Source organism: Peromyscus leucopus, chromosome 5 (genome assembly GCF_004664715.2).
Source record: "Peromyscus leucopus breed LL Stock chromosome 5, UCI_PerLeu_2.1, whole genome shotgun sequence".
Taxonomy (NCBI): domain Eukaryota; kingdom Metazoa; phylum Chordata; class Mammalia; order Rodentia; family Cricetidae; genus Peromyscus; species Peromyscus leucopus.
In genome coordinates, this window is record NC_051067.1 from 63,699,256 (window position 1) to 63,770,837 (window position 71,582).

General features: G+C 46.0%; 1 protein-coding gene and 1 non-coding gene across 5 annotated transcripts; one reads left to right on the top strand and one right to left on the bottom strand.

The window, feature by feature from the left end:
• Positions 1–1,892: 1,892 nt before the first annotated feature.
• Sephs1 (selenophosphate synthetase 1) lies at positions 1,893–30,884 on the bottom strand. Of its 4 annotated transcripts, XR_003736812.2 has the most exons (10): positions 30,602–30,687; positions 27,752–28,025; positions 22,888–22,991; positions 19,982–20,089; positions 18,674–18,828; positions 15,569–15,659; positions 13,012–13,111; positions 5,512–5,724; positions 3,168–3,790; positions 1,893–2,337 (listed from the first exon to the last, which is right to left on the bottom strand). XR_003736812.2 is itself a non-coding variant. In XM_028891903.2 (9 exons), exons 2-9 carry the CDS (start codon positions 27,942–27,944, stop codon positions 3,576–3,578), a joined length of 1,179 nt encoding a protein of 392 aa, XP_028747736.1. In that variant the 5' UTR covers positions 27,945–28,025; positions 30,602–30,884; the 3' UTR covers positions 1,893–3,575. The 4 variants fall into 4 exon arrangements, 3 of the variants coding, with proteins under 3 accessions (XP_028747736.1, XP_028747742.1, XP_028747755.1); XM_028891903.2 differs by having other exon boundaries at positions 1,893–3,790; positions 30,602–30,884; XM_028891909.2 differs by lacking the exon at positions 30,602–30,687 and adding an exon at positions 29,877–30,024 and having other exon boundaries at positions 1,893–3,790.
• A 3,033-nt stretch (positions 30,885–33,917) lies between these two features.
• LOC114708855 lies at positions 33,918–34,101 on the top strand. The gene has a single exon (XR_003736857.1). It is a non-coding gene; the product is annotated as a small nucleolar RNA SNORA62/SNORA6 family (small nucleolar RNA).
• Positions 34,102–71,582: the final 37,481 nt, after the last annotated feature.

A 71,582-nucleotide genomic window follows, 5' to 3' on the forward strand; every position in this document is an offset into this window, starting at 1 on the left:
CAATGTGGCAAAGAGCAGCTGCAGTGGGGTGTGCATGTTTATCATCAGGTCTCTCAAACACCTATCTAGGGCTGGAGAGATGGCTCAGAGGTTAAGAGCACTGACTGCTCTTCCAGAGGTCCTGAGTTCAATTCCCAGCACCCACATGGTGGCTCACAACCATCTGTAACGAGATCTGGTGCCTTCTTCTGACCTGCAGTCATACATGTTGTCTGTGAGTTCGGGACCAGCCTGGGCTACCAAGTGAGTTTGGTACACAGATAAACCCTGTCTCAGAAAAAAAAAAAAAAAAAAAAAAAAGCCAGGTGGTGGTGGTGCACGCCTTTAATCCCAGCACTGGGAGGCAGAGCCAGGAGGATCTCTGTGAGTTCGAGGCCAGCCTGATCTCCAAAGCGAGTTCCAGGAAAGGCACAAAAGCTACACAAAGAAAGCCTGTCTCAAGCCGGGCGGTGGTGGCCCACGCCTCCCAGCACTCGGGAGGCAGAGCCAGGCAGATCTCTGTGAGTTCAAGGCCAGCCTGGGCTACCAAGTGAGCTCAGGAAAGGCGCAAAGCTATGCAGAAAAACCCTGTATTGAAAAACAAAAAACAAAAAACAAAAGCCTGTCTCGAAAAACAAAAAAACCTATCTAAAAATAAAATATTCCTGTCTCTACAGAGTAAGACAAAGATCTAGAACTCTAACATTTAAAATACTTTAGATTATATTTATTGTTATTGTTAAGTGTGTGAGTACATACCTTGGTGTGCATGTGGAGATGAGCTTTCCCTCCGCATGGGTTCCGGGGATGGAACTCACGTCATCGGGCTTGTGAGGGAAGCACCTTGTACCCACTGAGCCATCTTACCAGCTCAAGACAGGACACTTTTGAAAGCAATGCTGAATTCAGACTGCAAGTGTGTTGCTCATACACGTAATCAGATCAAAACACTTCCACGTAATTCATTATAACTCATACAGAACTTCTAAGATATTTCAAAATACTGAGCCAAAAAGAACAAGTATGTTATTACATTTTTTTCTTAGAAACAATTAGTTTCAACCCAGCCTGTGGAAACGACCAGCTAAACTTTGACATTCCTTTGCAAAAACTCTGGATATATGAGTGGAGTTGACTCTAGTAGGGCCCAGCTTCTCCAGGTATAATCAGTATTCCTATTTAACCTACCCAACTATTAGGGGTGCAACGTTCATCGTAGAACTCACAGATTTCCAAGATGAACAGTGTTTCAGTGTGAAGCTTTAGACTGGTACCAGAAATCAGATAGTAGTGACTGCTGGATGAATTTAAGAGTTCCACATTGACTTCACCAAACTCAAGAACTGAACCCAGTGACAGACACTTGAGTCAAGGAACTTTCTAGTCACACACACACACACACACACACAGACACACAGTGTTGTTGGGTCACAGGTCAGGCACAGGAAATAGAAAGGCTAAGACTACAAAGAGCTCTGAGAGCCCCACTTTCTACACCACCCGTCAGCATTCCGTTTGAGATTAGTGGGTCTCAAGCTTTATCGTACAAAGCCCTAAAGGGTTCACTTTGAAGGCAGATTATCTGGCTCCACAGCCAGAACTACTGATTCTGTGGGCCTGGGGAAAGGGCAGGAATGTCTCTTGACAAATGCCTGGGTGATTCCAACACACAGGTTTCTGAGCACTCTGAAAACACAAGGGTTTTTCTTGGATCATGAATCCATGGACCCCTTAAGTCCCCGGCATTTTCTTTTTCTATGAATCTTCAAAGACAACTCAGGGCATTATCCATCAAACTTCATCTCAACAAGCTTGCCATCAAGAAAAGTACAAGCTCTGGGGACAGACCATACACAGAATTAGCTTCGATTTCACCTATGTGAGGAAACAAAACAGAAGCAAGCCCAACAGTATGTTTTCTGCACTCACAGGATTCCAACACATTTTATTTTGCAGACCACTGGTGTGTACTTTCGAGGACCAACATCATATAGATTCCTATAAAGTGTCCAGTTAGTGTCCTTCTGTGACAGCTTGCACTGCTCAGGGCCACGCTTGGTGGCTTCAGTTCCAGCTCTAGGTGGATACAGGAGGTCCTGTAGCTCCTGAAGGACACAACCACGCTGCGGCCTCTTCCTTTCAGGGAATCCGTTTGCCCAGTGGCAGGTTCCTGGTTTTCTGTGTTGAGTGAGGCTGGGTGAGCTTACAAAGTGCAGCTTTGGGGCCTGTTAGCAGGAAGCATTGTGACCTGGAGAAGTGGTGCTTTTCTCTACTGAAGAAGGTGCTTGAGGACCCAGCGCCCTTGTGCTTACCGATGGGAGTCCCCAGCTGCTTCATAGTTAAAAGATAAGGAAGCCCCTGTTTTTAAGAAACACAGACAACACCTTTGTAGATTGCCTATTTGTTCTAGAACTACAAAATTTAATTCAAGAAAATATAGGTCCCATGAAAGACTTAAAAGTTTTATAAAACTAAAATCTAGTTTTTCCCAATAAATTGTACTTTAGGCAAACCCCTCCCAAATGCTTCTGAAATAATACTAAAAAGGGCATCTGATTATACAAGAGCAATTAAAAAAATTAAATATTTATTTGAATACCAACTTTTAAATTTGAGCTGCAGTGGTGGCAATGCAGATTTTAACACAGATCACAAAATGCGTGCACAGGAAAGTACAGGCGCGGGGACAAAATGATACTAAGAATTAGGCTAAAGAGCTGCTGATTTTAAACAAGAGGCCTGAAATCACTATACAAAATATAAAATGTATTAAACGCTACCATCCACAGAACAGTCTTTATTGTTGATTATATTTAAAAATTATTTCCGAAGTAAATTAGATATTGAATTATAAATGAGTATCATACATGAACCCCCTATCGGAAGGCAATTCCTTGTCACACTATAGAACATCTAATTACATTGCAAAAAGTATCCTTTTTTCTATTGGTAAAGAACCATTAATGGTATTACTGCAAGTATCAGGAAAGCTAACAAAAAAAAGAATTTTTTTTTTATTCTAAGTGCTTTCCATGCAGAGTAAACCTTACTGAACTGAGTCTGTGAGCTACTGCATAATGTCCTGGGTTGAAGAAATGCCCCCGAGTTGTTAAGACTCAGCTTTACAAATCAAAGACTCAAGGGATCATGCAACCCTGTGACTCCTGGGAGACCATCATGTCACTTACCAATTCTGTCTTTCTAGAATGTCAACCGAGACACTGAAACAGAAAAGGAGAAGACAGGGACTGCCCAGTGACACAGCTCTCAGTATGTCTGGGGTGGGAAGCACCTTTAGAAAGCGCCTATGCGGCAAGAGATACGCATCGAAAGATTCAAAATGAATCAACAGTATGGATAACAAGATCATTCTCAACTCAGAAGCTGCCTCGAGGGTGGGTGCATCTTCAGTTAATGTAACAGGAAAAGAAGGCCATGGATTTCATTTTATTAATTGCATCCACTCACAAACCGACCTAGGGTCACCAGATGTGTAGACACAATGAGATTTGTGTTGTTCTTAGTCTTTAATTGAAGTGATGATAAAAGAAATAGATCTATTTAAAAACAAAATCCAGTAGCTAGCTCTGTCTAGATTAGGAGGTGGCACCAGGTGTGGGATTCACGTTTTGCGTGGCTACTTGAGGTGCGACTTCGATAATCCGAGGTTTGTCGATGATTCTGGCTGTGCGGTTGCCCTTCTCTACAATCCCAATAATCCATGCTTGGTGGCCCTCGCCATATTTGGGGGACTTTATCTCTGCACAGAACCGAGCTGCTTGCTCACGTGGTAAACAGATTAGCAGGCCTCCTGGCAAAGAGAGAGAAGAGTTACTATTTGTGTGGTGCTGGGAAAGAAGAAAGTGGCTTTCTGAGCCCCCGCCAAGGCTGACCGACCCCCAGAGGCTGCTCCACTCCAGAGACAGGGTAATTGATCTGTTGGTAAACTCCTACTACAGTAAAACACGAATAAACCCCGCTAACTTCACACTGAAAATGACCTTCCCTCCACACCACTGAAACGCTAGCAGAAGAGAAAGACGTGCAGAGCCAGAATCACATAGGCCAGTGAGTGACCTACTCCACACCAGGAGACACAAGAGAAGGGCTCCTTCCCTGTGCTTCCCTGCAGACGCCTCATCTCACCGAGAATGATGCTGTGACATGTTTTTAACCTAAGACTCATGAGAAGGCCTTTCCTTGAAGATATCTAGGCACTAGTCTTGACTCTTACCTTCTGCAAAACACAAAAATACCAATTTTCCTTCTTGTTTCTAGCAGCCAGGCCAGAAAGGTTGAGTTTCTAAGTGACCGGGAAAAACCTTTCAGAAAACGAAGGAACCAAGCTAAGTGATTGAGGTTGCTAGCTCATGTAATGCTAACTTGGTGCCCACTAGGTGGCAGAAACTGTTCCAGCCAGATAGCAGCCAAGGGGTCTAACCACTTCTAGTAAGAGCAGTGAGCTGAGGATGCCAAGTCCTGGTAGAGGGCTCTGTGGGCTCCAACCCTGGCCTGATACCAGAATCTTTTAGGGACTCAGGCCCATGCCGACCAGTTTCCTAGGAGTTGGGTCTAGCAATGTGCATTAAACAAGTTCTAGAGAAAATGAAACAGAAATGAGGAAAACTGAGGAAGAAAAAAATAGGAGGTAAAGAAAACTTAGAAGGTAAACAGAGGCAGCAAGGTAAAGGGAGAAAGAGAAGCATGGGGCAAAAGGGAAATAACACTCTGAAGTGGTATATACACCCTGAAGCACAGCACACACACCACGCCACTTTTTAAAAGATCATCCTTTTTAATTACGCCTATGCTCATGAGTGAGGGTGTCCATGGAGGCCAGAGACGTTACCTCCCCAAAAGCTGGAATTACGGGCAGTTGTGAGCTGCCAGATGCGAGTGCTGGAAACTCTCTCTGCAAGAGCAATACATGCTCTTAATTTTTGGGCCATCTCTCCAGTTCCGTACTACTGCACTTAAAACAACTTTTTATTTTAAAAACTGGATCACAGTACATAGCCTGGGCTGATCTCAAACTTGAAGCCATCCTCCTGCTTCCGTCCTCTGAGTATGAGGATTACAAGCATGTACAAGACACACCTGGCTCTTTTTTTTTTTTTTTTAAAAAAAAAGATAGACAGGGCTTTGCTATGTTGCAGAGATCAGCCTCAGACTTGTAACCATCCTGACTCTGCTTTCTAAGTAATGGGGAATGCTGTGATGTTCTGCTAAAACACCACGTTTAAAGAAAAATAAAAAACCAGCCTGTTTCATCTTATCTATGGTTGTCAGAGTTCAAGGATTAAGTTTCCAGTCAATGTGATGTGTGATCTTTCCTGAGCGTCCATCTTCCACACCACCGTATAAAAGGAGAACACAGCCACATTCAACTCGAAACAGCATCTCAGTCCCACTGGAGGGCACTGGGAACCCACAGCAGGAGGGGCACGGCTGCCATGCCTGACCTCATACCAAGTGGGGACTCACTGGTGCCCAGGGCTTTCTTAGCTTGACCAGGGAAGAGGATCCTTGTACCTGATGTCTCCGGGCAGGTCCCATGCATAAGGCCGAACATGTTTCCACAGGCTTTGCTCACAGCTGCCATCTTGGCCAGCACAGGAAGGTTGTGAATCACAAACGACACCTCATTCCTCTGTTGCTTGGCCAGGTTCTGCGCATGGCCCAGAATCCCGAAGCCTGTGATGTCAGTGGCTGCATGAGCATTGAACGTGTGCATAAGGCCTGCAGCTGGGAGAGGCAGAGGAGGACTTGAGAACAACTCACCTTTCCCCACCCAAAGCCTCTCTAAGGAGAGACGGCACAAAGCAGCGTTACAAAGTCAACAGAGACCAGGGTTAAACGCTGGAGACTGGGTCCTCAGTGCAGCTGAAACCACTCAGCCACATGGAACCCAGCAGCAGGTCCATCGAGGCCAACTTCCTAGTAAATAAAAAAGCTGTAGAGAGGAAACCCGTCAAAACAAACCCACAGTCTACTAACACATTTAAAGAATGCCTGACTTAAATACTCTTACTAGAGTTTCCCGAGAACGGAATGACTTTTACTTCTTAAAGCTTTGAGATAGGGTCCATATGTGATCCAGGCTGGCCTCAAGCTCCTACTCCTTCCACCTCACCTCCCAAGTGCTGGGATTACAGGCCTGTGCCACACCAGACCTTCAGGTTTTCTTATTTAGAGCAGCATTAGGGAAGAAGAATCAACTGAGCATGTTTAAACAAAAACTGAACAAAATGTCGTCCAGGGTTCCCACATGGCCTACGGGAACACTTTGCATTAGTGCATTTGATGAGTCAAACTTGTATTTTACAGTCAGCTAGGACACATGGTTTATATGAGGACTCACCGTGTGTTCCTAAATGTGTAACAACATGCACATGAGAAGTAGCTCCACTGCTCTGGCCTCACGGGCCTCTTTTCCTAGCTCTTCCTCCCTTCTCCGCCCTGGCAACCACTCATCTCTTTACTGTCTCCATGGTCTGCCTTTTCAGGAAGGTCATGACTGGCTTCTTTCATTTCATTTAGCAATATGCAGGCGGCTTCCCCAGGCTTTCATTGATGGGCAACCCCTCTTGAAGAACTGATAGTAATATTTCACACCTGGATGTGCCGTTTTGTCTGTTCACCCACTGATCTTGGCTGTTTCTAAGCTCGGCAGTTAGGGGCAAAGACACTATAAACAATCCATGCAGATTCCTGTGTGACGATTGCTGGGGTAAACAGTTAGGCACACCCGTTAGATCATATGGTTAGCAATAACACTAGTTCTGTACCAAGAGGCCTAACTGTTGGAAAGTGCACGTGCGTTTTGCAGCACCAGGAATGAACAAGAGTTCCTGTTGCTCCCTGTTCTTGTCAGTGTTTGGTGGTGTCGCGGCCTGCAGTTTGGCATTCTGACACCTGTGAGGAGCACCTCACTGTTTTAATGTGTGATTCTCTCAGGACACAGAACCCCGAGCATCTCTGGGTGTCTTATTGCCAATACACCTTTCCTGATGAGGTGTCAGTTCAGAGCTTTGATTTTGTTTTCTTATTTTTGAGTTTCAAGAATTTGTCATAAATTTTGGCTATCAGACCACTACCAGCAATGTGTTTTGTAGATTTTCTCCCACTCTGCCTTGCCTTTTCTTCTGTGTATACATGTATATGGTGTATGTGTACATGCATGTGGTGTATGTGTACATGTGGAGGCCAGAAGCAACTGCAGGTGTTATTCTTCAGGTACCACCCATCCTAATTTTTGATTTTTAAAAATATTTTATTATTTTATGTGGATGGGCACTTAGGCTGCACTTGTGTGCCTGGTGCCCATGGAGGCCTGAAGAGGGCATGCAATGCTCTGGAACTGGAGTTACAGATGGCTTTGAGTGGCCATGTGGGTGCTGGGACTTGAACCCAGGTCCTCCGTGAGTTTTACCACTGAACCATCTCTCTAGTCCTTCATGTTACGTTGTGGGACACTGAGACCCGAGGCTCACTGGTTATAATAGACTGGCTGGCGGCAAGCCCCAGGGACGCACCTGCCTCTGCCTCCCAGCACTGGGATTTCAAGGGTATATCACCATAGTCAGTTCCTTATGTGGGTTCAGGGACTTGAACCCAAGAACTCATGACTGTGGGTAAGTTCTTTTTCAACTGAGCTATTTCCCAAGTGTCTTTCATGACCTTAGCTGCTGTGTATAGAACAGTTTTATCTTAATTACAGTGAACATCCATCTTCTTCTAACTGTTCCATCTAACTGTTGTATCTTCTGTGCTGTGCTCCTGGAGGCCTACAGCTATTCTGAGTTACTTTCTATGAAAGACAATGGTCTTCCCTTTGGTTCTGCACATGGATGTGCACTTGTTCCAGTACTGTTTGCCAAAAGCCCCTCCCCGCTGCTGGTTTGGCTCTGCTCTCCTGCCAGATCTCAGGGTGACTGCAGCTGCACAGCCCTAGTGACAAGTTTAATTTTCAAATGGATTGTTAAAGGTAGACTCTCTTTCTAGTAGAACATTATTTGGTCATCCAAAATTCTGTGTGCCAGTGTATATGGATAGGTACATGGATAAATAATCAGTAATGCAAAAGGAATAAGAGCAGTCACTAGGTCCATGTGCATTGTAATAACCAATAAGGCAACAACAGTAAGCTGAAGGGAAATATTTAAAAGCCATGGAGGAATACTTAAAAATGCAAACTGAAGCTGTTTTGGGATGGACAACCATTCACAATTTTCTTCTGCACTTTTGTGGTTTTTTTTTGCTGTTGTTTTTAAGGAAGCATAAAATTGACTTAATAATAACCACAAAGTTCTGGTTAATCAGGAATGACATAATTTGCAATAGCTGTTTTTTTTTTTTTCTAAAGAAAAACATGACAAAGACTTAAAAGATATTTTCACAGTTACAGTACTCATTTAGCCTTATTCAGTTTAAACAATTTTTTTAAAAAAGGTATTTTATGCTCTAAACAAATGAAACACATAAGGAAAATATAATAGACACATTCCACAGCAATCTTTACATTTCTATTTCAATACTAATACATTTCAAAGCATTTTGACACATAAGCATGCAATCATGTACAACTATATATGATATATACTAAAATTTAGTTTAATTGGATCTTTCAAGTAACTCACAATTCAAATTCAAGTGCTTTAGTAAGTGCTGTGTAGGGAGACTCAATATCAATCATTTGTAAGAACCGTCAGGATTGTAAGGTTCTCTTTCCCTTTACACGGTAAACTGTTTCCTCCACATGTGAAGAGCTAAATAAAATATTTTGTGTGTAAAAGCATTTCCTAAAACAATCTGCATTAATGAGATAATTATTATAGTAGTACGATAAGTAGAAATCCCCCAAAGCAAAAACACAAAGGTTAAGAAAAAATAGTAAACACGTTCCAAACAAGGATCAGACAGAGACAAGAGACTTTAATATGGGTGCTGGGATTTCTCCACTGATCTGTATTAGTTTTAAAACTTTTCTAGGAAGGGGAAAAGAATATGATCAAAATATATTATGTTGAGCCGGGCATGGTGGTGGTGGTGGTGGTGGTGGTGGTGGTGGTGGTGGTGGTGGTGGTGGTGGTGCACACCTTTAATCCCAACACTTAGGAGGCAGAGGCAGGGGGATCTCTGTGAGTTCAAAGCTAGTCTGGTTTACAGAGTGAGTTCCAGGACAGCAAGGGCTACACGGAGAAACCCTGTCTCAAAAAAACAAAAATAAACACACACACACACACACGTATACATACACTATATATTGTATTGAAAATTCAAACAAACAACAACAAAATCAAAAAACTTCTCTATTGGAAGCATATAATTCCATCCTCTTTTTTTCCCCTTCTGGAATTTTGAGACAGAGCCTTACCACCCTGCCCAGGTTAGCAATAAACTTTTTAACCAGGCAGGCCTTGACCAATGATCCTCTTCCCTCAGCCTCCTGAGTAGTTGGCTTGGGCAAATCTATTTGTGGAAGATTTGGGAATTCTTGTAATAAACAGAGTTATATTTTATGAAAGATAAAGGTCAGTGCCTAGATTGTTTTTGGGTTCCAGCACCATTTGCTGAAGAGCCCGTCTTTCTTGCCTCTGCTGCTTAGCTTTGGTCTACTGCCAAACGCAGCACATTTCTACACAGCAGGTACTGTCGGAAGGCGGCAGTAGCTGGAGGATGGTCCCGTGGGGAAAGCACTTGCCGTGCAAACACAAGGCCCTGAATTCAGGTCCCCAGAACTAACACGGGGCCTACGGAGCATCTGCATTTCTGCACCCTAAGGTGAGAACCGAGGCAGGGATGGGAATTTCTCAGAAGGTCACAGATCTGGCATATGCCACAGCAAACAAGAGACCTGTCTCAACCAAGGTGGAAGGTGAGGACCAAGGAGACTGTCCTCTGACTTTTACCTACGTCCACGGCACCCACAGGTGCACAGTGGTGCTCGTTGGGGTCGGGGGGCAGTGCATAAAAAGCTAAGAACAAGCTTTCTAAGAAACAATGGCTTACCGTTTTTAAAAGATCCATGAGGTGCCTCTGCTTAATTATAAACTATTTAGCTGGTGTGAACACCAGTAAAACAGTGTGAGATGATTAAAGTGGGGGCTGGAGAGACAGCTCAGCACGCCAGAGGGCTTGTGGCTCTTCCAGAGAACCCAAAGTTTGGACCCCAGCACCCACAGCAAGAGCTTCACAACCTGTAACTGCAGCTCCGGGGGATCTGATGCCCTCTTCTGTCCTTCAAGGGCACTGTGCAAATGTGTTCACACATACAGACACATAAAGACATACTTAAGAAAAGATGCTTAAACCATGTCAAGGATTGCCTTGGTACGCTGGCTGGTATTACATCCACTTGGTACAAGCTGGAGGGAACCCCAATAAGAAAATGCCTCCATCAAATCAGGCTGCATAAGACAGGCTTTGATTCCTAGCACTGCACAGAACCCAGCAGGGTGATACACACCTGGTAGTTCAGCACTCAGGAGACAGAGGCAGGAGGATTAAAAGTTCAAGGGTGGTGGAGGCCAGCCCAGGATATATGAGACTGTCTCAAAAAACAGAACAAAAATAAAAGGTCATAGGCAAATGAGTGATTTATCTCACCCTGAAATTTAATTGATTGGAAGTTTAAAAAAAGCCCCTTCCCCCTATATTTTAAGTTAAATCTTCGGAGACACATTGTTAAAAGTCTGAGAAAGGAGGGGCATAGTGGCCCACACCTTTAATCCCAGCACTGAGGAGACAGAGGCAGGAGGAACTCTAGGACTGAGTGGTTAGCCAAGGCTATAGTGATACTTGATACTTTGTCTCAAAAAAAAAAAAAAAAAAACCAAACAAACAAACCCAGACAATTGATAATCCAATGTGTCTTTGGGAGGCTATAGTTTCCCAGTGATGGCTGACCCTTCTTATCACAGAAAAACAGCTAAGCTCTTATGGTTATTCTCACAACTATAATGTAACAAGTGATTTGCTTAGAATCCCAGTTGTAATTTGATCAAAGTGTGTGTGTGTGTGTGGGGGGGTGTCCAACAGTGTACACTGTACACAGGAGATAGAGTGGAGACACTAAATCAGAAGCATGGAAATTTGATCAAGAGATCTGCTGTCAACACGCCATATAAAGCCCTGGCTATCACATACAAACTAAGATCCAGTTTCAAAGGGCTCATGATGAGTAGCGGGGACATCTTTGTGTTACCTGACCAGCAAGTCTAAATGCAAACACTTGGAATGACAAAGTTCTGATGACCAGTTAACCACACAATGACACTCCATGGTACATCTAGACTCAGTTTTCAATGCTTGTCTTTCTTGTAATCAACAGTTAAGTTTTAGAATAGCCTTTCCTTGACATATTTTGAAGCCTGCAGGCAAAATGTACTCAGCCAGGGTAATTTTACTATATCCCTTATTTACGGGTGTTGTCTATGGCCAAAGAAGCTATTTTACTACAATTAAAAAAACAGCTAGGGCCAGGGAGTGAGCTCAGTAAGTAAGGTATGAAATTGGAGCCCCAGAACGCAAGAAAAAAACCTGTCCCTGGCACCACATGCTGGGGAGGTGGAGACAGGTGGACACCTAGGGCTTGCTAGACAGCCAGCCTAGCCTAATGGGTGAGCTCCAGGTCAGTGAGATTCTGCCTCAAAATACAAGGTGAAGGGCACTCAAATTTGACCTCTGGCCTCTATACACACGTATACACACATGCATGTACACTTGTACACATGTATGCACCCACCTTTATTAATACATATGCATATATGAAAGAAAAAGCAGCACTTGACATTTGTACAGCACCTGCTTTGTGATGGTTTATATAACTGAATAAAAATCCTATACAATAAGACTTACATCTCTCCATTCAATCAAACAAGCCACTATATCTTAACTAGTTTAAAGTCATGCACTAAAGCCTGTGTAGTGACTGGATGAGTAATGGCTACCATAGGCTCATATATTCAAATATTTGGTTACCAGTAGGTGGAAATGTTTGGGAAGGATTAGGAGGTGTGGCCTTGTTGGAGGAGAAGTGTCATGGGGTACAGACTTTGAGGTCTCAAAAGCCCATGCCATTCCCAGTTAGCGCTCCCTCACTGCCTCCTGCTTGTGGATAAGGATGTAAGCTCTTAGCTACTGCTATAGCTTCCTGCTCCCTGCCATGACATGAAGGAGACTTACCCTCCGAAACCTCCAATACCCTTTCTTCTGTAAGTTGCCTTGGTCATGGTGTTTGTTTTGCCACAGCAACAGAAAAGTAATTAAGAGTCCATTTCACAATTGAAAGGGCAAACTGTTTTGACTGCAGTTTTTTTTAATTAAAAAATAATTCATTATTTTAAAATTATGTATATGTGAATGTGCACATGACGCCAAGTGCTTTTGGAGGTCAATCACCCAGGATGGGTACTAGGAACTCAACTCTGATCTTCTGCAAGAGCAGTTGGCTCTCTTAACCACTGAGCTGCCTCTCCAGCCCATCTACTGCTTTGTTGGTGGTGGGGTTTTTGTTTGTTTTTTGAGACAGGGTTTCTGTGTGTGGTCCTGGCTGTCCTGGAACTCATTCTGTAGACCAGGCTGGCCTTGAACTCACAGAGATCCATCTGCTTCTGCCTCCCGAGTGCTGGGATTAAAGGTGTGCAGAGCCCTACTGGGATTCTTAAAGTGCCCCCCCCCACCCCCGACAACTGGCTCGAAGGAGGAGGAAGGCCCATGTGGACATTATGATGAGAAATTATCTACTAGAAGTCACATCTAACACTTTTTACTGAGAACAGGTTCTCCTCGACTCAACAGGATTCAAAACCCGATGCTACTTCCACATTCAAGAGTTGAAAAGTATTAGGGAGCTGTAATACTGAAATTATGAATTAAACACCATCTGCCTATATTCCCAGTAGTAATCTATGGACCCAAAGCAGGTACCAAGGGAAGACGCTGGTGTTTGGTCACTGCCAAGTTCTTCCCCATCCCGGGTCTCCTTCCTTTCTCTCTCCACCCCTCACCAGAACGCCCTTTGCCCCATACCTGTCCTGTTGAGCCGCGCCATGTTCATCATCGCTTCCTGGTATGCCAACTCTACATCTTCCTGGGTGACCACTAGCTTGATTTTATTCCACTTTTCAGGCTAGCCATAGGAACATAGGTGAGAGAGAAAAACGAAAATGTGATTCATCTTTATTCCTAAACACTTAGAAAAGGAACACTTTGCTTAGTCATCTCCTGGGACTGGGGTATGTCTGATATGTATACATATTGCTGGTGATCAAACCCAGGGCCTCACACATGGTCAGCATAGCCTGTACCACTAAGCTACACACTAGTCTCTAGGAATTTTATTTATCTAGTGTGAAAAGGCAGAGAAATGTTCTAACTCTGTGCTCCTCTGTGATTAGTATTTTTCATGGAACTACCACCATGCTATTATTGTCTGCTTATCCCACATTTCCATAGTAAGTATCACAGCATGCTGGATATGTAAATCTAACAGGACACAAAGCAGGACCCCACTCTTATTTGGCCAGGTATAAATTCCTTTATTAACATTGTTTTTAAGGACCGAGGATGCAGCTCCAGCAAGCGTTTGACTTGTATTCACAAAACCTTGAAAATTCTGTAACAAGAACAGAATTTTCCCCATGCCTTGGCTCTTTTTCCCATCTCCTCTATTAGGTAAATGGCTTCCATTTTTTATGTTATACTTTTTTTTTTTTTTTTTTTTTTACTTTAACTGACTCCTGCAGTGAAGCTATCTTGATACAAACATGTAGAATTTCTAACTGTCCATGCTGAGGATAGCCTTGGGTAAGCAAATAAGGTATTATCAAAGGGACAAAAAGACCTTTGTCTGATTGTCAAAGAACTTAGCACAATGATGTAAGTAAGGTTCATGGCACAAAGATATCACAGACCACTAATTGCTCTATGATTCACACATTCACTTAACTGTCTTGAACACTATAAACAATACCCAAGGCTCTGGGGTAGAGCCTGCCTAGCATGTGTGAGGCCGAGTCTGGTCCCCAGTATCACAAAATTCAATAACCTCCCCCACACTGCTAGGCGTTAGGACCAACTTCCATCTCTCCCAGAAGAAACATCCACTCTGATATCTGTACCTGTCATTCCCTGCCTGTCAAAAACCAGTATCCTCAGACTACAGGTTCTAAAACTCTTGACAGTTACCTCTATCTTTATAAAAAAACAACAACAAAACCCAAAACATTATATCTGCCTTTTCAAATTCTGAGTAGTCACTAAAAATAAATAAATAATGAAGCAGTGGTGTGGGAAGCGGAAGTGGAGAGAGAGAGAAGGCCCTGGCTCCCCCACCCCCGTAAGACTGTACAGGCTACACAGTCACTGCACAGCACTTCTGTGACCATCTTCACAGCAACTTCCCAGGTGGGTTCACATCCTGAGCAAAGAGGGAAAATAAGTGAAGAATGTCGCCACCTCTGAGATGAAAAAAAAATTTTTTGAGGTTTAATTTTATTTATTTATTATTATTATTATTCTTTTTTCAAGACAGGGTTTCTCTGTGACACCCTGGCTATACTGGAACTCACTCTGTAGACCAGGCTGGCTTCAAACTCACAGAGATCTGCCTGCCTCTGCCTCCCAAGTGCTGGGATAAAGATGTGTGCCACCATTTGGCAAAATTTACTTTTAATATTTTATGTATATGGGCATTTTGCCTACACGTAAGTTTGCATACCACACACATGCAGTGCCACAGAGGCCAGAAGAGGGTACTGGATCAGTCCTTCTGGAACAGCTGTTGGTCACAAGTGAGTGCTGAGAAGAGAAGCCAGGTTCTCTGGAAAGGACTCGATGGCTGAGCTCTGAGATTTCTTAGTGGCTATATCAAGCCAAGATAAATGATGGATAAGTGACATAAGTCTGCATTATTCTTTCCCAACTATTTCTCAAGCCTGGTAGTTTCAGATGGTAGTGTCAGAAATTAAACACACCACTTGTGAGGGCAGAGGGAAATCTTAGTCATTGGAGCTGTCATGGCAAAAAAAAAAAGGATGACAGCTCTGTAGGATAATGCTTAGGAGAAATATCCTTTTATTCATTCTCCACAAGAACATCACACATCTAAATGCTCTTTTTTGTTGTTTTTTTTCTTGAGACAGAGTTTCTCTGTATAGCTTTGTGCCTTTCCTGAATCTCGCTCTGTAGACCAGGCTGGCCTCGAACTCACAGAGATCTGCCTGGCTCTGCCTCCTGAGTGCTGGGATTAAAGGCGTGCACCACCACTGCCCGGCACATCTAAATGTTAAGTTACTAATCAATTTAAAGACAACAGTAGCATATCACAACAACCCCAAAACCCAGGACTAATATGCCAACAACTAACCCTATTTATATTATTTTGAATGTCACTTCCCAGAATTCTTATTCACACTATCTGATGCCTCAAGCTGGGCCTTACCTCCTTCAAACATTAGATGGATTAAATTTTCATTTATAAGAATATGAATAATTCATCTAAGGCCTTTACCGAAACTAAAAAGCAACTCTGAACGCTAACTGCCCCGCTCACCGCCACCTCACTCCTCAACAGCTCCTTACTTACAATATCCAGCCACTGGTGCACAGCGACCGCAACTTGCGTGCCCAGGGGTTTCGTCAAGACCAGCACATCTCCTGGTACTGCATTATCTGGCCTGCAGAAGAGAGAAAGAGCATGTTCTAGTCAAACTAACCAAGGAAACAAACGCATTATTAAAGCAAAGCGGGAACTCTTGCTAAAGAATGTTTTGTACTTTTTTTTGGTGTCTGTGTGTGTGTATGTGTATGAATGCACATGTGTGTGAGTGGGGCAGAAGCCAGAAGTCAATATTGAGTGCTATCGTCACTTTTACCACCTTATTTTTTTGAAATAAGGTCTCTCACCATTTTGGCTAGAATGGCTGGCTAGTGAGCCCCGGGGGCTTGCCTTTTTTGCCTCCCAGTGCTGGGGTTACAGTGAACACTGCCAACACCCAACTTTTTTTCTTGTTTTTTGTTTTTTCCGAGACAGGGTTTCTCGGTGTAGCTTTGGTGCCTTTCCTGGAACTCACTCTGTAGCCCAGGCTGGCCTCGAACTCACAGAGATCCACCTGCTTCTGCCTCTCATGTGCTGGGATTAAAGGTGTGCGCCACCAACGCCCAGCCCCAACACCCAGCTTTTATGTTGCTGCTGGAGACACAACTCAGGTCTTCATGCTTGCCCCACATATGCCGTCTGTTAGAAGGAAACCTCCCAGTAAGACACAGGAAGCTTAATGGGAATGTCTTCAGCTACTGGAGTAAAAAGAGCTTGGGGAAAGTGAATAAGGTGTTCAACCTCACTCTTATGAGTAAGATTCAAACCACCAAGCAGAAGCTGGGCACACTGCTCTCCACTCGTCATCTGAGATACTTGGAAGACAATGGCAGGAAGATCAAACCCTGCTTTACACAACAGCCAAAATAACAATTGAGAGAGAAAGAGAGCACGCCAGAGTGATCGAGGATAGCTCAACAGCAAGAGTAAGTAAGCAAGGATAGCTCAAGAGCAGAACCATTTCCTTCCCTACACAAGGCCTGGGGTTCAAACCCCCAGTACTAGAAAAACAAACTGACAAAAACCACCGAGCAGAACAGCAAAGATTAAACCTGTTAATCCACTGCCAGTCAGGATATGGAGAATCTGGCTGATCTGTTCACTGCTGGGAGCGGCTCCTGGGAGAGCCTTTATGAAGGGCGGGCTCTCAGCATTACTGGTACACCCCTGACCTAGGGATTCCTAGAACCTGTCCTAATGACCTGCTCTAAGATTACTCTTGGAGTGTTAGTTATGGTATCAAAATAACCAAACATAACTAAAATGTCAATAGCAAATACACAAAACTAGTAAGAGGGTGCCTAGGATGGGAAACTTGGGGCCTCAGCACAGATAAGGGCCACTCTACTGTAGATTCTTTTACATCTTTTAAATTCTGACCCAGATTAACATATAGCTACCAATGACTCATCAAAAACTGAAGTAAGGGCCAGTGAGATGGCTCAGTGGATACTTGCTACCAACTCTCAGGGCCTGAGTTCAATTCGTAGGACTCATGTGATAGCAGGGAATCAACTCCTGCAAGTTGTCCCCCGCCCCCCATAGATAAAACACATAGTAAAACAAGTAAGTGGAATTTCTACTAACTTCAAAAAAATAGGACAGGGTGCCTCTTCTTGTATTTTTTGGTTGTGAGCCTAGTCTTTAACAGCTGAGCCACCTCTCCAGCCTGAGGGTCCCTTTTCTTAACATCAAACATGGGAAGTGAAAATCTGTGTTGAGATCCATCTCCAAAGAATGCAGAGAAATGCTCTCCCACCCCAAAGAAAGCTACAAGACAAGATGCCTGACATTATCAGTCATCAAGGAAACACAAATCAAAACCACAGTGGGATATCACCTACACTATGCTGGCCTGGCTATGAGCAGAATGACATCATAGAACAACTTCTAGAAGGAATATGGAGAACTTGTGTCTGTGCATACACAAAGTAACAAAACAAAACTGAACCTGTAGAACATTCATAGTAATAGGAGAAAACAACTCAAAATTCCACCAACCAGTGAGCAGAATTGTGGTACATACAAACAAAAGCTTACTAGGCCATAAAAAGCACTATGGAGTAGAGTGGTGGTAATACACACCTTTAATCCCAGCACTTGGGAGGCAGAGGCAGGCGGATCTCTGTGAGTTCAAGGCCAGCCTGGTCTACAGAGTAAGTTCCAGGCCGGCCAAGGCTACATGGAGAAACCCTGTCTGGAAAAACCAACCAACCACACAACCAACCAAACAAACAAAAAACAGTAAAAATGTCCTACATAGAATGGTTCCATTTATATAAAGTGCTCAGAACAGGCAGATCTTTAAAGACAAAAAGAAGCTTTCTGGTCTCCAGAGCATTCGGAGAGGAGGAAACTGGAAATGTCTGCATGCAGACAGGCTTGCTGCATGGATGCAAACGTTCTGGCTACTGGAGAGGGAGGCTGACGACTGCTCAAGCCTGTACTTACAAAACCAATGAACTGTACACTGGAAATGCTGACATGGAGGGAGAGCTCAGCGGTGGAGCACGTGGTTAACAGACACAAGCAGCTGTATTCAATCCCAAGTACAAGAAAACAAAATCAGAAAAGCTGTCAAGGCCGCGCTTACCTGCAATTCCTGTACTGAGGAGGCTGAGGCAGGAGGATCATGAGTTTGAGGTCAGTAGGAGATACAGAATGACATCTTGTCTCAAAAAGCTAAGGCAAAAAATAGACAGATAAAATGCTGAATAATGTGGCATATATTTTTGTTAAGTGAAATTTACAAGGTCTAAAGTTACTCAGAAATAGGATCAAAGTTCAGATATATGCTACAAAATTTATGAATATAAAAATACTCCACGTTAATATACTAAGTGAGACACCAACCAAGATGTGTCTGAAGGACCAGCAAGTGATAACTGAGTGGGAGCGTTTCTGCTCAGGGTGATGAAAGTGTCGTAAGGGACCCTGGTGATTCTATACCCTGGATAGGCCAAAAACCACTCAACTGCACACCTGAAATGGGTGATTGTACAGCAAGTGAATGGTACCTTAATTAATACACCTTATTTTGAGAGAGAACGAGAGAAAAATAGGTTCCGACACATGAAACAAAAGCCAACTTACATGATAAATTCATTGGGCTGGCAGACAGTTGTGGCGACTCCTCCTAGAACAATCCAGGGGTTTAACACTGTTTGGCCCCCTGTTACGGAGGTTCCCGCTTCTTCTGCCGCATCTTTAAAACCCTGTATAATTAGCGGTATCACTTTATCCCTTTCCTAGAGTTAAAAGGACACAGATGAAAAGTCATGCAATTCTGTTCAAAACCCAGAGAGGATGGTTCTGCATTTGTAGTTATAAAAAGATAAAAAACCTTCAGAGAACCAAAAGCTGACGGACAGGGTAGGTACAATAAAGCAGGGAACGCTTCTAGCTCTAAGCATGTGATCAAATGCTGGAAGGTGTATGGGTTACAAAGTGAACGAAGCCCAGGTAAGAGTAGGGAGTATAATGCCATTTGCCCACAGGCCTGGCCCAGAGGCTGATGACTATTAGAAGTCAGCTCTCTGCTGGTCCTGAAGAACACCAGACAAGCTAACTACATATCCACAGCCCTGCTTTCAAAGAGGCTTATGTTTAACAAGGAATGGGAGGACCTGCTGAGAGCTGTGAAGTAACGTCCTCAGCTAAGTCCTTGCTGAGACCACTAGCTACTACTGGTCAAAGCACACTGCTAGGTTAAAAAAAAGCGAGACCACAGAAAACTGGGTTATCAGTAAATCATGACAAACTGATTTCGGGGGTGGGGTGGGGGGTGGGGGAAGATATGGAAATAAAAACACATCTTGTCAAAAATAACCTAAATAATGGGGCCAGAGAGATGGCTCAATGGTTACGAGCATGGCTTCTCTTGCAGAGACCCGAGTTTGGTTCCTAGCACCCATATGGCAGCTCACAACTATCTAAGTCCAGTTCCAGACACACACATGGTGTACTTACATACACACTGGCAAATACTCATGCACATAAAACAAAAATAAGTAAAGATAACCTAAACAGGAATCCATGCCTGCTTCAAACAACAAGCTACTGGGTGGTAACACAGAAACATGAGCATGTGAAAGCGTGGAGCCATGGCCCGTGCCTGCTGTGGATGTGGTCCCAGTCCTGAGCCAGCGAGGCAAGGCCTGACTCACAGGCCTGTACTAAGGTTCAAGTGGTATAGCCAAGCTTTACCAAGTCTCCCCTCCACAAAAAACGTTCAGCTTTCTGTCAAGAGAGGAAAGGAGGAGGCGATGGGGAAAGAGACTAGGTACGCTAATTTTAATGTACAGATAGATGCCCCTAAGTAGAGGGCTGCGTACTTGAGACCATGTCTGTAAACATAAAATGAAGTCAACCCAGATCCCAGTGAGTGAACGTCTGACTTACCCTGTCAGTCATTTTATTACTGACTCCAAGGAGCATCAGCATATTGTCACACTCCGTGACGCCCATTGCATAGAGGTCACTGAGGACATTAGCACATGCTATCCTGCCCTAGGAAGAGAGCAGAGATGTGAGAAAGCACAGCCAGGGATTTCCCACCTGTACAAACAAAGACGGAGCCGACGAAGCAGTGGCTTCCGAAACCTCGGGACTTCCCAGGAAGGGCGGGCAGCTCCCAGGCTACGACTCTCAGCTGGTTCCCCTCACTTAACTGTCCAGTCACCCACTCCCCAGCTCCTCTCACCTGAGCAGAACAAAGAATTCACATTCTTCCCCACACTAAATTTCAGAGCCCTGGCTGAAGATGGGGGTGGGCTGGGGTATCAGGAAGAGAAGCAGTTAGCATCTGTCTGTGTGGGAGAGACCAGGGAGCGAGACGCCTACAGTTAGTCACCTAAAGGCGAACTCAGCAGACCACAGGGAAGGGCTGCCTCGGCTGGTTACAGAACAGAAGATGGGTTTTATGTTGTTGGATTAAGAAACTGGTGCAGCTTTTTTGTCAAACTATAAGAAATAAACAGGAAAACCATCTTTTTTTTGTTTTTTGAGGCAGGGTGTCTCTGTGTAGCTTTGGTGCCTCTCCTGGATCTCGCTCTGTAGACCAGGCTGGCCTCGAACTCACAGAGATCCTCCTGGCTCTGCCTCCTGAGTGCTGGGATTAAAGGCATGTGCCACCACCGCCCGGCTGAAAATCATCTTGTTTGAGAAACAAATATAAAAGAAATAAGAAACATACAGACCTAAAGTGGATTGAAAAAAAGCATTTCCCAGTAAATTCTTTTGCTTTACTAGGAATTTAAACAATATCCAATAAGAATGTGGCAAGAAAGACTATTGCTCTGGAAGACTTTTTAAATGTTAAGTTGTCATTGTCTAAATTTTTTTTTTATACACAGTAACGAGACAAATAACAAGATTTCCTTCGGACATAAGGCTAATCAACAGGAACGTGGTGCATCATCTGTAGTGGTGTTCATGTTCATTCGAATTCCAGACACTCCTGCAGCCTTCTTTCTGCAGACCTACTGTCAACACCAGGAGCCCACAGGGAGCATCAAGGGCCATGGGGCACACGGTACCGGCTGCTCTCAAATGCTTCTAAGAGACACTAGGAAAGGATGGATTCTGGGTAGCTTGGCCACATGGAAGGAGGGACACATGGATGTGCTGCTTTATGGGGAATATACTTCCTAATAACCTGTTTACTCCACTGTACCCAAGAGGGAAATGTCCTCATTTCCCTCCCCATGGCCGGAGTTCCTACATGGAAAGCTTGATCCCACTGTCCTTTGCTGTGGGATGGTCTGTATGTCAATTTACTCTGATTGGTCAATAAATAAAACACTGATTGGCCAGTGGCTAGGCAGGAAGTATAGGCGGGACTAACAGAAAGGAGAAAAGAAAGAACAGGAAGGCAGAAGGAGTCACTGCCAGCTCCCGCCATGACAAGCAGCATGTGAAGACGCTGGTAAGCCACGAGCCACATGGCAAGGTATAGATTTATGGAAATGGATTAATTTAAGATATAAGTTTGTAAGCAATATAAGTCTCTGTGTTTCCTTGGTTGGGTCTAAGCGGCTGTGGGACTGGTGGGTAACAAAGATTTGTCCTGACTGTGGGCAAGGCAGGAAAACTCTAGCTACAGTTCTTGCCGCCCAGGAGGACACCTGGCATTCTTAAACAAGTGGGATCTTCCTGTTCTTAGATGGTGAGAAGCAGGGTTAAAGAATAGGCAGATTAAAAAAAAAAAAGAATAGGCAGATTAGAAGGCTGCTGGCTGTAAGCACGTAATGGATGACGGGAAAATGTATCTACACAGTAGCTAGAACTTTGTGTGTGCCCATATGCCTGTGGAGGACAGAGACTGGCGTCGGATGTCTTCCTCAGTCTCTCTCTACCTTATTTTTCAAGACAGGGTCTATTACTGAACCTGGATCTCAACCATTCGGCTAGCCTGGCTGGCCAGCAAGACCCAGGAACCCTCCTGTCGCTGTTTCTCGGCATTAGGATTAGAGATGTGTGTTGCCACACTCAGCTTTTTACTTGGGTGCGGGGGGTCTTCATGCTTACAGGGAGTACTTTTCCCACTGAGCTATCTCCCCTGCCCAGTAGCTACAACTTTAGTTCAGTGGTCTGCTAGACCAGAGTGGCACAGAATACAGTGGTGAGTGGGCATGCAGGTGGCTGGGTAGGTGGTAACCAATTTACCCTAACATTTACAAGAATAAAAGTTGAAGAAGTCCAACTGTCAGTGAGCCAGGTATGGTGGTATACATACACTTTTAATCCCAGCACTCAAGAGGCAGAGGAAGGCACATCTCTCCCAGTTTGAGGTTCTACATTGAGAGTTCTAAAACAGCCACAGCTACAGAGAAACCCTGGGGTGTGTGTGTGTGTGTGTGTGTGTGTGTGTCCAATTGTGATGAGATTTGAAAGCTCCCTTATTTGTAGGAGGAAACATTCAGAATCAGTGTTATTACAGAGTATAGCAACGTCTCCAGCCAGAAACAAAAGACCAGTAACTTTGCAAATACAAAGAGAGACAGGTACAAGGAAAGAACACAGAGAACACCACCAATCACCAGCAATCTCTCAAAACAATGGCACCTTCAGGTATAAAAGCAGCAGAGATGCCCCTGTTCTACCTGATTCGTGTAGTGTCAAGTGTGAGGAGACACGTCGGCCTGCCGTGACTGCAGGAGTCGGGGGAGATATATAACTGGGGTACAGCAAAAGCAGAAAACACAACAAAGAAACAAAACCCAAACCCAAAGGCACATACAAAACCATCCAAAACCAAAACCAAATGCTTTAGTCTCAATTACAAAAATACACAAAGCCAAACTTACCATCATGTAAGGGTCGTCGACGATAGGATAAATGTAATCTGTGGTTTGAACCAAGGAAAGACCACCATGCCTCAAAGGAATGACGCAAGTATCCATTCCAATGCCTGGGAAGATGAACATTGCCAGCAACCAAAATGTAAGGGGAAAAGAAAAGCACTTAATCTTGTATGAGCAACATTTTGCAGGAAGATTTCTACAATAAGATAGCAAACTCCACACTGTCAACAAACTATGTGTATGCCATCAAGAAGCACAACTGAAATAAATTTGAAATATAGCCAGCATAGGATAGGAAACAGGAATAAAATTAAGTCACCAAGATGTAATATGGCAAAAAATTTGAACCTTACTGAGGCCCTGAACATTTTCTTGTGTTGGCAATAATGTACCGCCACACCTGGCTTACACAGAACTTCTTTGAGGGTGACAATACAAATGGAACTGTTGTTATTTTATCGACAGCTAGTTTGAGATATTAATTACCTAAATGCTGTTATACCATACTAGATAGTGTTCTATTTTCCCAAGAGTGAGTGTCTGTACTATATTTTCATACAGAAAATGCCAGTTAGTATTTAGCCTAAGTGTAATGGTAAAGGACAAAGCAGGAATTCAAAGTTTTCTAACCAAGTGTGTTATAAATACCTAGTACCTATGTAATTCAATTACTTGTTTTAGTTTCTCCAAAGCACTTTTCACACCTCTGTGTATCCATACATATTTTTGTATGTACACATGTATGCATCCAGAGGCAGAGGTCAACATCTGGTTTCTTCCCCAATCTTACTCTCCTCCACCTTGTTTTTTGAGACAAGGCCTCTCGCTGAACCTAGACATAACCAATTCAGCTTCAGCTAGGATGGCCGGCCAGTGAGCCCATCACACTTCTTTTAGACAACACCATACTATATAGAACTTGTTTAGAAATCACTTCCTGATGCCCTCTGGAGCAGGCAAGTTGGGGACTTAGTAGATATGATTAATCTGATGCTGGAAAAATCTTCTGAAGTTCAAGATCTTATTAAAAAGACAGCCAGCCCTAGATTATCACTGACAGTGCATTGGTTATTTTTTGTCAACATGATACAAATCTAGACATATCTGAGAACAGAGAAATTCAATTAAGGACCTACTTCCATCAGATTGGCCTGGCAGGCACGTCTGTGGGGCATTTTCTTGATTGTTAAAGAACTGATATAGGAGGGCCCAGCCCACTGTGGGTGGTACCATCCCTGAGCAAGAGGTCTCCGGCTGCCTAAAAAAGCTAGCTGAGCAAGCTAGCACATAGCACCCCTCCCCCTTGGCTTCCCCTGGTGAGGGAGGGACTGTAACCCGAAAGCCAAATACCCCTTCCTCCCAAGCAGCTGTTGGTCACGGTGTTTATCACAGCAACAGGAAAGCAAACTAGGACAACACACTTCTTCCACAAGGGGCAAAGAGTCACCAAACCAGCCGTAGGCAGTATGTTCACCCGAGTGAGGCTGCATTCCAGTGCAGTTCTACTCACAAACCCGTGGCAGGTCAGATTTGTACCTGGAGCCACAATGAGTGAAGCACTGATGTAAAGGAGAGGCCGTGGTGAGCTGGATGACAGGCCAGACCATGCTTCAGTTAGACCGGACAGGCTAAGAGAAGCACATGGCAGAGGAGGAAACTGTCCAGAAACTGGAGCTCAAGGTGCCATCCTGGACTGTGGCTTGTATTAGGTTGATAACACATGACTGTGGATCATGTGGATGACTGACAGGAAGAGGAAATGAGCCTTACAGAGAGGATGTAGACTCCAGGAATACTACCAATAGGCCTTCATCCACAAAAAAAGGGGGGAGTCAGGACAGTATCTATGGGAGGCTGGGGCTGGGACTCAGGAGCAGAGTAGGCCTGTTTAGCATTCACACAGCCCTAGGTTTGATCACACACACACACACACACACACACACACACACACACACACACCCTTCTCTGACATTAGAAGGAAGGAAGGAAGAAAGTCTGAGATGCGTCTCAAAAAACTAGAGCTTCAAATTGAGAGCCAGGAATAGTCCAGGTAGAGGAACAGAGTAAGGTGGTCCTGGGCGAGGTTAAATGCAAGATTGAGAAACTCAAACCAACCTATGGGGAATTCTAGGTTTTCTTAAAAACTGAAACCCTCTATCAAGAAAAGAACACCGTCATCACACTATAGTTCCAATAGCACATGCTTCACAGCTTTCTCTCCAGCTCTTAAGACCCCTTACCTCATGTGCTGGCTAGTTGGATGTTCACTTTATACAAGCTAAAGTCATCTGAGAGGAGGGAACCTCAATTAAGAGAATGCCTCTGCAATGGGAGAGCTGGACCCATCCCTCACCATGCATGCAGGAGAGCTGACCCTGACTCTTGCCTGAGGGTAGCAGTCCCAGTGGAGGCCTGGACTGACCAACTCAGCTACCACCTAGGCCCACATTCAGGGCTTTGAGTTGGCCCACCCCAACATCTACCCAATCTATGACCTGCGGAAATGTGTGAAGGGACCAGTCTGCAGAACCATAGCCACCGGATCTCCACGGCTGGAGCACAGCAAGATATCTGAGAGAAGTTTTGGTGAGAGTTCAGTATCGATGGTGTAGAAGAAGCCAGAGGTCTTAACCAACCAACAACTCATCACAAAGAACATTTGCAAGTAAAGCTGTTTGGGCAAAAGGGTAGACCATGTGACACACCGTGGCTCCCAAGACCACTACGACAAAGAGAATATATGATAAAGAGGAGGGAAAAGACGGAGGAGCAAAATTCTTGTTGTTTTTTGTTTGCTTGTTTTCTTCTGAGGAAGAGTCCACAGGGTGGAGCAGACACGGAAGGACTGAGAAATGAATGGGATTGGGGTAAATGTTAGGAAATTCTCAAAGAATCAATAATTAGAAAATTATGTTTAAGCCGGGCGGTGGTTAATCCCAGCACTCGGGAGGCAGAGCCAGGTGGATCTCTTGTGAGTTCGAGGCCAGCCTGGTCTCCAAAGTGAGTTCCAGGAAAGGCACAAAGCTACACAGAGAAACCCTGTCTCAAAAAAAAAAAAAAAAAAAAAAAAAAAAGACAATTATGTTTAGAAAGGAAGGAAGGAAGGAAGAGAGAGAGTGTAGCTTGAGTTTTCCTGCCTTGCCCACAGTCAGGACAAATCTTTGTCACCCGCCAGTCCCACAGCCGCTCAGACCCAACCAAGTAAACACAGAGACTTATATTGCTTACAAACTGTATGGCCGTGGCAGGCTTCTTGCTAACTGTTCTTACAGCTTAAATTAATCCATTTCCATAAATCTATACCTTGCCACGTGGCTGGTGGCTTACCGGCGTCTTCACAAGCTGCTGGTCATGGCGGCTGGCAGTGTCTCTCTGCCTCAGCCTTCCACTTCCCAGAATTCTCCTCTCTCCTTGTCCCACCTATTTTCTGCCTGGCCACTAGTCAATCAGTTTTTAATTTATTGACCAATCAGAGCAATTTGACATACAGACCATCCCACAGCGAGAGAGAGAGAGAGAGAGAGAGAGAGAGAGAGAGAGAGAGAGAGAGAGAGAGAGAGAGAGAAGGAAGGAAGGAAGGAAGGAAGGAAGGAAGGAAGGAAGGAAGGAAGGAAGGAAGGAAGGAAGGAAGGAAGGAAGGAAGGAAAATACCTCCATAAGATCCAGCTGTATGTAGGGCATTTTCTCAATTAGTGATTGATGGGGGAGGACACAGCCCATTGTAGGTGACGCTATCCCAGGTTGTGGACCTGGGTTCTTTAAGAAAGCAGGATGAGCAAGCCCTCTTGAACAAGCCAGTAAACAGCAGTCCTTGGCTGGGGATTTAGCTCAGTGGTAGAGCGCTTGCCTGGCAAGCACAAGGCCCTGGGTTCGGTCCTCAGCTCCAAAAAAAACAAACAAACAACAACAACAAAAAAAAAAAACCAGCACTCCTCAATGACCCCTGCATCAGCTCCTGCCTGTTTTACATCATGCATATAATAAAATACACCCAAAGAACTGTATTTCAGAGCCTAGAATTTCTTCTGAGCTCTGTGTTTAAGAAAGGGAAACTACTAATGATATAAAGAACTTAGAAAAGAAAATAACATTGCCCTCAGCTCCAGTTGGCACTCTGGGGTCAATTTCAAATTCATGCTGTCTTCTCTCCTTTGTGTGCATGTGTACGGATGATGGGTATGGGTGCAAGTGCATGTGTGTACATGCATGTGCAGGCCAGAGCACAACCTCAGGTGTCCGTGCTCAGACATAGCTCGCTTCTTTTTGAGACAGTCACTGGCCTGAGAATCAGCAAGTAGGCTAGACTGGTCAGCAAGCCCCATGGACACATCTGTCTCTTCCTTCCCTGTCCTGGGATTACAAGCATACTCCAACACCCACACACCCACACACACCTTACTTTTAAAGATCTGAGTACGGAGGATCCAACTCACTGAGGTCCTCGACCTTTACAACTGAGCTATTTCCCCAGTCTTCTGTCCTGAGTCTGCTGCAGTCTTGTGTCCCAAACATCTGCCAAGAACCCCTAGTCACCGCCTCTAAGGCAACACCTTCACTAGGGCAATGAAGAGAGCACAGCATTGTAGAGACCACTTGAGAGAAAGGAGTTTCTGTTTATCCTCAGCTAACCAAAAGACTAAAGTGAAAAAGGTCTTACTGTAGTATAATGATGTCACACATATACTCTATAATTTAAAAACCTGCCAACCACATGCCCTGATACTTTTTAAATTCTTCCTTTAAATAAGTGACATTACCAGTTACACTGGCTATTGAGATCTCCTGACAGAACGAAGCAACACAGGGAAGTTGTTAACTGCTGACCACACTTCTAGGTGGCAGAGTATCAAAGAAATGGTATACATACCAAGCCGTGGCATAACAGCTCCCAGAAACTGCTCATCTTCTTGGAAGTGGTTCTCTTGTAAAGATTCCAGCAATTTCTGCAAGACATCTTGGGGCACTTTGCAGCCAGTGCCTTTCAGTTCTGTAAACCTGGTTAGGCGGAAGCTCTTGTCCAACTCATAACTTTCCGGGTTAAAGGACTCCCGAGTAGACATGGTTCTGGGGCCACACTCTTCACGGTTCAGCCCCTCCCCTCCCTCTCTCTTGATCCACCGGCCTTTCTAGTTGTGATCCACCTAGGTACCACCAAAACACAAAAAGTCACCGTTAAAAGACTCTGAACTGGTATTTGTCAAGAATCAAGTGAATGAATACCCATCAGAGAAAGGTACAAGGACCGGACTTGCCTAGACCACAGGGAAATACTGTATCAGTCAAGCTGGAGTACCAGATGATGGGTAACATCAGAGACACCTAGTGAAGACCCGATGGTGGGAGTGTGGTTATAATGGTGGCTCCGAGGGCGAGCTCATGTGACACCTGCCAAGTGGGCAGTTACTCCAAAGTTCCTCTGGGGTACAGGGCTAAGAGAACTGGTGTGTACTGTTTGTCAGACTGAAAGTTCTATGCTTTGGAAGGCAGACATGCTAGCTACTGTGACTTTCCTGAAAAACTTCACACATAATAATAAAACAGCCACCAGAAACTGCAGACAGCGGGACACAAATGCATCCCATGGATTTTTTTTTTTTCTTTAAATCGAGACAGAGTCCCTCTACATAGTTCTGACTGTTCTGGAATTCACTATATAGACCAGACTAGCCTCACAGAGATGCACCTGCCTTTACCTCCCAAGTGCTGGGATTAAAGGTGTCCACCACTATGCCTGACAAAATTCTTCAAGACATTAAATTCTGATTTTAAAAACAGGTTTCCTTCCTAACCAGACAACACAGTACCAAATAATGGGAGAAGTCACCGAAGGACACTACTTAAAAAACAAACTAACAATGACAAACCCAAACACTTCCAATGGCTGTAAAACACAGTGAAGTCTGTGTTCAAGAGTGCTTTGCAAAGTTCTCTGATGTTTTTAGCATTCCTAGAAAGCAAACATCCCGCCAACAAACCAGTACACATACCATTGACAACAAACTACTGCTCATTACTAGCTCATTACAAAATGAAACAGTATCACACGAAATCACCAGTATTAGGGTTCTGGGCACCACTCGCTGTATTTCTGGCACAAGCTCCTCTGTTTGCAGCCTTCCATCCAAATCAAAACTCAGTAAGTGCTCCCAGGGTTTACAAACTTTCTGACTGATGCTTTATTGGGCATAGGATTACATACACCCCAAGTTTTAGGATCGGTTTCTCCTATAAAATTTATGATCGAGATCATAATTCCCATTTACAGAGTTTTCCATCCCCCAGGAATCACTCATTTAAAATAAATTTCACAAAGCCCCAATTTGGGCAGTAATCCAAACTGTTGTTACAAACGTGACGAGAGCAATGATTTCAGCGGGAAACTACAGGCACAGACTTCCTATATCATTCAAAGAAACCAAACTTCTCTAAAGAGCGCTGTGAACCAAGCAAGTTACCAAGAGTGGGAATTTCGATGCTAGTTCGGAAAAAGTGGGAATTACAATTCAAACTCCCTCGCAAAAACCAACCAACCAACCAAACAAACAAAAACTTGCATTTAACCCTGCCTCATCTCTACCAGGTAGAGAAACCGGAAAACCCTATTTGCATAAGGAATGTTTTCCTACCTCCAATCCTATGCCCTCAAGCCAAAGGAAGGAAAGGGATTCTGCAGAGTCCCTTTCTTTTTGCACGTTACATTTCTCAACACTTTCTGGCTAGAAAAGTTTAAAAACACATCGAGAAAACTCAGTTCTAAAACTCAAGTCGACGGAGACGTAAGTCACATGGGCTCATCCTCAGAGGAAACTCCAGCTATGCGGGGAGGATGAAACTGGGATGTGCTTTGGGGGAGCGTTAAGTCCAACCTGGAAGCCACATGTTTACACCTTTAAAACAATGACATGAATACTTAAAAGATCGCGTTTAACCCCTTCGCTCCCGCGTACGGGGCGGGCTCAGGCCACGGGGGTGCAGCGGGGCAGCCGACCTACCTCGCCGCCAGTCCCCGGGGCCCCGCGCGTGCCCACAGGCCCGGGAGCCGCGGCGTGCGTGCCGAAGCCCCGCGCCCTCCATGGGGCCGGACGCGGAGGATGCCACTCAGGGGACACCTTAAATCTCCGGCTGCCGCCTTTAAAGGCACGGCGGCGAGCGCGGGCCGCGCTCTTTGTACGGTGCCGCGCCGCGGCCAGGGCCATGCCACGCCACAGGCCCGGCGTCGCCGCGGCCGCGGTGGCCGTCGCCGGCGGGGACCGGAGGGACACGAGGGCCGAGTGGGGGCGGGGGAGGCCTAAGGCGCAGCGCCAGGACACCGGCGGCTACGGCGCAGCGCGCGGGCGGGCGCGCGCGGGCGGGCGGGCTGGCTCCCCGTCCGCGCCGCCACACAAAAATGTCGGCGGGCGAAAAGATTAACCCCTGCGTGGCCGCCGCCGCCCTCCCCCTCCGCTCCTCCCTCCTTCCCCGGACTCCGCGTGCTGCGGCGGCGGCGGCGACGGCGGAGGAGGCAGCGGCGCGGGCGGCGCTTCTTTTTTAAAGCGGCCCCACCAAACCCTGGGCTCGGCCCCTCTCCAGGCAGGGCGCGCGAAGGGCCCCGGTGCACGGCTCCCCGGCCGTCCCGGGCGGCCCGGAGGGGGATTTGCAACGGCCGCGCCGGGCCTGCGGCCCGATATTCCCCTTTAAGCCTGCTGTCTCGCCCCCCCTCGCCAGGCCCGCCGCTTACCGGCTCGCTTTGCGCCCTCCGCCTCCTCCCGAAAACGGGCCGCGGCGCTCCCACAATGCACCGGGCGCGCCGGGCTCCCTTAAGCGTCGCCTGAATAAAAATGCTGCTCCCGGTGGCGGCGGCACGGCCCCGCGCTTTGGACGCCGCGTGGAGCTCGGCCTAGGCTGGGCGCGGCCCTCCGGGAACCGGGCCGCCGCGCTCCCGCCGGCCGGGCGCGCGAGGGTCCCTTTAAGAGCGGCCACCTCCCTTTAAGAGGCGGCGGGCCGGTGGCCGGAGCGGCTCCGTGTTGCTGGTGGCGGTGGCGGCGGTGGTGGTGGCTGCGTGCGGCCCGGGAAGGGGGCGGGGGCGCTGTGCAGAGGCCCGAGCGCGGCAATGATTGGTCTCGGGGGAGGGGTGGGGGGTTGCAAACCCAAGGAACGGTGGCATCCGTTGCATGATGCAAAAAAAGGGGGGGGGGTAGATTGATTTCAAAAGTTGCGAGTTGCATTCGTAGCAACCTTGAGTGATGGGGCCACCTACTTTCGCACCCCACCGATCCGCGGGAGAGCACCAGAGTTTTTTTTTTTTTTTTGCACAACCTGGTCGGGTGCGACCCCCGCAACACCCGCGGGACGCGGTACCTGCTCCCACATCTCTGCTGCTTCGAGACAGTGACCGTGGGAACAATTTACAGAGGAGTGCGGGAGCCAAGGACAAACGCCTCACCCCAGTGAGACGTTTGAAAATCAACTTAAACCCGCGCTTCATTCTCAGTGACTCCCATCTTTTCCTCGTTCTATTGTTTAAGCCTAGCTCCGCAGTTCAGGGGACTCCCAGTGAAATGTGCACATGCCCTGTAAAGTTTCTTGAATATTTGACGCGCATTTTGGGGAGGGGGGGAGTTTATGTTGCCCGGTTGCATCATTTGTTCTTCCCATGTCCTAGTAAACATGGCAGACTGATCCCGTGTGCTTGAATTGACATTGGTGATGCAGTTTCATTTCATGGAGTAACTTCAGATTTCCGACTTGGTAATGCATTGCGGATGCAAAGTGCTTTCATTTGAAGGGCTTCCCTGGAAAGCTGAGCAGCGCGAACTTGGTTTGGAATACGCCCTCATATTCCAAATTATTTGGGAGCAGAATTGTTGGGGGTAACCGAACTGGGCTTTTATGGCTGTTTTAGGTTTGCGTGCTACGCAGATGTCCTTTTCATTCCTGAAATTGCTGTTTGCCGGTTTCTTAGGACTGGAATCTAGGATTCAAAGTGTGGCCAGATGGACGCAAGTGCCTCCTGTCTGTGTTTTTTTCTTCATAATACATTTGGGAGAATACAGTAGCACCTGAGCTCCTTAGCGTTAGACTTCTGAACATCGCTTTATTGTTGATGAACATGGAGTTTCCTGTGAATGGTCGGGAGAGAGGGCACAAACACAGTCACCAGGTACCACTCCAGGGCTCTGGAACCAGAGGGAGAGGGTTATAAAGATACCTTTTTATCTTTAAATTTGAGTTTGCGTTTTGAGCAATGTAACTTTTTTTTGACTCTCAGTTTGAAAAAGTGATTTGCAAAAGATAGAGAGAGAGAGAGAGAGAGAGAGAGAGAGAGAGAGAGAGAGAGAGAGAGAGAGAGAGAGAGAGAGGAGAAGCGAGAAGCTTTAGGATATGGGGGATTCCTGACACAGCAGAGGTCAGTAGAGATTGGTGTGTCACTCCAAGGAGTTTTAGCTCTGTGATAATGTTGAAGGATGCTCTTTCCCAGTGGAGATGAAGCCATGCTCTGGTAATCGGGTTATTGTGCTGGTGAAACCGTACTGAGGCTGCACATGTACTTGAACTGAAAGGTGGTGGTGGGGGGGCAGCCACAGGAAAGGATTTGATGTGATTGAATGTGTACCAAAGAGAGAGTAAGCATCAGATCCCCCAGTTTTTAATTTGGGGGACTGGATGACTAGTGAGTGATGCTTCTGATATGGGAACCACTGGGAAGCGAACAAGTCTCGGGACGAAGAGCAGCCTTCTAGATACCAAATTCTGTACTGAATACTCCAGGCAATTGGGAAGCCAGTTTGGGGTTTGAGGTACAAATCTCTGTATCATCAGCAAGTAAATCCTACCTCAAAGAGAGGCGGGATTATTGCAGAGGGAGATCATGGACCCAGCACGGCCCACTTGGAAATGCAAGGCCTGGGTGAGCCGAAGGCTCTTCCCTACCTGTAAGTAAGCACTTCAGATGCATCCCTTCCTTCCGCTGACCCTGGGCTGGAGATCTTCAGCAGCTCTGAAGCAGTTCTCTGCCTTTTTCACAGTTCTGGGGGATGGAACCCAGGGCCTTGTGCGTGCTAGGTAAGAGTTCTGCCACAGAGCTCTACACTCCAATCCCCAAACTTCTGGAGTCTAGGAGTCTCTTGATGGACCCACAGATGCCTTGATTCATCTGGGGCAGCACTAGACCTGTGAGGCCAGCTAATCCAGGGCCACCGTCTCGCCCTCTCGTGCTGCATGATGCCTTTCCCACGTGTATTGCTTTGCCACCACATTCCCTCTAAGCTTTTCTTCTTGTCAACCTGTCCTTCCTGAGGGCTCCCTTGAAGAGGTCCTCAGAACCCCATTCCAGGGAGCCACCTCCCTAATATCCTCAGGTTCTGCTGGCTCCATCTGAAATGGAGTTCCTCTGGCTTGTACTACCATGCTAAGACTTACTAAAAATAAGCCTTGACCAGCTACCCTATAAAAGTTACATCTGGCAGGTGCAGTGAGTTGGCTGTGTCCTCCCATTCTCAAAGAGATGTTCAAGTCCCACCACACTTGCACAGTGCATGTGAACACACCACACTTGCACAGTGCATGTGAACATACCACACTTGCACAGTGCATGTGAACACACCACACTTGCACAGTGCATGTGAACACACACACTTGCACAGTGCATGTGAACACACCACACTTGCACAGTGCATGTGAACACACCACACTTGCACAGTGCATGTGAACACACCACACTTGCACAGTGCATGTGAACACACACACTTGCACAGTGCATGTGAACACACCACACTTGCACAGTGCATGTGAACACACACACTTGCACAGTGCATGTGAACACACCACACTTGCACAGTGCATGTGAACACACTATACTTGCACAGTGCATGTGAACACACCACACTTGCACAGTGCATGTGAACACACACACTTGCACAGTGCATGTGAATGTGGCCTCATTTAGAAGTAGGGCTAGCTGAAGTTTAGCTTACTAGTAGAGTGTGTGAGGCTCTGGGGTCCATCTCTAACATCGTCAAAAACAACAGTACTAAAGAACTCTTGGGGTTGGGGCTTTAGCTCAGTGGTAGAGCACTTGCCTAGCAAGCGCAAGGCCCTGGGTTCGATCCTCAGCTCCAGAAACAAAAAACCAAACTTCTGAGTGTCGGAAGTGTGCTTCATTGAATGAGGCAGGATTTTCGCTAACACCAGTAGAGCGTGCCTCTATGACTGGAGTTGATAGTAGTCACTGCCACATATATACAGGAAAAAAAAAAAAAAAAAGAACTCTTGTAGAAATGGAGTCTTTGCAAATGAAATCAAGTTAAAATGAATTGGGATAAATTCAGATGGGTCTTAAATCTAATGGCTGGCCAGGCCGTGGTGGCACACACCTTTGATCCCAGCACTCAGGAGGCAGGGGCAGGCAGATCTCTGTGAGTTCGAGGCCAGCTTGGTCTACAGAGTGAGTTCCAGGACAGGCTCCAAAGCTACAGAGAGACCCTGTCTCAGAAAAACAAACAAACAAAAAGCCTAATGGCTGGAAGTCTTCTAAAGAAAAGGGATCAGAATGGGGAGATGGGAGATGATTCTGTGGGAATAAGCGTTTGCTGTACAAGCCTAATAACCTGGGTTCCAATCCCCCATCCCATATAAAAGTCCACTTAACAGGCATAAAAACTGTAGTGCAGGTGTCTGTAGTCCTAGTGTGTGTATGGGGAGGAGGGAGGCAGCCAGCCTGGCTTGCACAGCAGTGAAGTGATCTTGTCTGAAATAAGGTAGAAAGTCAAGGGAGGGCTGGCACCTAAGGTTGTCCTCTAGTCCTCCACATGTGCGTCACACACGACACACAGGCAGCTACACAAACATGCCAAAAGAAAAAGGACAGCCAGACATGTTGGTACAAACCTGCAATCACAGCACTTGGGAAGCAGAGGCAGGTCATGGATTTGAGTTCTAGGCCGGCCTGGGCTACAAAGTGAGACCTGTTTAAAAAAAAAAAGAAAAGAAAAGGAGGGGTACTGAGGTGTTGAGTGGTTAAGAGCACTTGATGCTCCTGTAAAGGACCTGGGTTCGATTTCCAGCACTACAATGTTCTTCAGCACTATCTCTAACTCCAGTTCCAGGGCATCCAATGACCTCTTCAGACCTCCTTGGGCACTAAGTATAGTTGGCATTTTCTGTGGGCCACCAACCAGCTCCCAAATAAAGACAGAGTCTTATTGTTAATTATGAATGCTCAGCCCTAGCTTAGGCTTGTCTCATTAGCTCTTTTAATTTAACCTTGTTTCTATTCATCTACGCTTTGCCTCAGAGCTTCTTACCTTTCTTTTATTCTGTATGTCTTACTTTGCTGCTTCCTTCATGTCTAGCTGGCTGGCCCCTGGCATCTCTGTCGTCGTCTCCTCTCCTTTCTTCCCTGAGCCTAAATCACTCCTACTTATTCTCTCTGCCCAGAAGCCCCACCTATACCTCCTCTCTCTGTTGGCCATACAGCTTGTTTATTAGACCAGTCAGGTGCCTTAGGCAGGCAAGGTGAAACAGCAACACATCTTTATATAGTTAAACAAATATCCTGAAACAAATGCAGCACATCTTTACATAGTTAAACAAATGCAACACATCTTTGCATGGTTAAATATTCCGAAGCAACTAGGCATGGATGTGGTGTTTCTACATACATGCAGGCAAAAGCACTACACATAAGTATTTATTTTCTTAAAATGTATTTTTGGAGACATGGGCACATAAAAGACAGCTCTATGAAGACAGTGGCCAGGCATGGAGAGTGGTGCAACCACAAGGAAACGGCTCAAGGACAGCCCACAAACACTAGCTTCCGGAAGAGGCAAGGAAGGTGTCTTCCGTAGAACAGAAGGAACAAGCTCCGCCACAGGGATGACACAGTTCAGCACCATCACCACTGCAGCCTGAGGAATTTCCCCTGATCAGTTAGGGACCTTAACGCAGGTAAAACCAGATCCCTGGCTTCCACACAATCATCTCAGGACTGGTCAGAAGAATGAGTGTATTAAAAACAGAGAAAGAATAAAGCACACCCAGCACATGAGTATGAGCTTCTCGGGAGTCATGGATTATTAAATAGTATTTTAAACACAGATTTTTTTTTTTGAGATTTGTTTATTTTTGTACGTTGGGGTTTTGCCTATATGTGTGAGGATTCCAGGTACCCTGGAACTGGAGTTACAGACAGTTGTGAACTGCCATGTGGGTGCTGGGTATTAAACCCAGGTCCTTTTGGAAGAGCAGCTAATGCTCTTAACCGCAGAGCCATCTCTCCAGCTCCTAACACAGATCTTAAATGGGGATGGGGGAGTTAAGAGAGAGGTGCTCTGGGAATGAAGACACACCCAAGTGTGTGGGCTCCTCAAAGGAGAGTAGCAATTAAGTGTCTTAGCAGGAGACTTATGTATCCTTTTGTGGCTTTCAAGGAGCATCTCAGAGGGTTCCTAAGAATTTTTTTCCTTTTCTCTCTTCCATGCCTGATATTAGCTTCAGTGGTTGCCTCCATGGGATTATAACCTGATTAGATCAATCTAGATGTTGTTAGGATTGCAGAAGGAGATTAGGACAATGTCCCTCTACTGTAAAGGGGTTTCTGGCAAGATTCTAAGAAAATCACAGCTGTGCAGCTGGGAAGGGAGAAAGGCATTAAGTAAATGTTGTTGACTATGTTGAAATTCTTTTTAAAGACTGAATTTTAAATGATGTTTATGTGTCTCTGTGAGGGTATGTGCGTATGAGTGCCAGGACCTGAAGGAGCCAGGTAAGTCAAATCTCCTGGGGCTGGAGTTCCAGGCAGTTGAGAGCCACCCAATGGGTGCTGTGAACCAAACTCAGGTCCTCTTCAAGACAGTACACAGTCTCAACTGCCAAGCCATCCCACCAGACCCACTTTCTTTTTATCTGAGACAGGGTCTCACTATGTAGTCCTGGCTGTCCTGGAACTCATGTAGAACATGCTGGCCTCAAACTCACAGAGATCTGCCTGCCCTTGCCTCCTGAATGCTGTTGTGCTGGGATTCTTAACTGTGGAGAGTTTCACCCTGGCTCCTTTCCTTCTTCATATCCCCTGGTTTTCTCTGTTCTTCTATTCTGTTTCACATTGACACCTAATTTCAAGTTACCAGCCCCCAGAACCAGGAAAATTGATTTATACCACTTTTTTTTTTCTTTTGGTTTTTCAAGACAGGGTTTCTTTGTGTAGCCCTGGCTGTCCTGGACTTCAGTCTGAAGACCAGGCTGGCCTTGAACTCAGAGATCCACCTGTCTCTGCCTCCTAAGGGCTGGGATTAAAGGCGTGCACCACCACCATCCAATGATTTATAACACTTTTAGAGTACCCAGTCATGGAGCTGAGAGATGACTCATAGCTTAGAAATGAATACTCCTCTAGCAGCACCAGGCAGCTCAGTCATCTGTAACTCAAATTCCAAAGCGATCTGAGACCTCTGGCCTCCCTGGTGAATGAAAAGAAGAGGAAGTAAAAGGAAAGGACATGACTGCTCCTATGTATGGTGGAGGTTTTATTATTATTATTATTATTATTATTATTATTTACTTATTTTTATTTATTTTTTAAGATTTTTTTATTATGCATACAGTGTTCTGTCTGCATGTATGACTGCAGGCCAGAAGAGGGCACCAGATCTCGTTACAGATGGTTGTGAACCACCATGTGGTTGCTGGGAATTGAACTCAGGACCTCTGGAAGAACAGTCAGTGCTCTTAACCTCTGAGCCATCTCTCCAGCCCCCATTTTTATTTTTTATGTGCATTGTTGTTTTGCCGTGGGTGTCGGGTCCCCTGGAACTGGAGTTACAGACAGTTGGGAGCTACCATATGGTTGCTGGGAACTGAACTCCTGTTCTCTGGAAGAGCAGCCAGTGCTCTTAACCTCTGAGCCATCTCTCCAGCCCGAGAAAGTTTACTGTATGTAGGTGGAAGTTTCTGTCTCGCCCAGTCCTGTAGCTATTCAGTCCCAAAAAAACACACAGAGTCTTCTATTAATTACCAACTGGTCTATGGCTCAGACTTCTTGCTAGCTAGCGATTAAATCTTAACCCATTTCTATTAATCTATGTGCGGAGAGGGCAACCGGGTGCAGCAGCCAGGAGGGCAAAGGGTAAAAAGAAGTGGGGGGGGGGGCAGGTAACCCAAATGGCTGGAATATATAGGGAAGAGCCTCTGGGGGAGGGGCAGCCCTTCCCTTCTGGGCTGTAGAGTTGTTGGGCGTAGAGGGCTGGGTATGCTAACCATACTTTGAAAACAGGTAGGGACTGAGGGATGCTGGGAGAACCTGGTGGCCTGGTCCACTCTGATATGTAAAATAGACGCCTCAGCCATTTGTCTCAGGGTTCGAGACTTAACACCCGGCAGCACACCTCATGTACATATACCCACACACAAATATACATCTTATAGTCCTCTGGCAGTAGCTCATCTTTGTTAAGAACCTATTACCATATAGGGTGTGCCTCCCATATAAAGCGTTTTAGAAGCTGCCTCTCCACAGGCCCCTGAGGTAAGAGAACGTATTAGGCACTTTTCCTGGGGCGGGGAGGTGTGTGTGTGTGTGTGTGTGTGTGTGTGTGTGTGTGTGTGTGTGTGTGGAGGCTCAGACTAAGTCAGTCATTTTCTTGGTTGCTATCTTAGTTAACAGTCCCACGAGGTGAATCTCACAGAAGAATTAGGGATAAGGGGTTATTTGGGGACTGACCCCAGAAGCTTTAAGTGGGCAGAAAGAAACTAGAAAGGGAGGGAAGTTACAAGGGATACTAATCGAGGGCTATGCATGGAGAGTAACTGGGACTCGGCCTTACTGAGCTCCTTAAGAAAACATGGTACGCGCCTCCCACCAGGAATGCACTGTGGAGAAAGGCATTAAGTCAATGTTGTTGACTGTGCTGAAATAGTGCTCACTCATAAATGTCCCTGTCTCCAGAAGAGTGCATATGGTGTGTCACAAGGAAAGAAAAATGTATGTTCCAGATGGAGTGAAATGTACTAATCAGTTGCGTTTAAAATAGGGCAATTATCTTGAATTATTGGGGCGAACCAGATTATGGGGATAACTGCAAAGTTCCTTAAGAATGTAAGAGACGTAGCACAGGCCTGTAATTCCAACTACTCAGAAGGTTGAGGCAGGAGGATTGCATGACCAAAAGCAACCTGGAGAGGAAAGGGTTTCATCTGACAGGTTATGGTCCATCGTGAAGGAAGTCAAGGCAGGAACCTGGAGGCAAGAACTGATACAGAGACCACGGAGAAATGACTCTTACTGCCCCAATTTTTTAATTGAAAATATTTTTATATAATACATTCTGATCATAGTTTCCTCTCTCAGATCCTCCCCATCCAACTCAATGCCTTCTTTCTCTCTTCTTCTAGAAAACAAACAGGCAAATAAAATAAACCAGAATTAAACAAACAAAAAAATCCAAGGGGGGGGGCGGACCACAAAAAACACAAAATCAGAAACCATAATATACAAGCAAAAGATCAGTAAGGGGAAAAATACCCAAACAAAACAATATAAGAAAAAAAAATACCGTTGAGTTCATTTTGTATTAGCCATCTACTGCTGGGCATGGGCCACATACCCTTAGGTGTGGTTTATATATCCCACCCCATGAGACTCCATTGGAGAAAACTAATTGTTCCTTTGCAAGCAGTTTTCAATTAGAGATGGCTTCTCGGTTAGGGATGGGGCTCATGCCCACTTCCGCCTCTCGGCACTGGGACCCCATCTGGCTTGGACCTCGGCAGACCCTGTACCCACTGCCAGTCTCCGATAGTTCTTCTGTGCTCTTAACCCTTTCAGCCTCCTCTTCCCCCACTTCTGCATAGCTCTCTGAGCACTGAGGGGTTGAAATATGAGAGACTCTCCTCTGTCCTCAAGCGTTTGGGACTACCTGCTCATATGTTCATGTTCATACTGCGACAGATGACGACTGGAAGCCAGACACACCCAGAATGGGAAGAAAAAATGGGAAGTAAAGCAGAGAGAGGGGGCCGGGGAGAGTGGGAGAGAAGTGGGGGGCTAGAGAGAAGATACAAATGTGTGGGCGGGTGTTTCAGGCTGGCTATTGCCTGCCATAAGAAATCATTAAATAAAAATTGGCTCCAGAATGTTTCAGAGTTAACTACAGCTCACCATTCTCCAAGCTAAGGTGAAGATGTTTATTCATAGTCTTGGTTTTCTGCTTTGACTCTAAGGCATCCTTTACCCTTTGCCCTAGGATGGGCTACTTTTCCTTGATAATCTTTGGTCAGAGGCCGCCTGAGATAAGACTCCCAAACTCTTCACCCTGCTCCTCACTCACTGTCCTTGACATTTACTGTGGGTCAGCAGTGTGCTAGCCTTATGATGGAGCCAGTTCTGGAGTTAGACCTGGCTTCTGCATCTCCAGAATTGAACCTTGACAGAGAAGATGAAAGATGAGGGCTGGGCAAGGTGGCACAGGCTTGTAATCCAAGTACCCAGGAGGCTGAGGCAGGAGGATCATGAGTTTGGGTCTAGATGAGGCTATATAGTGAGTTCCAGAGTAGCCTGCATACATAGTAAGATCCTGTCTCAAAACAGAATAAAACACAAAACAAGCAAAGCACTAAAGCAAACAGAAACACAAGCTGAGGGAAACACAGAGAACGGTGCAGGAGAAGAGTAAGTATCATTTATCCAAACTTCCTCGGGGCACTCGGGTCTGGGACACAGACAGCACACAGCGTTTCCTTTTCCAGGTGTCATTTGGCTTTGACCTTGGCTGGAGTTTCTCTGAGCACTGTGCCTTCCTCTGTTCTTCAGCACCGGGTAGAAGTCCGCAGTCCTGTTTCCTTCCAGGACAGTGAGGTTTCGACCCCGTTGCTTGACAGGTGCTCCGAGTGACAGATGGGTGGCTGCAGTGGTGAGGCTTTTCACCTGCCGAGTGCTCCATTCCTGTGAGCGGGAGGGACAGCCTGACTCTGGCGACAGCTGGCGATTTCTTAGCTCCAGGCCTGGCATCTGGTTGATTCTGCTTCTCTGAATTTTTCTTGAATGCATCCATTCATGTCCCTGTCCATGGATTTGCCTTAATCCACACTCCACTCACCGGCTTGCTGACATAAGTCTTTGCCTCCATCCTCCATCCCAGTCCACTTATAAGTTTTTCCCAGTGGTGCCTTATCCTAGGCATAGCACAGGTGATGCTGTGCCCTGTCCTGGATACCTGGGGGTGGGGTGGGGGGCTCTGTCTATAGAAGCAAGGTTTTCATTCTTGAACCCAACACCTGAAGCTAGCGGTGAAGGACACATCAGTCCACTGCATTCATGTGCAGTGCAAGATTCTAAGACCCCAGTGAAGGCCCTCCCTTTGAAATTCCTGGGAAAGTCTAAGGTATTCACTTATCTCCAACTGAAGATCATTGATGCCTTACATTAATGCTCATTGAAGTCACCCTGGCACCAGAGACTTGTCCTTATCCTTGAAATGAGATGAAAAACATCAGAATTTATGGAGGTCAAGAACAGCCAGCGTCTCTTCCTGTTTTGATCTTTAGCTTAATTTAGCGTGTGTGTGTGTGTGTGTGTGTGTGTGTGTGTGTGTGTGTGTTATGACAAAACTTTTCCTGGAGAGATGAAACACTTATCTTCTCACCCCAGAGAGGGAACTCACAACAGACCAAAGTACGAATACCATCAAAGTCCAACTTGGTGAGCTAATAGGTTTTATTGGGGTTACTTACAGGAGTATGGCTCAGTGGTTACTTACAGGAGCAGAAATAACTCAAAGGCAGCTGCATCACCAAGGCCCACCCCAGCACGGGTGAAAGCTCACAAAACTGGGACCCTGGAGCCTGCAGGCAGCTCAGCAGTTTTGAGAATGTCCTTTCAGCGTCTAAATGTCTCTTGACATCTAGAATGTCTCCTTGGTCTAAACTTCTTCCAGGCAGTTCTGTTTCAGTCTTTGCAGCTGGGCTCTGCTTACTCCCACAGAAAGGCACCTAATGAATCTGGTCAGTTTCAAGGACTTCTGAAGCTGTTTTTGTGTTCTTTACCTCCCTGCTTAAGGAGCTCCCCGGCAGGATGGAATATTTTGATCTCAGAGGAGACTGCTCACAACAATGTGGTATGTGCCGTATATATGCATGTGTGTCTCATGTATATGCATGTGGGGGGGTGCCCATGCTTATGCACAAATGCTAAAGGAGGGTCTTGGGTGTTGTGGTTTGGCACCCCACCTTATTCCTTTAAGATAGGGTCGCTCACTGAACTGGGAGCTAGGCTTATGGACGGCAAGCACTATCAATCTTCCTGTCTCTGCCCCTCATAATGCTAGGGTTGCAGGTGCATAGAAAGCCATGCCAGCTTTTCGGTGGGTGCTGGTGATCTGAACTGAAGCCCTTAAGCGCTGCAAGCACCCTCCCCACGGAGCCGTTTCCTCTGCCTCTCATTTAGCTTTATGAGATAGAGTTTCAGGCGCCCTAGAACTCTCACTATGCAGCTGCGGCTGACCTTGAACTTTTGATCTTCCCGCCTCTACCTCCTGTGTGCTGGCATTACAGGTGTGCACCACCACACTTGGCTGAGCTCTAGCTTTAAAAATGGAAAATGCCAACAGTGGTGCATTGATTATCGGATGAATGGATAAAAGAAAAGCAGCATTCAGACACAGTGAAATTGTAGGCACCCACTCTCCCTCCAAAGGAGTCCAGCGTTGTCATTTGTTTCAAAGGTTGTTAAGTGAAATTAGTCAGGCGCAGAAAGACAAGTGCCATCTGTTCTTATTCTATAGAGTCTAAAACATTGGTCCCACAGAAGCAGAGAGGAGAATAGGGTTACCAGAGGCTGGGAAGGGAGGGAGACGTTGAGTGACAAGGAGCAGAATAGAGTTAGGTGGGAGGAATGGCTTCAGGGGTTCTCTGCTACACCCCAGTGACGGTAGTCCACAATGATTTACTATGTATCTCAAAGTAAGTAGAAGACTCTGAAAGCTCCCAGCACAAAGAAATACTAATTACCCCAATTTGATGATTACATGATGAATACATGTATCTAGTTAGTGCCTATCCATGTAAATGTATGTAATTATGTGTCAACTAACAGTAAGGCATTACAGCCAAATGTATACATTTAATGATGTAATGCTTTTATGTACACTCCCACAATGCAATGCAACTGTGCTAGTTACTGGTAAATTAGTGACGTCATAAAAGAAGTTTGTCTTTTGTGGTAATATTTTATTTGTGTTGAAATGTGGTGGTATTTTATTTGTGCTTTAATAAATAAAGCTTGCCTAGAGATCAGAGGAAATAGCAAGCCATTTTAAGTAAACAAAGAAGTCAGGTAGAGGTAGCACACGCCCTTAATCCTATCGCTTAGCAGGCAGGATCTCTGTGTGTTCAAGGCCACACCAGGGAACAGAGCCAAGCGTGGTGCCACACGCCTTTAATCCCAGTACCAATCATAGAGACCTGGAGGTCTGTACAGACAGACAGAAAGTGACAGAGCTGTGTAGGAAGAGGAGGTGAGGTAGCTGGGCTGAGAGAGCCAATGAGAGGGCAGAACAGCAAGGCAATAAAGGGGGGGGGGTAAGACAGGAGTAACTCACATTTGGAAGCTGCAGAGATGGTGAGGTAAGGTTGGCTGGTGGCTATTCTTATTTCTGTGATCTCTCTAAGGCTTTCACCCCTATATTTGGCTTCGTGTTTTTTATTTAATATGACCATTTAAAAAATTGTCTACAGTCTTTATGCTTTTAAAAGTAAAGCTATGACCTCAAAGTGAGAAGGTTTAGGTTTGTCCTTATTTTCTCTTCCTTTCTTCCTTCTTTCCTCCTCCCTCCCCCTTCTCTCTCCCTCCTTCCCTTCCCCCTCCCTCCCTTCTTTCCTTCTTTCTCCCTCTCCTCCAAGAAACAACAGAGTGACTGCTCTCGTCCTTCAAGTCATGTTATACTGCGTAGCCTCAAACTCACCATCCACCTGCCTCAGCCTCTCACCAGCTGGGAGCAGAAACACATGTCACTGTGTCTTGTTTAAGAAAATATAAAAAGCCCAAATCAGAAAAGAAAATATTAATAATTTTGACAATACTAACGCTTCTTTTTTTCCATTTTTATTTATTATTATTTTTTTATTATCAGCTTAATACAGTATAAGTTTTTTTTTCTGAATGCCTTTTATTGAAGGAGGGAGGAGGTCTTAAATACAGGCTTACAGCACAATGGGAGAACCCCAGAGGGCAGAAGTTTGCTACCATGTTTTACAATCTTGCATCTAAGCTGTTAACGCCCATTATGCAGGATACACAGACAAGGAAGGATCTTCCCGTAAGCATTCAGGAGGGTGGAACCCAGCAGGGAATTAGCATAGGGAGGATATCAAGGTCAAGGTCAGCAACAAGGCAATAGTTACCCAAAACGGTGTGTGTGTGTGTGTGTGTGTGTGTGTGTGTGTGTGTGTGTGTGTGTGTATGTGTGAGTCAGAGCCCTACAGGTCCCCCTTTTACTAAAAAATGAGCTTCTGACTTAGGTTGCATGGGATGTCAGCAGGTCACCTTACCCATCATGGAGACACCTGCCCAGGCCACACAGGCACTCTGTCTTAGGTTGGTGAGTGCCCCCCAGGAATTACCTGTCTCTGAATACTCATTATCATACAGGCCCAATCATGTGTGAGCTGCAGAGTTAACTGCTGCCAAAGATCTCAAAGTGACTCTGGGCTTGCAATCTGTGTGTTCGACACAGAAAAGACCAACAGAAGTCCTAATCCACCCATTGCCAGTAGGCTAAAGGCAACTGAGCCATTCCCTTCCTTAACGAGCCTTACTGCAAATTGGAGTCCTTGTAAGATGGTATCCCAAAAGCAAATGGAACTTGAGTTTATAAATTTATAATTTTCAAAGCCAATCAAATTGTATATAACTATTGAATTAAATTTATCATGCCCAATAGAATGAAAGATTAACTAATTGTGGGCTACTTTTGCTGCCAGGCTCTCCACTGTGCTAGCTGTAATACTAACACTTATACGTGATTAAAAAGCTATTCAACCCACATAAAAAGACAAGCCACAGACAAGAAGTTGGTGTTTGTACCATTGCTGTGCTGTTGAATCAATAATCAATAAAGCAACACTCTCCAGAATATGTAAAGAACTCAACAAATTAAAAAAAATTAGAAAAAGTGGCAAAATATAAATAAGTAGGGAGTTCATAGAAGAGGACAGCCGAATAGCATGCATGAAAAGACTTTTCAATCTCACCATAATCCAGAGAATGCAAATTAATAATTTTTTTTACTCAGCACATTGGCAAACATGAAAAGCTTAGCGAGATTTATCTATCTATCTATCTATCTATCTATCTATCTATCTATCTATCTATTAGTATGTGGGCGATGGCAAGCCTGTTGTTGAGGCCAGAGGACAACTTGCAGGCATCTGCCCTCTCCTTCCATCATTTGGACGCCAGTGATTGAACTAGGACCATCAGAGTTAGTGGAAAGTTCTTCTGCAGCTGAACCATCTTGTAGGCACATGGGGGAACTTGGTTCTCTTTCTCTTAGCTGCTTTATTACTTTGTGTGTGAGTGTGAATGTGCATGTGTTTGGGGGCATGTGTGCTCATGACTGCACAGGTGGAGGCCAGAAAAAGACAGTGGGAGTCTTGTTCCAGCTTACTCCTTTGAGACAGAGTCTGTCATTGAACCTGGAGCTAAGCTGGCAAGGAGCTTGGAGATCTCTCTCTCATTGGAGCTCACTTCATCTTGATGTGCGGTTGGATGCTATCTGGTAAAGGTGAAGCTATACACACCCTCTCACCCATCAGCGGCTCTTCTGGGTGGATGCATGCGCAAAAAGGTGTGCATAATATATAAAATTAGAAATACAATTCCATCAAGAAGGGTGCATGTCTGTGGTTCCTACACTCGGGAGGTTGAGACAGGCATGGCCTTGTCGAGAGAGGGAGAGAGGGAGAGAGGGAGAGAGAGAGGGAGAGAGGGAGAGAGGAATGGAGTATGGGGGTTCACTGTTGCTGGCCTCTTATGGCGGTAAGGGCAAAGCTTCTGGAGGCTGAGGAGACATGGATTCTTCCCTGGGGCCTTCAGAAAGGTGTTGCCTTCATCTTGATTTTAACTATCTCTGTCATATGTTATCTGTTACTATAGTGTGTGTGTTGGGGGAGGCAGAGAGAAATCTCAGCCATCATTCTTCAGGAACTGTCCACCTTGCTTGTGAGACAAGGTTTCTCATTGGCCTAGATTCTGGAACCTAGAGTTTGCCAATTAGGCCATGCTGACTGGCCAGTGAGTCCCAGGGGTCCACCTGTTCCCACCCTCCCAGTGCCGGGATTACAGTCGAGGCCTACCATTTTGACTTTTTGTTGTTTGGGGTTTTTTTGGGTGGGGGTGGGGTGGGGGGGGGTGGGAGTGAGACAGGGTTTCTCTGTGTAGCCCTGGCTGCCCTGGAAGTTGCTCTATAGACCAGGCTGGCCTCGAATTCACAGGGATCCACCTACTTCTGCCTTCCGAGGGCTAAGATTAAAGGTGTGCACCACCACTGTTGTTGTTGTTCATGTGGGTTCTGGGGGTAGAACTCAGGTCCTTGAGGTTTTGAAGCAAGCACTTCCTGGGCTGAGCTACCTGCCTAGGCCTGTTAGTGCCATGTTTCTGACAAGTTTTGCCTGGGTGTCTCTGGAGGGCTGCTTGTGTTGCGGATGCCTGGCTAGATGCTGGGTACTGTAGTAAAACTGTCTGGGATCCTTGCTGCCATCTTTCTGTCCTCGGGAAAAGCTACCTGGCCTATTCAAAAGGAGGGGAGGGTTATTTGGCTTCTGTTTGAGTTTTCTGAGGTTTCCATCTGGGGCTGCTTGGCCCTGTGGCTTTGGGCAGGGCATCGTGACTGGGGGTGTGGTAGAGCAAAGCTTCCTAACTCATGGCGTCTGGGAAGGAGAGAGGGAGAGAGGAGGAGAGCAGAAGAGGGAGAGAGAGAGGAGAGAAAGGAGGAGAGGGAAAGGAAAGTGGAGGAGGGCTCCGGGTTACCATGTCCTCCTCAAGGTCCCATCCCCCAGAGGGTCCACGACCACCCAGTAGTACCACAGGTTGAGAACCAGGTCTTCAGCTTTTGGGATTTACTATCAAACCATACCAGCCTTAGTCTTAGGACACATTCTTTTACCATGGCTTTCAAAGGCCTGAACCTTGATGGTGGTGGTGGTGGTGGCAGTGCACGCCTTTAATCCCAGCACTTGGGAGGCAGAGGCAGAGGCAGGGGGAATCTCTGAAATCAGGGCTAGACTGGTCTACAGAGTGAGTCAGGGCTACACAAAGAAACCCTGTCTTGAAAAACAACAAACAAACAAACAAACACACAAACACAGGCCAGTCCCTAGATGCTCCACATCTGCTCCCCACCTGCACCCCTGGAACTTGGTGGGGAAGCACATTGGGGCCTGCTGCCCCTGACCTGTTGGTGGTGACTGACCCTGGGGGTGGGGGACAATCTGTGCTTTGGTGACCCTTCTAGGGACACTCCGGTGCGCACTCAAGTCTGGGAACCTGTGGGATGTTTACCCACCACCCTCACAGTTCCTCAGAGTTTTCTTGAGTGTGAGCAGCAGGAAATATTAGATAAAAGGATTTATTGCGGAGAATCTTGCAGAGATAAATGCTGCAGGCCGCAGGAATATCATAAGAACTCAGCTGGTTATGGCAAAGTCACTACCTGGAGGAATCAAGGAATTCCTCCAGAGGAAGCCAAATCCCAAGGAGTTTTTGGTGTTACTTGGCTTGTTATATGTCAGCTGTATTCTGTTATGAAAATCATGTGTGCCTTCATAGTTTTCCCAACTGATTTTTCCCTAAGAAGGGCTAACAATGTGGACTGATCACTCTCTAGACATACACATTCCAGGCATTTGGAGAACAGCCTCAGGAAAGGCTTTCTCTGGAATCAGATATCTCCCTTGGCCACTTTCAAGGACGAAAGGAGACATCACCCAGGTGGTCACCCAATTTCCGAGGACTAACAGTGATAACAACCCACAGGCGAGTCTCCTGACTTAAGGTAAATTCCACAAGGAGACACCGCCTAGGTCAGGTAGACATTAAGTAATAGCTTTACACAATTCACCTCGGACCCCTCCTTTCTTACAGCCGTACTAACTTTATAGACCTCTAACTACTTACCTAACCACTTCTAGGAATATTTAGATAACCTTCTGCGCTAACAGCTATGCTTAGCCAGAACCTCAGTTCAAGCCTCCCTGTAATTATCATCATTGGCAGCATCCGGCCAGGTCCATCCCCAGCTAAGAATAGACTTAAGCATCCAGCCTACCTGTTTGAGAAGGCCTGGCAGATGTGCCAATTAAGCCTTACTTCCCCCTTTCCCAAACCTTACCTCCAGTTTCAGATCTCCCTTTAACTACCACCAGAGGCATCTAGCTGTACACAGGTTGCCTAGCGACTGAGCACACTTTCCCCCACCCTGCAGAAAAACGGCAGGTAGCTTGAACAGATAGCAGCCACAGGAAAAAAGAAGACAGTTTTATTTTCTCCCATTGACCTAGCAACTTATAGATTCTTAACATTTTCTACTAATCATGTTTAAGATTATAGTTGAGCACATAAGAGCCCTCTTCTTAGATATTACCTGAATTCAGCCTTTAGTTAATTCATTTCCCCATTGGTCACTTCCCTTTGGGGTTGCAAATGATAATTAACAGTTATTGCCTCTCAATGTGATTCTTATCACCCCTCTGTTTGACCCTGGAAGCCTGGCTTTATATACCAGGACTTCCAGGGCACAGGGGGACTGAGAAGAAAAAAGAGAATGGAAGAACTAGATGGGTAAGAACTTGAGAGGATCGAATTGAGATGGGGAAGAACTAGACTGAAGGGCTAGAAGAGAGGACAAGAGGAACGAGATGGAAGATGAGGAAGAGCCAGATGGGGAAGAACAAGATGAGGAAGAGCCAGATGAGAGAGAAGGAGACAGGAGAGGAGCTGATAGGGGAAAGAACTAGATAGATGAGAACCTAGAAGGGACAAAACTAGATGAAGGAATTAAGATAGAACCTAGAGGGGACAGTAGACAAATATAGAGAAATCAGGCAAGGAAGGAGCTAGGCATGAGAACAGAATAGAAGCTGTGTAGAGAGAGAACTATCACAGAATAATAAAGTATATGAACTAAGGAGTTTCGTGTACATAGATTCATTTCTTTTCATCAAAGATTAATTATCAGCTGGTTGTAGATTCTTCCCGGGCCCTGGGAGGGGACTATTGAGGGGCTGGACCTCCATAGTCCCCGATAGATAAACAGAAAATAAAGGATAGCCTCGAGAGGGCCTGGAACCTTTTCCAATGGGCCCCGACTGTCTCTGCCCCAGGGTTTTTATAGAGAAGCCAAGGGGTGGAGCAAAAGACCTCCTCCCCCAGCACAGCCAAGTGCAGACCATCTCAGACACCTGCACTCAGGCCCGTGGTCCTGATCATCCTCTATGTGGACCTGCTGGGTAAAGCCAGGAGGAACCCGAGAATGGGCTCCCACAGGAACCTCGGCTCTGATGTGATAAAAGAAACACTACCTCTTTGTAGACGAAATTTCGTCTACACCTCTTCTCTGCACCCAACTCACCAGAGGTTTCTGCAGGGTTCCCAAAACAAAAGAACTTCTCTTTAGATTTTTACATGCTACTCTTTCATCTCGGGCCATAGATGCCACCTAGAGACAGCCCTAGTGTTATTATGCAGCACAATGTTATTCATTAAGGGGCGCTGTTTACTGTAGGAGAAAAGCCATGAGGTACAACAAAGCCCACTATAAGAGTTTACTAGGGAAAAAAGACAGAAGGGGGTGCTTAGGCCTATGGGAAATGACTGTGCAGGAAGAGGTGAGGGAGGGGTATTTGGGGCTTGCTTTTATTTTATGGATTCCCCTGCACATGTGTATATGGGCTTCCGTAAGCTGTGCCACACATGCACATAGGTTACGTGATCACGCAGTGCACAGGATTTCGTAGGATGTAAGGCCCTGAGATGACTAAGTATCTTGCCAGTGCATGCTTGGTCATGGGGGAGTGGCTAGGAATTCTATCACCTAGCTAGCTGTAGTATCACTTGCCCTGTGGTGTTCAGAGCACCAGTTTGGATAGGATCTGTCTGATTCTTCCCGGAAGCACAGGTCTCTTTGGGAGCCTCCGTGGGCAGCATTCTAGATATCACCCCAGTGACAGAGCTCAGTCTTTCGTAGAGGTGCTTAGAGGTTGCCATCCTTGTGTGTCATCCTCAGGAATGCCATCCTCCTTTGAGGCAGGGTCTCTCACTGGCCCAGAGCTCACTAATTAGACTAGATTGGCTGTCCATCAAACTTGAGAGATCTGCCCCCCCTGCCCCCCCCCCCCGCCAGTGCCGGGATTGCCAGTGTGTGCCACCATGCTCATTTTTGTATGGGCACGGGGATCAAACCTACACGACACGCTTGTCCTGTAAGCTGTTTACTTAGCGTGGCTTTTACAGCCCCTGAAGACATGGCTTCCCTTTCTCTCTGCTCCTCCTTTGTCTGAGATTCAGGAAATACACACAGTACTTCTGCTGGCTCATGGAGGCTGTGCTTTCCTGTCTCTGAGGCTATGCTTTATTATTATTTTATCTTATTTTTCTTTCTTCTGTCTGGAAGAGCTGCCCAGTACCACAGTTCCACTGCCCCATCCACATGCAGAGCTTATCTCTTCAAATTAGCCTCAAACGCCATTTCCTCTCTCTTCTGCCAGAAGCCACTGCAGAGCCTGACCAACTTCTGGAAACTGCCATCTGTCTGTCGCACTCTGTCTGGGGTTCCAGTTTGTTTATCTATGTCTTCTTAGGCTGTGGACCTTTTATTCAAACATCTTAGACAAGATGGTTTCTCTAGTAATGCAAAGCATACCTTCTAATGCAAGGCAATAAAATGTATTATTCAGAACCGGGGATGGTGTGGTGTTTGTCCCTCGGGGGTGGCTGGAATGAGTGAGGTACATAGCTGTATACAAGGTGACAGCAACTGTCACAGCCTAGAATCGGTGTGGTCTGGAAACAGTTCTGTTAGTGAAGAAATGCAGGGAGGAAGGTGGGGCAAGTCTATAGAAAGGTCACTCAAGGAGCTACTGAGGATGTGTGACCTCATGAAAGGACGCCATGAACAGACACAGCGTGGAGACCAGGCAACATCTTCCTCTTCTAGTGTAGATGGGAATTACAAGAACCTGAGTGGGGTAAAGACAGGAGGACAGGGCTGGGAGACGACATGGTAAGTGCCTGCATTGCAATAGAAATTGAGTTCACGCCGGGCGTTGGTGGCGCACGCCTTTAATCCCAGCACTCGGGAGGCAGAGACAGGCGGATCTCTGTGAGTTCGAGGCCAGCCTGGGCTACCAAGTGAGCTCCAGGAAAGGCGCAAAGCTACACAGAGAAACCCTGTCTCGAAAAACCAAAAAAAAAAAAAAAAAAAAAGAAAAAAAGAAAAAAAAAAAGAAATTGAGTTCAATCCCCAGAAATATGTAAAAAGGCAGGAAGGACATGGTGGCAGGAGCTTGAAACCCCAGGACTGGGAGGGCCAGGATCCCTGGGCCTCACTGGCCAGCCAGCCTGGCAGAATCTGTCAAGTTCTGAGTAAAAGTGAGAGAGCCCATTTCAAACAAGACAAAACAAAACAAAACAGAACAAAAAAACAAGGTGGGGCTGGGTGCTGGGGAGGCACAGTCAGGTGGATCTCTGTGAGTTCAAAGCCAGCCTGGTCTACAAATCGAGTTCCAGAACAGCCAGGGATGTTACACAGAGAAACTTTGTCTAGAAACAAAACAAAAACAAAAACCCCAAAACAAACAAACAAAAACTAACAAGGTGGACAGTGTAGAACGATACCTCAAGCTGACCTCCGGCCTCTCCCTGCAGACACACAAATGCCAGTTCCCCCACATGTGTATGGCTGCACCCACACTTGCAAGACACAGGGTGGTTTCACAGAAACCAGGGGAAGAGTGAGGTTATAAACAGTACTAAGACTGGGAGGAGTGGTGTCTTGGCCAAGGGTTGCCATTACTGCAAGATTATTTCAGAGATGACTCAAGGTATGTGATTCCAAGAACTAAGGCAACGCCCACCTGAAAGGGTCTCCCAGAGATAACTCTCCGTGGAACTTGAGACTTGGTTGTTACACGTACTTCCTCGTCCTTTGTGACATTTAGAGTAGCGATTTTCACTCTGGGACTGCTGATGCATTTCAAAGAGATTTACTCCTACATCCTTAAAGAGAGTCTGTGTATTATTCATTAACATTAATCAAGTTGAGCTCCGAATTACAATTTTCCTCCTAGTGTGTGTTTGACGCAATGTCTCACTCTGGCCAGCAGACGGCAGCGTAACCCAGTGGTCTGAGTCAGGATATGCTTTGCTGGAGTCTAGCGTAGAGCAGATAGTTGCTCCTCAGTTCTGTGCATTCCGCGCCTCCCCGCCCCCTTCTATAACCTGCAATGGGGGGGGGGAAGGGGAGGGAGAGAGGGGGAGGCTGTTAATAGCTGACCACCTTCAAGACGTCAAATACAGTGGGTGTTCCAGGCATCGCTGTGGAACTGCAGCTGCATGCAACGCTATTGTGCGGCTGTGCTCTGACCTGGCCGTAAAATCTGAAAAGCTCAGCTTTTATTTTTATTCTGAGCTGGTCTTGTTCACATTCTTGCTGAGAGGAAGTCTAGTCATGTGTATGCACAGAAGAGATAAAATTGAAAGCTACAAGACGTGCCCTGTAGAAGGCCAGTATACAGAGAAATCAAACTAAAAGAAACAGGGCACCTGGGGAACCCCACACGCCTCTAATCCCAGCACTGAGAAGGCAGAGGCAGGAGGCTCTCCATGAGTTCGAGGCCAGTCTGGACTACAGAGCAAGAAACCTTGTCTCGAAAAACAAAACAGAGAGAGAGAGAGAGAGAGAGAGAGAGAGAGAGAGAGAGAGAGAGAGAGAAAGAGAAAAGAAAAAAGAAAGAAACAGGACAAACTTCCCATTGGTACAGAAGCCTGGAAAAGCAAGGATTTTTCTGGCAACTTCTGGTTTGTTTTGTTTACTGAGGATTGAACCTAGGGCCTCAAGCATGTTCTGCCATTGCTTTATATTCCCAGTCCTCTTTTAAATTGTGCAGTCTAGTCTAGGCAGGCCTTGAACTGGGATCTCACCTACCCTAGCCTCCGGAAGTACCCAGGTTACAAGCCTGAATGGGTTGTTTGATGTCTTTGCCAATCTCTCCACTTTCCAACAACAGAAAAGCATACTAAGGAAGCACGCCGACCTCTCCCAGCTGTGCGGCCCTGAGAGGGCTCTCACCTTTTTGTGATGCACATACAGAACTGGATCGATGGCAGCAGAGACAACTTGCCGAGTTTGTTGCTCGGGATGAAATGTGTGCCTGGCATAGAGCAGATACTTGGTGACTATTTGGTGTCTGATTATTGGTTAGATGTTTGACCATAACTATGACTTTAGGGATTTGTTGTAGAATATTATTTTAAGATGTGTTACATTTGTTTATGCTGTGGAACATTTGTTTAATGATGTAAAGAGGTGTTGCATTCTTTATGTTGCATTTGTTTAACTCTGTGAAGCTGTTGTTGCTTTGCCTGTCTAAACACCTGATTGGTCTAATAAAGAGCTGAAGAGCCAATATCAAGACAGGAGAAAGGATGGGGGGCGCTGGCAGACAGAGAGAATAAATAGAAGGAGAAATCTGGGAGGAAAAGGAAGAGCAAGAGGGATCAAGGAAGAGGACATCAGGGGCTAACCACCTAGCCACACAGCCAGCCACGGAGTAAGAGTGAAAGTAAGATATGCAGAAGTAAGAAAAGAAAAGCCCAGAGGTAAAAGGTAGATGGGATAATTTAAATAAAGCTGGCAAGAAACAAGCAAGTTAAGGCCAGGTATTTATAAGTAATTATAAGCCCCTGTGTGTGATTTATTTAGGAGCAGAGTGGTGGGCCCCCCAAAAGAGCTCAAAGAGTAAAGAGTAAAAGAGCAAAAACAACCAACAACAGGGATTGGAATAGCTACCTTCCAAAGCTCAGATTCTGCAGCTTTGTGGGGTGCAGGGAGATGGTGACATAGACTGTCTTTGGCATTGCTGAGTTACTGTACACCGAGCTCCTGAATGAAGAAGCTTTTGCTGGTCTTGAACTTGGTGATTGAATGAGGGCCTTGCAAATGCCAGGACAATCTCTGCCGCTGCATTCCTTCTCAGCATCAAGGTAATGCACCATGTAGCTGAGGATAACCTTGAACTTCGGATCCTTCTGCCTCTGTTCCTCTTGTGATTATAGGTATGTGTGTGTCAGTGTTCTGTTGCTGTGAAGACACACGATGGCCACAGAAACTTTTACAAAAGAAAGCCTTTCACTGGGGCTGGCTTATGTTCCAGAGGTTTAGTCCGTCATCAGCATGGTGGGAAGCATGGTGGCATGCAGGCAGACATGATGCTGGAGAGGTAGCTGAGAGTTCTACATCTGGATCTGCAGGCAGCAGGAAGAGAGAGACACTGGACTTGGCTTGAGCATCTGAAACCTCAAAGCCCACTCCAGGTCCAACAAAGCCACATCTCCTAATGTGGTGGTATTGTGTTCCCCAAAATATTGTGTACTCTAATAAATTTATCTGGGGTCAGAGAACAGACAGCCACTAGATACAAAGGCTAGAAAATGGTGGCACTCACACCTTTAATCCTAGCATTCCAGAGATAGAAATCCCTCTGGATCTCTGTGAGTTCAAGGCCACATTGGAAACAGCCAAGCATGGTGACACACGCCTTTAATCCCAGAGAGTGGTGGTAGAAAGCAGAAAGATATATAAGGCGTGAGGACAAGAAACTAGAAGCATTTGGCTGGTTAAGCTTTTGGCTGGTTAAGCATTTGGCTGGTTAAGCATGTGGCTGATTAAGCTTCAGGCTTTCCAGCAGCAGTTCAGCTGAGAGCCATTGGGATGAGGACACAGAAGGCCTCCAGTCTGAGGAGACAAGACCAGATGAGGATCCGGCGAGGTGAGATAGCTGTGGCTTGTTCTGTCTCTCTGACCTACCAGCATGGACCCCAATAACTCGCCTCGGGTTTGATTTTATTAATAAGATCTTTTAAGATTCCTGCTACATCCTAATAGTGCCATTCCCTGGTGACCAAGCATTCAAATCTACGAGCCTATGAGGGCCATTCCTATTCAAACCACCACAGCATGCTAAACTAGGATCCGTTTATGCAGTGTTGAGGATCAAACCCAGGGCTTCCTGAATGCTGGCTACAGTCTACCACATCTCCAGTCTACTGACCAAGTTAAAGTTGATGGAATAACAAGCTACTTTGTTTCAATCAATGAACTCTTCAGAAGTACAGTTCCGGGCTGAGTGTGAAACAGCTGACTTTTCTCACAGGAGACTCGGAGATCAAGGGGATTGATATACATGCCAATGATTTGGGAGTTCATGAGGAAAAAGAAATAGATAATTCGAATAAGATGTTATGACACTGTGGCCACATAAGCTTGTAAACCCTGTCTGTCATGCTTCCTTTCAGGAGATTCATAGTGTCTGTTAGCACCTTACAAACACGGGCAACTTCGTTCACAGGAAGTCAAACCTCTAACCAATGGGAACAGAATTGAAGCCACAGCTGCAACTTTCTTTTTTTCTTTTTTTTTTTTCTTTTGGTTTTTTGAGACTGGGTTTCTCTGTGTAGCTTTGCGCCTTTTCCTGGAACTCACTTAGTAGTCCAGGCTGGCCTCGAACTCACCGAGATCCTCCTGGCTCTGCCTCCCAAGTGCTGGGATTAAAGGCATGCACCACCACTGCCCAGCCTGCAACTTTCGATTGTTTGGTAGCCATGTTAAAAAAGACACAGATGAAATTAAGTCTAATACTGTTCTATTTACACCCATAAATCCTAACTAGTGCCATTTCAACCATGTAACCAAAAACTTAAAAAAAATCATTAAAAACATTTTATCCAGTCTTTGAAATGTGGTTTTTTTTTGTTTGTTTTTGTTTTTTTTGTTGTTGTTGTTTTTTTTTGTTTTTTTTTGTTTTTTTTTTTTTTTTTTTTTTTTTTTACTCTTAGGGTATTTCTTAGTTACTCTTATATTGCTGGGAAGAGACACCATGACCAAGGCAACTTAGGAAAGGAAGCATTTCACGGAGGTTGGGGGGTGAGGGGGTTGCGTACAGTTTCAGAGGGTGAGTCTATGACCATCATGGCCTAGAGCAAGGCAGCAGGCAGGCAGGCATGGTACTGGAGCAGCAGCTGAGAGCTTTTATCTGGTCCATAAGCAGGAAACAGAGAGAGGGAGGGACTGGCCCTGCCATGGGATTTTGAAACCTCAAAGCCCACCCTCCAGTGACACACTTCCTCCAACAAGGCCACACACCCAATCCTTCCTAAACAGTCCACCAACTGGGAACTAAACATTCAATATGTGAGTCTGTAGGGGCCATTCTGATTCAGATCACCACAGGGTATATCCTAGTTGGGACTGACCACTTGTCAAGACTTAGTAGCCACCTGGATCGTGGCTGCTGTATTGGACAGCATGAGATTAGAGAATCCACTGAAAGGGAAAAATCAGTACCCATCTTGAGAGACGATCCCCCACTGTCCTCTAAAGGTATTTGCTGACCAGCAGTTTTAGAACTGACCAGAAGTTGAACTCATGGGAAGATAAGGCTGGAACAATAAATCTATATATCCTGGACTTGGTAAAACAGGATACAGGGAGTAATGGACTCAACTGACCAGAAATTGAATTTATGGGGAAATAGGACTGGAACAATAAATCTGAATGTATTCATCCTGGGTTCAGCAAAAGCAGGACATAGGGAGTAAAACATTTATGTCTCTGTAGATACCCTGAATCATGTTAGCCATCAGTAATCTCATGCTTATAGTTCAGCAGTAACTTCAAAGAACTACCTCACCCCAGCCCCCTTGTCCAATCCCTGCATGTAACTCTCCGCATGTAAACCTTTCCTATATAAACCCCTCAAGTGAGTGCTCGGGGCCGTCCTCCTCCACCCACTCTGTCACTATGTCGAGTGTTTGGAATACGGACCAAGCCCTGGGCCTGCTATGTTATTAAAAAACCTCTGTGAGCTTACATTGGATATTGGCTCTGTGGTGGTCTTGTTTGGGGGTCTTGCGACCTGGGCACAACACCACAACCCCAGATGTAACTCAAAAAGTTACCAAAGAGTTCTATGGAAAATAATAGAAAGTACAGTGTTGCTAAAAGGCAGTAGAATTTTTTTTTAATTTAAGATCTATTTATTTTACTTCATGAGTATGACTGTTTTGCCTGTATATGAGTATGCCATGTCCATGCCATGGGCCCTCAGAGGTCAGAAGAGGGCACTGGACCCCTGGAACTGGAATTATGGATGGTGGTGAGTTGCTATGTGGGTGCTGGACCCTCTGCAAGAACAAGTATTATACTCTTAACCACGGATCCATCTCTCTAGCCCTTCATTTTTGTTTTTAATTACGTGTGTGTGTGTGTGTGTGTGTGTATGTGCGCGCGCACGCACATCTATCTGTCTGTCTGTCTGTCTGTCTCGGGGTGGGGGGTCAGAAAAGGGTACGGGATCCCCTGGAGCTGGAGGTAGAGTGCTTGTGAGTTGCTAATGTGGGTGTTGGGAGTGAACTCGGGCCTTTTAAAGAGCAGCACACACTATTAACAGCTGAGTCATCTTCCCGGTCCCAGGTGTGTGGAGTTTTATGGTAACTTGACTCAAGCTAAAGTCATTTGAGAGGGGGGAGCCTCAGTTGAGAAAATGCCTCCATGAGACTGGGCTGTAGGCAAGCCTGTAGGGCATTTTCTTAGTTAGTGATTGATGGGGGAGAGCCCAGCCCATTGTGAGAGGGGCCATCCCTGGGCTGGTGGTCCTGGGTTCTATAAGAAAGCAGGTAGAGCAAGCCATGTGTGCAAGCCAGTAATCAGCTCCTGCCTCCAGGCTGCTGCCCTGTTTGAGTTCCTGTCCTGGCTTCCTTTAGTGATGGACTACAGTGTGGAAGTGTGAGTCCAATAAACCCTCTCCTCCTCCAGTTGCTTTTGGTCATGGTGTTTGATCACAGCAATGGGAACCCTGACTAGGACAATAGGCAATTTGATGGGACTGCCGAGTCCAGAGGAGGTGAGTAACACACACCACTGAGCATGTCTGCGAGGGTGTTTCCAGAAATGACTAGGTCAGCAGGGTGCTGACTTAATTGAGTGATCGATTCAAATTTTCAATTTCCTCTTGGGAAGTGGTGGCTCTGAGGAAGGTAGGGCCTGGCTAGAGGAAATGGGTCACTGGGGGTGTGTCCTTTCAGGGCTTCATCTTTCCCCAGTTCCCAGTTCCTTCCTGTTGTCGCTCCAGTCTGCTGCTGGTCCGCCATGATGTGAGCACAGCCGTGCCCTTTACGCCATGATGGATAGAAACCTTTGAAACTGCACACAGGAAATCTTTCTTCCCCTCAAGCCGTTTGTCAGGAATTTTGTCACAATGACAATAAAAGGAGCCGACACAGACAAGATGTTAGAAGAGAGTATGTCCCGGAAAAGGCTTAGATGACGACAAGGTTAAGTTAGAATTCAGTAGACAATTATGCAAAACTTTGAAAATGAGCTCAGTGGGTGACAGCATTTGCTGCACCAGCCCGAGGACCTGAGCTCGGATTTCGGGACCCATGAGATGAGTGGATGTGGTCTGTGTGTGCCTGTGACCCCGGTGCTGCTGGGGATGGAGACAGGAAGGTCACTGGGGCTTGCTGTCTGCCGACTTGACTGAAATGCCAGCTCCAGGTTGAGGGGAGGACCCTGCCTCAGGAGGAATAAGGTGGAGAGTGATAGAAGACGCTGGCACCTCCTCTGGCCTGTACATATTCCTGTACACACACATCTATACATAGACCACACTTACACACACACACATATACATAGACCACACTTACACACACACATATATACATAGACCACGCTTACACACACACACACACACACACACACACACACACACACACACATACATAGAACACACACACACACACACACAACACAGAGCTTTTTTTTGGGAGGGGGGTTTTCGAGACAGGGTTTCTCTGTGTAGCTTTGCGCCTTTTCCTGGAACTCACTCTGTAGCCCAGGCTGGCCTCGAACTCACAGAGATCTGCCTGGCTCTGCCTCCCGAGTGCTGGGATTAAAGGCATGCGCCACCACTGCCTGGCCCACACAGCTTTTTTAAAGTATTAAAAAATTTTAAAAAGTAATGTCTATTAAAAAAAATTAGCTCAAGGTTAATGACCACTGCTGTTAAAACCCCTTCCTTGGGAGAGACATCAACAGCGTCATCTACCCCTCCTAAGGCCCCAGTAACAAACTGAGGTACAGTTCCACCATAGTTCACGGGGAACTCAGGAGCTTATTAGGCTTACTTACAGGGCAATGAGTGAGGGGTTAGGGGCAGGAACATAGGTGACTTTAGAACAGCCACATTGGAAGATCTGTACTCAGCGAGGATGATGGCCTCCCCATGACTGCATAGATGGGACCCCCCCCAACACACACATCTGTACCCTCCATTACCACATAGTCTCAGGCCCCTCCACCATGACTATGTTTAGTAGAGCAGAACTGTATACAACTGGTTGGGAGGGGTGACTCTGTACTGAGGTGAGGGTCCCGTTACTCTCTTGATCCCCTCCCATGAGGGAAGGTAAAAGGTTCCCAGGCCCGCATGTAATGATCTTCTACAACAGGCGCAGTAGGATGGGACGCCAGAGGCGGTGGTAGCTTGGCTAAGAGGACAGTCCTGTTCAGCCGCACTCTGCGTCTCCCTCAGCGTCCTAGCAGAAATGAGGAGAGGCACGGATGGAGAGCCAGGAGGCGGTACTCTATCATGTCTGTCTCTTGCTTTGAATGCTAGCACAATTGTTGCTTCTAGATGTCTGGAGGGCTGGGCAAGGGCGTCCAGCCTTTTGGCCACATGAGACTAAGAAGGGTTGTCCTGGGCCACACAACTCCAGGGGTCTGCAGCCTGCAGCCTGTGGATTGTGAGAGCATACATTTATTTTGTATGACACTGTGATTTGATGGACTCTCCTGGGCCACATGTGGCCTGAGGGCTGAGGGTTGGACACCTCTGCTAGGGTGCTGAGCCTAATTTTAGATTTGTTTTTCCATTTGTATGAGTGTGTGTGCTGGCACATGTGTTTGCACACCAATGTCACACTTCACATGTGGGAGGTCAGAGGATAACTGTGGAAGTTGGTATGTTGGTACTCTCCTTTTTTTTGGGGGGGGGGAGCTGAGGACCGAATCCAGGACCTTGCGCTTGCTAGGCAAGCGCTCTACCACTGAGCTAAATCCCCAACCCCGGTACTCTCCTTTAACCAGGTGGGTCTTGAGGACCGGACTCAGGTCGTCAGGCTGGCTGCCTAATGCCTTTATCTGCTGAGCCGTCCATTTTTGCCAGCCATTGATCTCATTTTAAAAGGCGCACAGATGATGAATCTTACCCGTGACTGGAGACAATTTTAGGTCTCTCAGTCTCATCCCAATTGTCTGACGTCCCGACTTTCCACTGTGTCTGCATCTAATCTCCACACCCTTCCTCCAGGTTTCCCCTACCTGTGTCGCATCTCTGGACCAGCTTTCTTCCCCCAGACTGCACGTGCAGATGTTACGCGTGGGGCAAACCTGAAACATTCTTTTCCTCCTGACTAGCTCTGACATTCCTTCTTACGCCTCTGTAAAATTGTTTTACAATCCTGTGTATTAATCAATATGGTCCAGGGTCGTTGGCACTGAGTAATTTCACCTAAGTCAGAAGACGGCCCTCTCAGCAAAGCTGACTGTTGCTCTCTACTGGTGTGGAGGACGGAGGCCCTAGGACGATAGCCAGCTCAGTGGTTTTCCAGAATGTCCAAGCTGCTGCAGAACTCACTGGAAAGTGTGTTTCCTTGCCCCCTGCCGAGTGCTCCTCTTGACCCAAAATCTGTTAACAATTTAAACGTCAAATGTGCCTCTAAGGTTACTGATGAGCCATCTCTTTTTGTTATGATTCCAGCCAGGTTCAAAGACACCTGGTCTAAGCCAGTAGATCTCCAGAGGGTGCTCTTAGAGTACGGAGTTCTCAGGTTGCCTCTCCAAAGGCTGGTGCGTGCAAACTCAGCTGCTGTCCATCCGATTGCTGCTCTTGGAGCAGGGCAACCTGCTTTATATCAACACACACAACAGCTCACAGCAGGCGTCTTGAGACTGCTGTGTGCATCCAGGCAGTCCGGTGGGAGCCACACGCCTTCAGCCATGTTTTGGCCAGTGCACACTTCCCAAAGCCGGCATTTATCTTATCTTTTCCTGTTCTTAGCTATAAGAAAAGTACAACAAGCCTTTATTTTATATATCTATATAAAGAAAAGAACATATGTGCTTCATTGGTTGACATTTTTGAAAGTCCCCCTGTCTGGCTTTTGATGGCTGCAACAACTTTTGTTTGTTTGTTTGTTTTGTTTTTTGAGACAGGGTTTCTCTGTGTAGCTTTGCGCCTTTCATGGAACTCACTCTGTAGACCAGGATGGCCTTGAACTCACAGAGATCCGCCTGCCTCTGCCTCCTGAGTTCTGGGATTAAAGGTGTGCACCACCACTGTCCAGCAAGCCGCAACAACTTTTAAGGCCAAGAGTGTTGCTTTTGGTTGCTTTCTGTCCCAAGGTTGAAGTCGTGTTGCTTTGACAAGGGCAGTAGTGAGGTAGACAAGGGTGGGGACTAGTGCAGACCTGGTGGCCTAGTGCTCCCTGTCTGGGCCTGTCTGTACCATGAACCTGGCTTCCTCTGACCTCCGGCTCCTTCATCCTCAACTCTGCTCCACTTAGTATTTGCTCCCAGAAAAGCAGCTGGTTCCTGGGGTTGGTGAGATGACTTGGTGCGTACACCACTTGTTGTACAAGCCCGAGGACCTACATTTGCTTTCCTAGCACCCATGGAGAAGCTGGGCAGGACAGCGTATGTCTGTAACACCAGCCCTGAGGGGAATGTGGAGATAGGCAGACCTTGGAGGCTCACTGACCACCCAGTCTAGCCCAAACAGTGAGTGGCAGGTTCAGTGAGAGACCCTGTCACCCAAAGTGAACCTCTGATCTTCACATGTGCATACATAAGCAAACACATGTGTATATACATGCATGTACCACACACACACTGAGAGAGAGAGAGAGAGAGAGAGAGAGAGAGAGAGAGAGAGATTGAGAGATGGGTCAAACTAGCTTTTATTTGCGGCTTTTTGTTTTAAAGACACTGCATAGCTTGAAAAATCTATCCTCCTACAGTTTATAATTCAGCGGTTTTAGTAAATTCATAAGGTTGTACGGTTGGCACCACTGTCTGATTCCAGAACGTGTTTGTCACCCCTGAGAGAAACCATGCCCATCACTGGTCATTCCTCATTCTGCCCCCTTCAGCCCCTGGCAACTGCTCACCTACTTTCCGTCTCCTGATGTTGCCGGGCCCTGTAAGAGCCGTCACCGTGTGAGCCCTGTGTGGCTGCTTCTCTCACTGGGCCCGCCCTTTTCCAGGTTCACCCATGTCCTGGGGGTCAGTTCTGCACTCCTCTTTATGCCTGGATGATGCTTGTTCATCCGTCAGTTGAGGAGCGTTTGTGTTATTTCCACGCTCTGGCTTGGTGAACACTGTCGCCATGAGCACTTGTCCCTTGGTTTTTGTGGGGTGCAGGTTTTATTCTCATGTGCTTTGGTACATCTCTAAGAGTAGGCAATCATGTCTCTATAGCCATGCTCTGTTTAATTAAAAAATTTTTAAATTATAGCTGGGCGGCGGTGGTGGGTGGTGGTGGTGCTCGCCTTTAATCCCAGCACTTGGAAGGCAGAGCCAGGTGGATCTCTGTGAGTTCGAGACCAGCCTGGGCTACAGAGCGAGTTCCAGGAAAGGCACCAAAGCTACACAGAGAAACCCTGTCTCGAAAAACCAAAATAAATAAATAAAAATTATATTTTAGCGTGTGTGTATCACAGCATGCAAATGGAGGTTAGAGGACACCTCTTTCTTTCACTGTGTGGATCTCAGGGATCAAACTGAGGTCATACGGCTTGGCAGCAGGTGCCTTGACCCTCCTGAGCCAGCCCTGTGGTGAAGTTTTTAAGGAGCTGCCAAACTTTTCTAAAGAGGCTGCACTGTGGTACATTCCCACCAACACCTGCAAAGGGCTTTACATTCTTTAACACCTCGCCAGCAGCTTCTTATCGTCTGTGGTTTTCATCCTAGCCTTTAGTAGGAGTGAAGTGAGCCTCTCTCTGCCTTTAATTTGAATTTTTCTGCTAACTAATGATGCTAAGCCCTGTCATGGGTCTATTGGCCATTTGTGCATCTTCTTTGGAGAAATGCCATATAAAAACTTCTTTTGAGGTTTTATTTTATGTATATTAGTGTTTTGCCTGCATGTATGTCTGTGTGCCATTTGAATATGTGACTTTGGAGGCCAGAAGAGGGTGTCAAAACCACTGGGACTAGAGTTACAGTTGTGAGCTGCATGTGGGAGCTGGGAATTGAACCCTGGGACTCAGGAAGAACAGCCAGTGCTCTTAACTGCTGTGGCATCTCTCCCTCTGCCTATTTTTTAAAAAATTATGTATTGTTGGGGCTGGAGAGATGGCTCAGTGGTTAAGAGCACTGATTGCTCTTCCAGAGGACCCAGGTTCAATTCCTCCCACCCACATGGCAGCTCACACCTGTCTGTCACTCCAGGTCCAGGGGACCTGCCACCATCACACAGACATATATGCAAGGAAAACACTAATGCACATAAAATAAAAATAAATAAGTTATTAAAAAAATCATGCATTGTCTTCTTAGAGTTGAGTTGTAAGAATTCTTTCATGTATCCTGGACACTGGACTTACATGGGATATATGATTTTCAAGAAGTTTTTTCCCTCTGTGAACCATCTTTACATTTTTTGAGTAGCTCCTTTGAAGCATATAAGATTTGGGTTTGCTCAACATCCTGTTTGTCTATTATTATTATTATTATTATTATTATTACTAATTTTGGGGCAGTGTTAAGATTCACTTCAGCTCAAATTTCCCATCCACAATGGAGAGGATGCTGTTGGTTTCTCCTGCCCGCCACATGTTCCTGTTACTCCCTCTTCCTGGATCCCTGCTGTGGCCACATCCCTCACTAGAGTCCCCCTTCTCTGATTTTTTCTTTTTCTTTTTTTGTTCTTGTTTTTGAGACAGGGTTTCTCTGAGTAGCCCTGGCTGTCCTGGAATTCATTTTGTAGACCAGGCTGGCCTCCAGCGCAGTGATCCACCTGCTTCTGCCTTCCAGGAGCTGGGGTTAAAGGCCTTCATCCCCACCTCTTGACTCTCTTTTGTTCTAGACAGGCTCAAGCCAGCTCCTGGCAGAGAAGTGAAGTCTGGAATCCTGGCCTGACTGTGCGAATCCCATTTTAATTTCTTTATCTATTTTGCAGTGCTAAGGCTCGAACCCACGGTCTTGGACATGCTAGGTAAGCACTTTACCACTGAACTGACACCCTCCTTCTAGTACTTCTGTTCTCTCTTCTCATAGCTTCCTACGTCATACCATCCACGACAACGTCAGGTTTAAAGGACCAGGGCTGCCTAGACCTCCGCATTGTGTTGGACAGCAGACTTTGATTGCTGTGGCCATTCCATTGATGCTAGCGGCCTCGACCTGAATGTCATCTGCTGACTTGCTCTGAGCTTAAAGCCACTCTAACATACTGGGAATCTTAGCGGCCTTATGTACATACCCTTTAATCTTAATTATCTCTTGGTTGTTTCAAAGTCAAAACAAACCCCTGAACAACCGCTTTTAAATCCCATGGCAACAGTTTCTGATCATGAGCCACTGGAGTCCCTTAGAAATGAATTCAAAGTTAATTATAAAAATCAGAACTGCTTGCCTCTGAAGGACCAACTCGATCACGGACTGCAAGGAAAGAGCTGCTCAGCGGGAGGGGGTAGTCTGTAGCCTCTGACTTCCTCCAGGCACTCGGTAACTTGATATTGAAGGTAGGATCTGAAGGCTCGGAGCAGGTGCTCTTTTGGTTAGTGGTGGAAAGGGGCCTAACTCTGAAGGCAGGAAGCTAGGTTGACCTCGGACTCTGAGATCCTGCCTGAAGTGTCGGAAGTATCTGATTTCTGCTCTCAGCAGTGTGTGTGTGGGGGGAGCGTGCACTTGACACCTAGAGATCCAGTGTAATCTGTTTGATCTGGCTGTGCGTTTTCTTCCCCTTTGTCTCTTTTTACTTTTTCTTTCAGTTGAAAGAAAAAACTAGCCATTCCAAAGTACATAATTCAGTGTGGTATTAGTACATTTTCCCTGTAGGAAAACCACCATTTTAGGTACGTCAGAGCTTCTGCCTTGTAAACCTACCTGCTCAGAGTCTTGTAAACCTACCTTGTCTACCCAGAGACAATCATCAACCAATCACAACCCTGCCCTCATTTGCATGGCAAGCATTGCATGGTGGGGACCCCAACCAAAAAGAGACGTGTTCCCTGTCATAAATATGATTTTAAGGTGTGTTACTTTTGTTTACGTTGCATTTGTTTAACTCTATGAAGCCATGTTACTTTGCCTGTCTAAAACACCTGATGGTTTAATAAAGAGTTGAATGCCAATAGCAAGGCAGGAGAAAGGATAGGTGGGGCTGGCAGGCAGAGAGAATAAATAGAAGGAGAAATCAGGGAGGAGAAGGAAGAGCAAGAAGAACAAGGAGAGAAAGATGCTAGGGGATAGCCACCCAGCCACCCAGCCAGCCATGGAGTAAGAGTAAAAGTAAGACACACAGAAGTAAGAAAAGGAAAAAGCCCAGAGGCAAAAGGTAGAGAGGTTAATTTAAAGTCAAGAAAAGCTTGGCTAGAAACAAGCCAAGCCAAGGCTGGGCATTTATAATTAAGAATAAGCCTCTGTGAGTGATCTACTTAGGAGTTGGGTGGCAGGTCCCCCAAAGACCAAAGACCCAAAAGAGCCCAGAGAGTAAAAAAACAACAACAGTTAGCAAGAAGCCTGCCATGGCCATACAGTTTAAAAGTGATATAAGCGTCTGAGTGATTATTTTATAAGTGGATTGTGGGACTGCGGGGCTTGGGGAACCTGGAGAGAAGCCCTCCAGCAACAATAATCCCCCCGCCCCAAAATCAGTGTCCATGGTCGGGTGGATTCTTCTGTTACTGTCCTTGCCTGTATGCTCTTGTGGTGTACTAAATAAATTATTTTTCTATTCTGTTTGGCACAAATTCTTTCATTTCCTTTCAGTCCCAGTGATGAGTGTTTGTTGATTGGATAAGTGACAGATTCTTATGTTTTCAGAAAGGAGCAGGGGATGATGTTCTTCTAATGAGTTCTAGTCACAGACTAGAAACCAAATAATAAAACAAACTATAAAATAAATCAATAAAATGTAGAGAATATTTAGGTTGACATGAGATGGGAGAAAAGAAGGAAAAATAATACTCATTGAGAAGTGCCAGGTCTCTGAAGTGGTACTGTTGTTGTTGTTATTATTAATTTCCTCAAAGATAAAAAAGGAAACTCATTGAATGAAATAGAAGTTGTTGGCTGATCTGAAAGAAACAGGTCATTGGCCATTTAGAAAAGATACTTTTGTCATCTAAAAAAATATTCTGCAACAGGAAATTTGTGAGGAGAATTTAAATTACAAAATCTTGACTCCAATCCCCAAAGACACACTGTGCAATTTAGATTCCTAGAAAAAGTACATTGCTAGATGCAGAGATGGAGAATTCCTGACATGCCTTCAAGCTGGAGGATAAAAACGGGGATCTCTTACTTAATTTCATAATTGCACCCCATCAGGTTGAACAGGAAATAACTGATTTATGCCTTAAATGAGAAAGCAAATGGCCATGAAAAATGAGATCTCTGTGTAGCTCAGTACTGAAGCTGCCGCAATACCGGCCGAGGGAATGAGCTGCGTGTATGGCAGTGGAGGGACCGTTTTTTATAGAGTAATTTCTCTCCTTTCCCTTTTACGTGAGCTCTAGGAATTGACCTTAGGTCACTAGGTTTCTGCTGCAAGCGCCTTTACCGGCTGAGCCATCTCACTGGCCCTAGAGGGAGATTTGAAAACAAAGGAGAAAGTAACTCTGGCCTGTTTGTACGATCTGAGGTGAGAAAGGGCCAAGAAGCAGTGACAACTAGTCACTCCACTGGTCCCTGAGCAAGGATTCCAGTGTGACCAAGGGCGGATAACCTAAGCCGAGGCAGATCGCCAAAGACCAGAGTTAAAAGGATGCTGGAAGAGGTGGGACATTTGGGGAAATAGAGAGAATTGTCATTGAAGGGCTTTTTGACCCACACAAAAGGTGAGATGACAGAGGACCTGGAAGTCGCTCAGGTATGGGGGAGGAAGGGACAAGGAAGGTGGGGGAGGAGGGGAGCAATCACTCCCAGGTCAGGGCACCAGCAGGGGCTGCCAGAGAGGAAGGAGGTGAGGAACCCGGGTGGCCCAGTGGTGTGTGCAGCTCTCTGCTTGCAGAATTCTAGACCGCCACGGAAGTTCCTAAACACGGCCAGACTGAGGTGTACCCAGAGTGGTGTTTGACCCTGCCGGGAATGGAACCTAGGAAGTACCCCACTACTTAACCACACCCTCACTATTGCATTTTGGGAGAAAAGTCCTTCGGTCTTCTCTCTGTGTCATCTGTTTCAAAATGTTTCAATGGAAAAAAGGGCTGGAAAGAAGGCTTAGCAGTTAAGTGTTGTGTGACATTTTGATTGTGTTCTGACAAATAAAGCTTGCTTGGAGTCTAATCCAAATTAGGATAGGAAGCAAATTAGGAACAATACTTTGGACTCACCAAAACAGGATAAATAATGGAGTATTTTCTCTGAATTTGTCAAATGCGAATCGACTGGATAGCAATTATTACCTGTATATATTTGTATATAGTTATTGTACCTATTGTATATAGTTTTACTGTGTTATTTATAATCTTTCTTTTTTTTTTCCAGACAAAACGGGAAATGTGTGATATTTTGATTGTGTTCTGACAAATAAACCTTTCTTGGAGTCAGAGGGCAGAGCTAGCCACTAGCTGACCAAAATTAACCACAGAGGTTTCAGAGGACTGAGGACAGATAGGACAGGAAGTCTGCATCCAAGTCCAGCAGCTCATAACCACCCATAACTGCACCTCCAGGGTATCTCACTCCCTCTTGTAGTCCCCAAGAGCACTGTATTCAAACACTCATATCCACACATGTACACATAAAGTCACAGGCTTTCAATCTCAGAGGCCGGTGGATCCCTGTGAATTCGAGCCTAGCTGGTCTATATAGCTGGTTCTAGGCCAGTCAGGGCTGTGGTGGTATTGTGTTCACCAAAATATTATGTACTCTAATAAAAATATCTGGGGTCAGAGAACAGACAGCCACTAGATACAAAGGCTAGAAAATGGTGGCACTCACACCTTTAATCCTAGCATCCCAGAGATAGAAATCCCTCTGGATCTCTGTGAGTTCAAGGCCACATTGGAAATAGCCAAGCATGGTGACACGCCTTTAATCCCAGAAAGCCAGCCTTTAATCCCAGGGAGTGGTGGTAGAAAGCAGGAAGATATATAAGGCGTGAGGGTGAGAAACTAGAAGCATTTTTTGGCTGGTTAAGCATTTGGCTGGTTAAGCATTCAAGCTTTGAAGCAGCAGTTCAGCTGAAAGCCATTGGGATGAGGACACAGAAGCATCCAGTCTGAGGAGACAAGACCAGCTGAGGATCCTGCGAGGTGAGATAGCTGTGGCTTGCTCTGTCTCTCTGATCTACCAGCATGGACCCCAATAACTCGCCTCAGGTTTGATTTTATTAATAAGAACTTTTAAGATTCCTGCTACACAGGGCTATATAGTAAGACTGTTTCAAAAATAAAAGGCATTCTTTAAAAAAATCCCTGTTGTTTATTTATTTGGCAGCCCTGAGAATCAAACCCAGGACCTTGTACCCACCAGGTGGCTCAGCTTGGTTTGGCACTTGCTGTTGAAGTCCTGACTGGTCTCGAACTCTCCATCCTCCTGTCTTTGTTTCTGGAGTGCTGGGGCATGGGCCACCATGTCTGGCTTTGCGTGTGTGTTTTCTTCCCCAGCGGGGAGAGGGTGTGACAGAGATAATGAAAAAGACGTGGAGGTGAGAAGTCAGTCAAGGCAGGTTAGAGAGCTGAATTACTGCGTGAACAGGGGACAAATCTTCAGGAACGTACCGGCAGCGAGGCAGACAGAGGGGCGCTCTACAGGACGGATACGAAGGAACAAATCAAGACAAATTCAGGGTGAGACTGAGATTCAGGCAGGAGCCAACGGCGAGACAGCTCCAGTGAGAGGCCCTCGAGGGAAGGCTGGGAGGCAAAACGTCGACGACAAACTCAGGAAAGCAGTGTTGACAAGATATCATTTTGAATATGCCCACAAGCTTTTAGAATTTCTTCCTAAGATGATGAAGAAATGAGTTTCGCGTCACATTTCTAGCTAGAGAAAATTCAAGGATCTTTGGCAATGCTGCGGATTGAGCCAAGGCCTCACTTGCTAGGAAGCATGTTTTTCCTTCAGCTCTATTCACTCGACTTTTTTTTTTAATTATTATTATTATTTGGTATCTGCTTAGGGTTTTTGTCTGTTTTCAGTGCTAGGAATATAACTTCATTCCTGGGGTGTCCCAGGCAATGCCCTAGGGGTTTTTGTTGTTGAGTGATTTTTGTTTGAATTTTGTGTTTTTGAGACAGTGTCTCACTCTGTAGTCCAGGTTGGCCTAGCACTAGGTCACCTATGTTGGCCTCAAACTCACAGCAATCCTCCTGCCTCAGCTCTTGGAATGCTGGTGATGAAAGCAGGGGGTAGACATTGGCCAGGCAGTTTTAGGGTAGGATCCCCAAACTTGGGCAGTTTTGACTCTTGTCCTTAGCTGGCAGGTGGAAATGCCCTTGGTCTTTTCTGTGGCTCTGACCTTGCTGGAGGCAGGGAACACTGGGAGCGAGGTCTGGTGGTTCTCTGTGGTCCCCGAAATGAGCATGCCTGCCTGGAAACTGCTGCACAAGGGGACATGAAGGAAACCGGAAGGGGCCAGCTGCACGAGCCAACCCTCTCCATGCCTCGGCTTCGGCCATTGCAAGCCCCTTCCGCCGTTGGCAGCTCCAGCTCAGTGGCACCCCTCTTTCTGGGGTTGGTTTCTGCTGCTGGCAGTTCTGTCTTCTTTCCCTCACACACACACACACACACACACACACACACACACCCCGTAATCCTATAATAAAACTCCTCTCCTGGCCTTTTTGTCTAGAGCCCTAGGCCCTTGAGTTATACTCACCCGAAACAGGACAGAAAGGGCCCGGGGCTCTCAAAGGCCCATCTTCCTTAAGCCACAGCATGTGCCTCCATGCCCAGCTAGCATCCCAAGGCTTTAACGTTACAGGATGCTGTCACCGTTATGCTAGCCAATCGAGAGGAGCGTTTTGGTCCAAGAGGTGGGGTTTTCATTAGGTATGGGTGTGCGTGGTCTTTTCAAGCCAGGAAGCAGCAGTGGCCGGGCTTTTCTAAGGTAGTTTGTGACCCGCTTCAGGTTTTTTATCTTATATTTTGTTATTTAGTTTTATAACAAATAAACATAAAAGAAATCAGTAATATCTGCCGCACAACGTGGGCATTGCTAAACACACAAAAGCAGGTCTAGGCGCATCAACCGCACTGCAGTCCAAGCGCGTCCGGCCGCCTCACCTCTCTTTGGTCTGGTGGAGGGTGAACACTTCTGGCCTGCTTTCCTGCGTTCAGGGTTTTTCCTGAAACCATCTCCAGGCTGCCAATGGAGGCAGCTCAGCTCGCCTTGAGCTCCACTCGGGACTTGGAACTTGGCAGCAGCTGTTACCAAGTCACTGGCGGCAGGCAGGAAAGTGGAAAGTCAAGGGGCTTGTAACATAGCCGCGCCTCTAGCGCCAGTTCTGCCAGGCAGCTTGGCCAAACCTCCACAACGTTCAGCACAGGTGGGCAGCAGCCGGAGGGCAGTCAGCTCATAGAATGCTGAGTCGGGGCAGCTTCCCTGCACCTGCAGCTCCCTGTGCTGCCTTGGTGCCAACCTACTCCACCTGCTGGTCAAACATCGTCACTACATCTGCACAACACAATACTCCAAGGATTGGTAAAACACTTGGGAATTTTTTTTTTTTTTTTTTTTTTCGAGACAGGGTTTCTCTGTGTAGCTTTGTGCCTTTCCTGGAACTCACTTGGTAGCCCAGGCTGGCCTCGAACTCACAGAGATCCGCCTGGCTCTGCCTTCCGAGTGCTGGGATTAAAGGCGTGCGCCACCACCGCCTGGCGGGAATTTTTAAATGGTAAACTAGGCTATTAAGTAAATTAATTCATTTAAATAAATAAATAAATAAACAAACAAATAAATAAATAAGAAAGCACGGGGGCGGATCTTAAAACTTCCCATTTTAAAAATTGGAAATATCAGAATGCCGGTAATTAGGACCCTGTTCACTGCTACTATATACGGGATGCAAATAGAAAACTAAACCAGGGGATAAACGACTTAGCTGGGATCAATACAATGTCAGTCTTAATTATTATCCGTCTGGTAATTCATATTTTATCCTTAAAAGTGGTTTGATAACTGTGCCAAATATGAGAAATTGATGACACAAGCCTTAGAAAAGG

Excerpts from the sequence above, each read along its gene's own strand:
- Sephs1 (XM_028891903.2), bottom strand. The coding sequence starts at position 27,944 with ATGTCTACTCGGGAGTCCTTTAACCCGGAAAGTTATGAGTTGGACAAG. Across the intron at positions 15,660-18,673 it reads CAGCCCAATGAATTTATCAT|GCCAGATAATGCAGTACCAG; the intron begins GTAAGTTGGCTT and ends TCTCTTCTGCAG. Across the intron at positions 5,725-13,011 it reads GGCGCGGCTCAACAGGACAG|CTGCAGGCCTTATGCACACG; the intron begins GTATGGGGCAAA and ends TGCCTCTCCCAG.